This window comes from Rhyacophila brunnea, unplaced genomic scaffold, assembly GCF_057557595.1.
Source record: "Rhyacophila brunnea isolate RB1 unplaced genomic scaffold, BYU_Rbru_1.0 scaffold_20, whole genome shotgun sequence".
Lineage (NCBI taxonomy): Eukaryota > Metazoa > Arthropoda > Insecta > Trichoptera > Rhyacophilidae > Rhyacophila > Rhyacophila brunnea.
The window spans coordinates 21,067,609-21,139,697 of NW_028232860.1; the positions used below are offsets into that span (position 1 = coordinate 21,067,609).

General features: G+C 33.9%; 2 protein-coding genes across 8 annotated transcripts; one reads left to right on the forward strand and one right to left on the reverse strand.

The window, feature by feature from the left end:
- The first annotated feature begins 10,106 nt into the window (after positions 1-10,106).
- Positions 10,107-52,033, forward strand: LOC147071376 (uncharacterized). 7 transcript variants are annotated; one of them, XM_085948631.1, is made up of 22 exons: positions 10,107-10,225; positions 13,308-13,529; positions 24,176-24,346; positions 26,696-26,863; positions 30,195-30,369; positions 32,712-32,972; positions 33,267-33,412; positions 33,802-33,914; positions 34,845-34,998; positions 35,866-35,946; positions 36,361-36,516; positions 36,650-36,755; positions 36,905-37,011; positions 37,878-38,000; positions 38,920-39,039; positions 40,431-40,535; positions 42,687-42,989; positions 43,216-43,332; positions 43,801-43,938; positions 44,141-44,215; positions 46,661-46,721; positions 49,346-52,033. In XM_085948631.1, exons 2-22 carry the CDS (start codon positions 13,311-13,313, stop codon positions 49,525-49,527), a joined length of 3,081 nt encoding a protein of 1,026 aa, XP_085804757.1. In that variant the 5' UTR covers positions 10,107-10,225; positions 13,308-13,310; the 3' UTR covers positions 49,528-52,033. The 7 variants fall into 7 exon arrangements, with proteins under 7 accessions (XP_085804757.1, XP_085804758.1, XP_085804759.1 ...); XM_085948632.1 differs by lacking the exon at positions 40,431-40,535; XM_085948633.1 differs by lacking the exon at positions 26,696-26,863.
- A 1,354-nt stretch (positions 52,034-53,387) lies between these two features.
- On the reverse strand, positions 53,388-62,219 carry LOC147071377 (CDAN1-interacting nuclease 1-like). The gene is made up of 5 exons (XM_085948639.1): positions 61,813-62,219; positions 58,853-59,002; positions 58,393-58,561; positions 57,587-57,636; positions 53,388-55,018 (listed from the first exon to the last, which is right to left on the reverse strand). The coding sequence occupies exons 1-5, from the start codon at positions 61,917-61,919 to the stop codon at positions 54,634-54,636; spliced, it is 861 nt and encodes a 286-aa protein (XP_085804765.1). The 5' UTR covers positions 61,920-62,219; the 3' UTR covers positions 53,388-54,633.
- Between the last annotated feature and the right edge of the window lie 9,870 nt (positions 62,220-72,089).

The following is a 72,089-nucleotide window of genomic DNA, read 5'->3' on the forward strand; positions in this document are numbered from 1 at the left end:
CACGACAACTCACCAAAGTTTCATTGCAATCGGATGAATGGTATAGGAACGCATACGAATAGAAGAAGATGGTTGTACTAATTCAGAAATCTTCGCGGGCGTGCGCACAACAACTGGTCAAAATTTCATCACAATCGAGTGAATAGTATAAGAACGCATGCGAATAGAAGAAGATAGAATAGAAGAAAAAGAAGACGAAAATGGTTGTATCAATTCAGAAACCTTCGCGGGTGTTGGCACAATTACTGACGAAAGTTGTATTGCAATCGGATGAATTATATAAGAACGCATACGAATAAAAGAAGATATAATGAAGAAGAAGAAGATGGTTGTACTAATTCAGAAACCTTCGCGGATGTTGGTACAACCACTGACGAAAGTTTTCGCAATCGGATGAATGGTATAGGGACCATACGAATAAAAGAAGATATAATGATGATGAAGAAGAAGAAGATGGTTGTACTATTTCAGAAACCTTTGTGGGTGTTACCACAACAACTGACGAAGGTTTCATCGCAATCGGATGAATGGTATAGGAACCATACGAATAAAAGAAGATATAATGAGGAAGAAGAAGATGGTTTTTCTAATTCAGAAACCTTTGCGGGTCTGCGTACAACAACTGACGAAAGTTTTGTGGCAGTCGGATGAATGATATAGAAAAAGAAGAAAATAGAATGAAGAAGAAGAAGATGATGATTTTTCTAATTCAGAAACCTTCGCAGGTGTGCATACAACTACTTACCAAAATTTCATCGCAATCGGATGAAAGGTATAGGAACGCATCAGTGCTCGAAATGGAAAATTTCACGAACAGGAACGCTCTATAATTTTCCGAAAAAACGGTATGCTTAATTTTTTTCTTTACATACGTACGTACGTTGGATGTATAAATGCAACAATAAACTTTGAACTTCTTACGTGGATAAGGAGTGAGCGTGTGGGCAAGGATTGTCAGCGCCGCAGGTGAAAGAACCTCGTCTCAACAAAGTATACCGTCAAGAATTGTATTATTCTTTACTCTTACTTTATCTACCACCCATAATCAGCAGGCATGTTACTTCTACCACCACTCGTCACTGCTTATAACTTATATTACTGTCTCATTTGGGATAGTTCAGTTTGTTAATTAATTAAACTTAAAAAACAACATATCCACATACCTACCATAAAGATTCAAATTAAAAATTAATTTACATATAACAAATTTTACAGATTATAGATTCAAGACGAGCACAGAATATTTTTAAAAAAATCAAAGAAATAGTATTAAAATAGTGTTTAAAAAATAAAGAAATAGATGCAGCAACTATTAGAAAAAATAGTAAGTACCTATACAGAGACGAGTAAATACAAAATTTATACAGTACATATCTGTACACCGATAGAGCTAACTACGCCATTTAATTATTTAAGAAGTTATAAAACAAAGAATTTATAAATCGTTCACATAAACTCGTTCTCACGCAGGAGGAATATACCAATATCCGAAGCGATTTGGTTGAACACAGTGTGTAAGCGTTCTTAAGATAAATCAATCGGATAAAGCCATGTATGGCATCCACACAGCTTCAAACAAAGGATCCTCAAAGATTTCTTTTGAACCTTCTCCACCATAAGGGCCATTAGGCCATACCTACTTCTAAGAAAAGCTTCAAGCCATCATCACCAAACTAGGTACGTAATTATAGCATTTTAAATTACCAATGGTGTATCATTAAGGGGGGACATGCTCGTCGAAGGTCAAAATTGAGTTTTTATTGTATTATTTTCAAACCATGGTCCTGGACACTCCTTAAACGTTGTAGATAATTTATTTGTATAATTTTGAAGCCATATTATCCTTTATAGTTATTTTAAACATTTGACGACTGCATAAAGTATTTTTGTTACATAAAATAGTATTCTTTTAAACCTCTCGCTCTAATGTTTTAGAATATAGTCATATTTCGGTACATAACTGTGCAGTGGTGTTAAGATTTTTTACATTTATTAATTTTTAAACGCATTTATAAAACCATTAGCATAATTTATTACGAGATAGTTTTTGTAAAATATTCACGATAAAAAATTATATTGATAATCTCTGTGATCCCAAATTTGACAAGAATTAGGCATTTTATTATTCAAAAAATCGGCAAAATTAACACATTTGAAGATGATTCTAAAGATATTTATTATAAGCTATATCTTTGACCATTCAAGCGTGATAAACATTTTATGAATAATGATTGCTTTATAATAATTATTGACCTAAGAATAAGGTAGTGTTTTTTTGAAATACGCCATTTCTTTTGTCATTCCCTAGTGGTTAAGCTACAACATACGGCCGTAGCCATAAATTGACAAACTATAATTAAAGTAGGGAGTAAAATTATGTTAACGCGCGCGAAGCTGGCCCCCAGGCTAAGATCTTTGGTGGGGCCCCCTTCTTATCGCTAAGAATAAAGGCAGTATGTACGGGGTAACAATAATCTGTATATTTAGTGTTTTATTGTATATTTTAAAACATCCATACGAATTATGGAGATGTCGAGTATTGATAAACAATTAAGAATTGTTTCGTATAACCACATAACCATAAATAATAGTATTGTAAGAAAATTCTTTTTTTTTTACTAATAAAGCAAATTTGTGATGTGTGTTTATCTCACTTATCTGGTCGATTCGCCTCGCCGGGCTCCTCCTGAGCACGGGCTCCCAGGCTAGAGCCCTCTCAGCCCCTCGTTGTGGAGACCATGACCTATATGTTACAATGATGATGCTTTGGTTACCATTATTGTAATATACGTACACTTACCACCTCAGATTAAAGAACTTACCATCGTATTTATTTAATCTATGACTACCATCTAAAATTATTTGTTGTCCGCACTGAACACGTACCTACCTAATTTGTGAGTGTATTTTAAACTAAACGATTCAATTTGTGATGTCTGTGAGTGTGTGAGTCTCATTATAGTCATTATTATTGCCACGGTGATAAATAATGATAATACAGAACAATAATTTATTATTATGATAGTAATAAAATTTTATTGGAGGATATTCCTTTTTTTTAAAACAAATTTACAAACAAAAATTAACTAAAAGTTCTCTACATAGTAGGTATCTATTATTTCTATTATTTTTAAAGTAGCAAGTTACAACGTATGTAATTATAACACAATAGAAACGTCCCTTAAAAATAAACTAATTACGGTAGGCTATTCAATAGTTTCATACCAAAAACATTTTTGTAGGAAAATGGCATAATGGTGCATTCATTTATTATTCATTGTAAAAATAAGGGTTTACGACACGTCATAAATATTTTTTAACACGTCGAGTCAATTGTCGAAATGACATTGAATCAGAAAACCCTGTTTCAACTGTATTGTCGATCTTAAATGCTTATCGGAGTGAATTCTTAATGTTTTAGAAGATTTACACGAAGTACCTACTACTTAATTAAACCTTCATAAAATTTATAAATATCCACTCATATTTATCATTTTCAAAACGAAAAAATTCTGCTTGTGGCCACTGGTCAACAGCATCATATGTTAAATCAGTTTGGATACCAACGACAAAAAATATACTTATATGTAATATATAGAAAGGTATCGCCTGCTGAGATGTTTAACCAAATTTTAAGAGTACAAATTTAAATAATACAAAATGTTTTAAAAAACAAGCGATTATCACTAATAAGTATATTTTAGCGGAATTGTACGATTTAAATTACCAAACTTTATCATATTAATTTTACCACCGAAAATTTTGCCCGTAAAAATAGACGTGGGTATAAAATTAACACGGCGATTAGATGGCGATGAAAATAAATAAGTTTTATCACTCACAATAAAAATATAAGTAATAAATTAGTAGGTAAGTAAATTCGCAATGCATACCAGTCAAAGGTAAAAGCGAGACTGTACTGAGATGTTTCATACTTTAGAAATTATTATACAAATTTAATATGTAGGTGCCAACTTTATTTTTCATTGAATTTAAGTTATTTAAGTACAAAAGGTTTTCAAACAATGTCAGCAAAGGCGGCACAATTCTTTTGTAGCTTGCAGCTGTAGTTACTTTTTTTATGTAAGTATGCAATTATTTGGAGTGTTAAGACAATGAATTTAGACACGGATGTATCGACACAAAAAAGAAAAATTGAAAGAAATTTAGGGATGTCATAAATTTTATTTTTAACCCTTCCTTGCCCGGCATGACATAACTTCGTTAATTTTTAATTTTGAGAAAAACTTTAAAAGATACATTCACACATAAATATCTCAATCTAACGAACCGCAACGCAATTTTAAATGAATCCACGAGCCGGAACGGTATATTTTGGAATTCCACGAACCACAACGGCGCTCCGGTGCGTTCCTGTCCATTTCGAGCGCTGGAACGCATACGGGATAGACAGGCAGACAGGCAGACAAACAGACATTCATTTTTATATATAAGATCTAGCCTATACTCTTCGCGAAAGTGCAAGCAATAAGTTGACAAAGTTTTATCGCAATCGGATGAACGGTATGGCAGGGCATAAAATACGTACAAAGAAACAAACAGATAAACAAAAAAATATTGATTTTTATGTATTAGATTAGTCCCAAAGCCTGGTGGTTTTGTGATTGTTTCTTTGCTAGTATTAACTACACGTCATGTTTTTAACTAGGTACCTTATTTTATATAAATTACCTTAACTTAACTTAACGCTAGCTAATCTAAAAGCAATGAAGTATTAAAATAATAAATATATAAAAACCACATATCAATGGACACGTAGGTAGTACAAAAAAAAATCAGAAAATACAAAACGACACCGTAGAAAAACTCTTTATTAATAGAAATAGAATTTTTCTATTTTATCCACGACCACTGTCCGATTCAAAATGACATTAATTTTATAATCAGACTAGCTGAAGTACCCGGCTTCGCACAGGGTCGCTTCGTGGTTATATTTATCTTAGATATTTACAAAAATAATAAGACGTAATTATTTTTTTAATATTAAAATATTTGTGTAAAACAATTCTAATAGGAGTAAAGGTCAAACAAAAGAACACTAAATTAAAATCGAATCCAAAATATGCAAACGTTATTAATGTTATTAATATGCAGTTTTAAAGCCAAAATTGGATGGAACAAACAAACAACAAACTTTTTATTTTATATAATACTAATTTAGAAACCTTCGCAGGTGTGCGCACAACAACTAACAAAAGTTTCATCGCAATCGGATGAATGGTATAGGAACGCATACGAATAGAAAAAGATGATGATTTTCTAATTCAGAAATCTTCGTGGGCATGCGCAGGACAACTCACCAAAGTTTCATTGCAAACGGATGAACGGTATAGGAACGCATACGAATAGAAGAAGAAGAAGATGGTTGTACTAATTCAGAAACCTTTGCGGGCGTGCGCACAACAACTTCTCAAAATTTTATCGCAATCAGATGAATGGTATAAGAACGTACGAATAGAAAAAGATAGAATAGATGAAAAAGAAGAAGAAATAGTTGTATCAATTCAGAAACCTTTGCGGCCGTGAGCACAATATTTGATCAAAATATCATTGCAATCGGATGAATGGTACAGGAACGCATACGAATAGAAGAAGAAGAAGACGGTTGTACCAATTCAGAAACCTACGCGGGCGTGCGCACAACAACTGGTCAAAATGTCATCGCAATCGGATGAATAGTATAAGAACGCATACGAATAGAAGAAGTAGAATAGAAGAAAAAGAAGAGAAAATAGTTGTAGGTATCAATTCATAAACCTTTGCGGGCGTGAGCACAACACTTGATCAAAATTTCATTGCAATAGGATGAATGGTATAGGAACGCATACGAATAGAAGAAGATAGAATAGAAGAAGGAGATGGTTGTACTAATTCAGAAACTTTCGCGGGTATTGGCACAATTACTGACGAAAGTTTTATTGCAATCGGATGAATAGAATAGGAACGCATACGAATAGAAGAATATAGAATAGAAGAAGATGGTTGTACTAATTCAGAAACCTTTGCGGGTGTTACCACAACAACTGACGAAGGTTTCATCATAATCGGATGAATGGTATAGGAACCATACGAATAAAAGAAGATATAATGAAGAAGAAGAAGAAGGAGAAGATGGTAGTACAAATTCAGAAACCTTCGTGGGTGTTGGCACAACCACTGACGAAAGTTTCATCGCAATCGGATGAATGATATAGGGACCATACGAATAAAAGAAGATATAATGAAGAAGAAGAAGAAGATGGTTGTACTAATTCAGAAACCTTTACGGGTATTACCACAACAACTGATGAAAATTTCATCGCAATCGGATAAATGGTATAGGAACGCATACGGGACAGACAGACAGACAGACAGACATTCATTTTTATATATGAGTATAGTCTATACTCTTCGAGCAAGTGCAAGCAATAAGTTGACAAAGTTTTATCGCAATCGGATGAACGGTATGGCAGCGCATAACATACGAACAAACAAACAAACAAACAAATATTAATTTTTATATATTTGATGGACCTTACCTCTGTGCATCTTGCCACGGTGTGTTCTCAACCCACCAAATGTTTCAAATAGCTGCCGCAATCATCACAGGAAAATGACATTTTTTTTAATTTTGATGTTTTTTTATAATCCATATAATTGTTTAGGTTACACATAAGTACTAGTACTAGAATTTATTATTTTGTTTTTTTTCGAACGAAAAATGAATTCATTTGTTCGAACGTATGTTTTATTTATTTATGTAGGTATGTTTTTAAAGCAAGTATTAATAGACAATTTTCAAAGTTTTTAAATAATATCAACTGTCAGAATTTTTAATGAATGGTAAGTAGATACACACCTACAAATTTATTTGGAGAATGAAATGGAGGAGCTACTGTCAAAAACTACCCAATCACGACTCGTAACTGGCAAAATCTGACATTCAAATGACGTTTTTCAACATGGCGTCCTATAGTAGTTCGTAGTTCTATTTTTGGCCATTCTCCAGATAAGTTTGTAGGTCTGTAGGTATTTATTTTAAAGTAGCGTAAAAGCCCGCAGCCATAAATCTCTATATATATAAAAATCTCGTGTCACGATGTTTGTGGTCGAACTCCTCCGAAATGGCTCAACCGATTTTTATGAATTTTTTTATGTATATTTGTTAGGTATGAGAATAGGTCAACAAGTATATTTCAGACCGCTAGGTGATTAGGGTATCTCTATCCAGAAAAATTTTCGTTTATTTTTTTGACAATTTTATTTTTGTATTTTTTTTATTATTTGGCATAAAAAAATACCTATAACTCCAAATTTTTCTACCCTCCCATTTTTTAATCGCGATTATATTATTTTTGTATGAACAAATTTAACCGTCGTTCATATTTCAAACAGAACGAAATTATTTATGTTGTTGAATGACAGATGGCGCTACGTCCGAGAAGAATTCAAGAGAAGCGTCGCGTTATTTTGACATTTCATTCGGCATACCACAACGCAGTGCGTGCAAAATTTTGTACGATTTATTTTAATTTATCTATTTTTATGTGCGTGTATCAAAGTCACAATGCCAGCAAGACGCAAGGGGGGCCATTTGGGCCGTCGAACGAATAAAGCAAAACAAACATGCGAAATAGTAGAGCAGAAAGAACAGACGAACAAATCCAACAAGATAACAAAAATGTGCGTGTAAGCATGTCACAATTGCGTGCATCTCAATCACAAGAGACACGAGCTGAACGAAATCAACTACGACAATTGGAACGGAGCCAAGCGCGCCGGTTCGTAGTTAGCACACGCAGAGCAAATGACCGACAACGCCAACAAGTACATCGAACATTTATATCCGCTTCGTTCCTTCGTCTCGCATTCCAGTACGAGCCAGATATTGAATATTCCGCTCATCCGAAAGTGCTGATTGGTGCTATGGACAAATAATGTCCCCATTGTCATGCGCTCAAATTCAAACATGAGTCAGCCGGGATGTGTTGCGCATCAGGAAAAGTTCAACTACCAGAAATTGGGATACCACCAGAACCATTGAACGGCTTGCTCATCGGCACGGTTCCAGATTCAAACCTGTTCCTGAAGTCCATTCGCACATTCAATTCATGCTTCCAAATGACTTCGTTCGGAGCAACAGAAATAGTTCACAATACTGCGGCAAATGGTGAACAATTCCATTCTACGTTCAAAATCAAAGGCCAAGTATACCACAAAGTAGGCTCATTGCTGCCAATGCCAAACGAACCACATACATTTTTACAAATCTACTTCATGGGCGGTGAGGACATCAATCATGTGGATGCCTGTCAATAGCCTCAATTCACCTAATGCCAGGCGCATCGTCAGCGAACTGGACGCCCTGTTGAATGAGCACAATGAATTATTGAAATTCTTCAAAGCACACATGCAAGAATTGCAAAGTGACAATCACGCTATTGTCATCAATACTGATAAAACACCAGCTGGAGAGCACGTGCGTCGATTCAATGTGCCTGGTGTTGACGACATTGCTGTAATCATGGTTGGCGACCGCACATCGACGCGAGAAATCGTAATTCGAAGAAGAAACAATAATCTGGAGTTCATGGCTGACACACACTCTTCATACGACGCTCTCCAATATCCGCTAATTTTCTGGAAGGGACATGACGGATATTGCATAAACATTAAATAACGAGATCCTGTCACAGGTAATTCATTCATTATGAACATCATTACTCATTTTGAATTGTGAAAATGAATGGTTGATGTTTTTTTGTTTTTATCGGCGGTCATCGTCTACAGCGCTCTATTCCCTTTTCAGTCATAGATCCCATCCCCACACACTTACGATACATTCGTTATTTTTTATTTAACAACCAAAATATTCACTAGAAATAATTTATATGGCAGAACAACGTTTGCCGGGTCAGCTAGTAATAGTATATAATATACCTACGTAAATAGATTCGCAAGAGCCCTACAAAATTAATCTCGCTAAACACCGCCATCTGTGAGGTGTACCTTATTACCTATTAATTCATATATTTTTAACATACATATAAATTATTGGAATATCTCAGAAACACACCTAGAAATTATAGTATTTCGGCAAAAAATATAGGACGTGTTGAAAATGTAAGTGTTTTCTTTCTCACATAAACATAAGGAGGATTCGAAAAATTCCGACGCCCTTCTTTATTTCAACACCTCTTACGACCGAAAAATGCTAACCGGCGAATTCAATTAATTCCATTTTTCAAAAGTGTGGTAGTTTTGACGTACTATACTTTTTTAATAGTACGCGGACCAAAATGTACTATAATTATAGTTCGGTTGGCAACACTGCGCTCACTGACAGATGGCAGCGCGTGACGGCGTACAACCAGTCACAAGACCCTATTATTCTTTTTTCATTTTTTATGCGATCTTCTTGTTGAGAGGCACGTGCGATACTATGCTATTGAATGTTTCAAAGTAATTATTTCAAAATTCTGAATGAAATTGAAATTTGTATTTCGACAAAACATTTTAAAATACCAAAATGTTAATTTTCATAGTATTGTTGCCAATTTTAATATAATTTAAATTTATAAACACTTATTTTGGCGGCGGCGTATTCTGACATTTTACATTGGGTTTGCCATTAGAAAAAATATTTCTCAAAGATTGGCTATGGTCATGCCTCTATTTATCTGAAATGTGGGTCAAAATTTTTATCACTTGTAAAGTAATTAAAGTTTCAAATCATTTAATTAACAAATGAGTTGAATTTATATTGTCAGAGGCAATAAATAAGTTATTATTTTTAAAGAAATGTTGTAGAGCAATGTGTATTGCATTCCTTACACAATTTATTTATTTCAATGGAATTTACGCAGCGTATCGGTAATAAATTCGTTTCATAATAATATACAACCAACGTTTTATAACAATTAGTTAATATAAGTACATACCTATCTACCTAGATTATTAATTAAATGTCAATGATTTTTTTTAAATAATTTTATTTGAGTGCTTTTACTTTTCGATGAATCTTGTTTGCATGTTAAAATATTGTACATTTTTTTTCTTCGAAACAGGTACATTGTTTCTGTTTCACGAACAGTAATTTTTCGAACAGGGTGCAGTTGCCTCTGATCGTAGATGGAAGTTGTCGTCGTCATAATATAACTTTCTTGAATAAATGCTTTGATTTTTTTATTATTACGTGTGGTTAACGTCGTTTTGAGCCTGCATCGTAAGTACACATTATTTTTATAAAAAATCTTCAATTACAATTGTCATATTTATGTTGCATTCATTGTATTGTCTTTCATCGGGTTTTTGACACCGGGATATCTTTACCGTTGAGAATGCGGATGTGTCATTAACTTAAATTTCTCTCACTGTCCGGTGCTTTTTTCTTCGTCCAGAATATCCTATGCATAATATTTCACTGTCAGGTATAATAAAATGTCGATATTTTTATCATTTTTGTGCAACTACTGAACTACCGTGTTTGCAAACTTCTTCCAATAACCTTTGACATGTGTCACTGCATACGTGTCATAAAATTGTACGATAAATATCTTCTTTTACCCAAAAATATATAACTTTAATAAATCATTTATCCTCGCCAAGTGAACTAATCGATGCGTCTATCATCTGATAGCATTTCCATTGTGAGAAATCACTAAATATTGGTGGCGTTGTGCCGATAATCTGAAATATTTTTGCATAGCTTTTTGAAAAAGATCATTATCCTTCATTTAACTTCAATTAAACAATCTATTTCTTGCCGGTTGTCTATAAATCACACTTGTAATAGATACGTCACTGAAATTCAATTGGAAACGTTTCGTATTTTATTAATTTTTAGTTATGATTTTGAATGTACCTCAAAATGAAAGGATCATTTTTTGTTGTTAGACTTGCTTCTGTGCCCATGATATTTGACATATTTTTTACTATAACCGAAAAAGTTCAAATGCATGTAGGTAGTAAAGAAATGTGAGGGAATAATTATTCTGAATTGTCTTATTTTGAAAGCTGTCCACTAACTGCTTTTAAGTCTGTTACCAGATGATCCACAATTCCCTGTGTAATGTACAAATGTATGAAAACAACAATGTTTTTCAGTGTATTAAGCCAACAGTTTATCAACTTATCAGAAATTTATTGTAGGACAAAATAATATCCGTTTTAAGTCATGTTTTTATGTAATTTGACTATTTTAGTTACAATCAAACATTTGAACAAATAATGGCTTAGTTTCCATCCTGTTGATAACCTAGGTTTAGCATCACTGAAGTATCGGACAAAACCCACGTGGAAGAATGTGCTTACCTATCGCCACCGTAAACAATCAGGGCAAATTGTAATAATTAATATCTCTGCAATCTAATCTCGCAAGTGAATCAAAAACTAAATACTTTCTAATAATATAACATACAAGAAGAGACTTTGGCCAAGACTCTTCACAACTCACAGTCTTCTGCTTCTCTCGGGCATAGTGTAGAGCCTCTAGAGCAGTGGTTCTTAACCTTGTTGGAGGTACTGACCCCCACCAGTTTCATATGCGCATTCACCGAACCCTTCTAATTGGAAAACTAAAATATAATTTTTTTCAAATTCAAAACATGTATATATTTTACTGGTGCACAAAATGAACCGTGCATCAACATCACTGTGTTCAAAGAACAAAACCATTAAAACATGATTTTCACACAAAAACAAAAACATAATAATAAATATTTACTGCAAATCAGTGTGACTTCTGCTGTTGCCTTTCACAGACCAGTTCAGAAATGCGTGGCTTCACCTTGGCAAGTGCCACTCTCATGTCATTTTCGCAACAAAGTCTGCTCCTTTTCTTCGTTTTTATGTCCAGCATCTTCGAAAAGGATTGCTCGCAAAGATATGTTGTAACAAACGGTATGAAAATCTCCAGAGCTTTCTTAACAATAACAGGGTACGTTACCATTTGATTTCATCGAGGTATTCATCATTCACATCTGTTGTCTCACCTCTTGTCTTGACCTCCGCTGAACCCCTGAGACTGACTCACCGAACCTCTGGGGTTCGATCGAACCCAGGTTAAGAACCATTTCTCTAGAGCTAATACCAGTAATCTCCTTCACTTGGTCAATTCTCCTTTGTTTCTGATGATTCTGTTTCTTTCTTTGACTTCCCTGAAAGCCACCCACCACCACCTTTGCCAGATACCTTCGATTCACGATGACTGATATACCCAAAAATTGAAAAATGCATCTTTGACAATATTCTCAATGGCTGATTCTTTATTTTGAGACCTTTTGGATTTACATTATATTATAGTGACTTAAAGAAGTAATGCCCCATTAGGGTATGTATATGATGCACTGCTTACAGGCGGCATATTCTAAGGTTTAACAGAATAATTTCTTTTATTTTGTTAACTGTCAATTCATGATGGAACTGCATTGTATTGTTTTATTAAATTAAAACAACAATATAACAGAATAATACAACTTTTAAGAGTAAGTTTGTGGAAAGATTATATGTTTTCCCATGCAGCGCTGACAGTATTCATAACTTACACTATGCAGCTTCATAATTATCATGTTCCATCTTGTACGAAAGAAATGATGATTTTTTTAAATGATTTTACTGAGACTTTCTTTGACTTCGACCAGTTGTCATATGGTCTCTTCTTCTCTGACTCTGAATGGGATCTGTTGTTCATGCCCTATTTCCAATTCTATTAAAAAAAATTCGACAATCACAGCTCTACTCTGTGTCGCTTCTCCCCATGAAGACATCAAATCTTTTACCCATTTTGTGGCTTGATCTTAGTCTCAATATCAGCTTGAGCTCATTTCTGCTCATAGGCGACTTGACAAACCAGGGCATGGGGAACATAGTATGGACTTACTCAATTTCCCTTTGTCAAGGAATGTCCTGTGGTGGGCATCTAACCACATGCTTTGGAACATTTTTTTTATGGACTCATTCCAGTCTCGACGACTCTGGGATCCATTAATATGGCACTTGATTGACCAGCTTCTTTTACCAGATCATCCGCTTTTTCATTTTCCATATGTGATGGAATCCATTGTTATGATTTACATATGTCATCGTTACATAGGTCATGAGCCACATATGTCATCGTCATACGTCACTGTTGCTGCAAATATTTCACATTGGTCTGTGGGACCTTGATTGCTTGATTGCCAATATTGTCTATTGCACCCGAAGAAAGTAGTTATATAAAATGTGTAAGTTTTAATTATCCAATAGAGTATGATGCTGTGAAATCCAAAGTATGATTCACTCTCTTATCATTTTGACACGTTTTGCAGATAATGGAACTGGAGACGATCTTTCTAAGCCTGGGGCTTGTGGTAGGGTTGGCGGCGGTCCTGCTGTTCATCGCCAAGTTGGGCACGCGGGGACAGTCGTACGAGGAAGTGGTAGCTGCCAACAGGAAGCTGGCGGCTGAGCGCGGCCTGGTGGACGAGGTAGCCAGACAGAAACGCCTGCAGCAGCAGCAGACCAAGAAGAACAAGAAGGCTGGCAAGAAGGTAGACAATCTTTCTCATTCATGGACTTATTGTAATTACCTCAAATGGTTTCTTCTTCAATTTTCAAATATAAGTAACTATTACCACCTTCACACAATTCAGCTACCAATTGGGTTATTGTGAATGGCTTATGACATGCGATTGTGTTGCTAGTGTTAAAAATTATAGTAAATTCATCACCATTCTCACTCCTAAGTGGAGCATATGGATCTCCACAGGGTTGATGTTATATAAGCCTTTCAACTAGGAATGGTTGTTGGCTATTTTCTTGTGGTTTGAATCAATTTGTAATTTTAGCCAGGCGTGATTCAAACCTGCACCCACTTCATCAGACTTTACCATCCTACACTTAAGTGCTAGATTATTCATTAATCAGCTCGATTGCAGCATCATTAAGTCGCTATTTGTATTTTCTTATTTCAAATGTCGGTCATTGTGCCGCAGATGCCGTCATGAGCTTTTTTCAATTTTTTTTTTACGCAAACAGTTTATTCCATTACATTTCCATTTTCTGTTGGCGCAAAGACTTTTCGATCCAATAACTGTTAATTTAAAATTTTCATACATTTTGATGCATCATTATCACAAACTAAGATTATATTAGGTAATATTAGGTTGGGGTAGGTTAGGTTTGGTTTGGTTTGGTTTGGTTTGGTTTGGTTTGGTCTGGTCTAAAAAGAAAGTTATATAATGGCGGCACATTTACCCAAATGTCATCCTTAACTATTAGAATTTACGTTTAGACAATTAAAATACTATATTCACTACAGTTTTGTTTTGTGTTATTGTCTGTTCAAATAATGAACAACGTTTGTGCCACAGTTATATAAGGCCAAATGTCATAAGGTTTGAATGCTAGCGATAGTACCTTCGTAGGCAATCATAGACCCGAGGCGTCAAGTCGAATCAGGCAAGAATAACTTTCTCTTCAAACTATCCAAATCAATGGAAAGTGACATTATTGTGTAATATGATCAATTACAATTAATTAACAAGTTTTATTATTAAACAATTGTGGGGTTCTAATGCAAAAGTGACTATTTCCAAAAATTACGAAAATGATTTTAGTATGCACGATTATACATTGGTATACCAGGAATTGATTGGCATATTTGTTTTCCACCAAACAGCGATATTTTCATATGATTTTGCTCTTTGAAAATTGCTTTTTATTTCAAAAGGAACTATTTCCTGTATGAATATTATTCTCTTTTTTTCCAAAACTGACTGTGTTTGTAGCCAAAACTGACTATTTTCCATTAAACTACAACACTAAGAGCACACGATTTATTTCATAGTGCACTAATTCCTTACACAAAAGATATTCTTAAAAATTGATTAATTCCTTGTTTATTAAATGTCAGATTCATAAAACATATTATTTATCTCTATTAAAAGTGTTTTTAATTTAGTAAAATGGCAAGCCATTAAAAATTATGAAATTATTTCTTATTATGCATACGAGAATGGATGTTTGGTTGAAGAAAGTCCCACAATGGAAAATATGAACATCACCAACAAACTAAAAATCAGTTTATGACAGGTTATTTATTGAACAACATAAATACCACCCAAGTTTTTAACAAAATTGAGCACGACTGTTGGTGTATCACAAACGCATGTTGGCTCCTGTGTTGAAGCTACAATTAAAAAAAAACTATATCTACTATAAATGATACCATTCAAATATTGAATAAAATAAGTCATTATAGCCTAGAAGGCTAAAAAAGATGTCATGAAGCTAATGAAGTTTTTCACCATCCCTCCAATTGCAAAAGAGTTTTATAATGACATCTGGAGCTTGCGCCAAATGACATTGAAATGCTTGAGACTGACGAGTTGTTTGAAGAAGACTTTTCATGATAATTAAGCCATTTTTTTAAATTTTGTATTTTTACCTAACATAACATAACTTACCCTTGTAATTTTTACGTATTTATTTTACTACCAACTGTCTCTATTAAATTCCAAAATTATAAAATACTATAGGTATACAAAATCTTATAGGAATATCCAGGAAATAGTCAGTTTTGGAAAAATTCAAATTAAAAATATTGGTTTTTCTTAAATAACTATAATATGTTTGATGGACTGGTCTATTTTTTTTAAGAAATATAGAAACTTACTCTACCTATCAAAATGTATTTAAATTATATGTGTATTTTACTTCTAAATGTCTCATAGAAAATATTGATTCCTGAAAAAGTGCAATAATGGAAATAGTCACCTTTGCATTAGAACCCCACAATTATAATATTCTTTAAAGAAAATTTTAAAAATCTAAATTGTCAAATAATGATTATATCAAATAATATATCAAAATCTTTCCAAATTTAATGTAATTTTATAAGGAGCTTGATTTGATGGTTATTGATCTGACATGCATTAAACGAATTTAGGTAGGTAACTGACATAACAGTTAATACCCTCCGTGTAAAGTAAAATGAGCAATCAATTGTCTTGTTAAGCAACACAATGTGCTAAATCAACGTGTAATGCAGCGTAATCTATTACCAATAAATACTCATTATTCTCACTTGAGAGTTATAGAATCAAAAATTGTTATGCCGGCATGCATTCTATAATACGCAAACCTTGCCACTGCATATTATGTATGCCATTTCTGCCGCATTAAGCACATAAATATTGTTTTATTGCAGTTTGTAGAACAAGGTGAATTCATTATTGCTTGTTTACCACTTCCAGAAATGTTTTAACCATCCACTTTTTGTTTTAAATACTATACAATACATTACATATTTTTAGTAGTAAAATATAATGCTTAGGTACAATGTTGTGTTATGTTATATTGCATCACATGGCTTGATTTTTACTAGAACAGTCGAGATTAATCAATCATTGAAGTAGATACTGTGGCAATCTACTTTGATTGTTTCCTTTTTTGTCTGTTGACTATTTGTATAGGAAATTATTCATCTCTAACAGATATGAAAATTATTATTGTTTTTAAAATACACCACCAAAACACTTTTAAGATTAGGTATGGCTTATTAAATACATTCTTCACCTTTATCTGATATAGTAATCCTTTGACAGCTCCTAGTAGTCTCCCTGGTTGGTTCTGAAACTAGTCAAACATGTTCAAAATGGTTGATGTATGTATTAATTAGCAAAACTTTTCGAAAAACTTAACCAAACTTAACAAAACTTAACCATTCGTTAATAACAAATTCAAGTTTCGGGCTTTATCTTGGGAATTGCTTGAGGTTTTTGACAGATACATAATAGCGAAAAATTTACTACAAATAAATTCACACTTCACAATGATATTTAAAAGTTAGTCCTCGTGGTCCCTTTTCTCAGCTTCATTTTTTATATATTTTGGCTCCATCTTTGAATGTTGCATATTTGCGAGACAGTTGCTTGAATTTTGACCTAAAATACAGAATTAATTTTACGTTAATCAATACACCAGGTCACATTTATGCATAAAGTAACCAACCCACATGACACCTAAATTAAGATAAATTAATTGAGGCGTCTAATTCCAAAAAGCGATCAAAATTGGTTCGGTCAAAATTGAGAAAAAAATATGCACGTATTCTTTGTATAATTTTACACAATATGTATTGATATATAAATTCCAAAATGCGACATAACCCTACGAAAAAAAATATTTTTTGTCTGATTTATTACAAAAAGCGCCAAGTCCATGTTTCATAATATTTAAAGCTTGGTTGATTTCGCGCGTGTTTAAGTCAACCAATAAGGAAACGTTCAATATTGAAAAGGGCGTCTCCCATGCTGTAGCATCTGGTAAACTCACGACAGTGCCACGGAAATATGTGCCATATGCGGAATAAATTTAAAAGTATGGTACAAATAGCGCTACGTCCGATTTTATTTTGCCTATATTTATTACATTTAAGAGTTTATCGGCTGAAACAAATTGCCATTTGGTTCTAATTTTGACATAGAATACAACGGAAAAAATAATCTCATATTAATACTAATAATTGAATCTTGAAACATAAAAACGTTGTTTCCCGAAAATATTGAATTGTGGACTTGTCGCTTTTTGTAATTGGACGCTTCAATTATAAATTTTAGAAAAATGACATAATTAAAATCAGGTTTCAATAATGATTTTACAAGCATGACAGGACAAGTATATGTAACAAAAGTATGCATTTTGTAACAGTAATCTTCAATTCAGTATCTTGATGGTGAATAGACCTATTCTAACACTTAGTTCATTCACCTCCACAAAATTTGTTTTAGTTAGTGCTGTTTTTGACGTTCATGTGGTTTAGTCATATAGTTTTACTCGTCATACAATATACAAATAAAATATTCATACTGAAGTATTCTCAGAAAAATTTGACAAATACTTCAAGTGAATGAAAGTTGGTTTGATCAGGGAGGGAATAGGTGAATTTCTCCGTGGAATGATCGCATTCAATCATAACCCACACACATGCAATGTTTATTATATAAATCAGGTAGGTAGATAATAAAATTATTATCCATTGACTTTTACAACTTCATTTTGGGCTGGTTGTTTTCTTCCGAAATATTTCAAGTAATAAAAATCACGAATTGACTGTTTCACCTCCAATATTATGTGTATCTTAATTAGTAGTATTTGCCAGTGATATCATTTAGCAAATTCTTTCATTAAAGATAAGTGAATTTTCCTTGCAAGTAGCGGTAATTGTTACGTTTAATCACTACGCAAACTTCTACAATAATAATTTTAAGTAAAGAAACTGCAATGTAAGATTTTATAGTTAATTAAATATGCAATCTGCACTCATATCTAAAAATACAATACACCTATGGTATGACCTACCTTTCAAGTATTCATGATTTTCTTAGAAAGCTGACTCATAGTTTTCATACATAGTCAAATAACTTATAAAAAATAGGCAAATAAATTCTTCAAATAACACCTATGCGGCAAGTTATAATAACTAAAAAATGTCAAACATATCAAAAGTTTCCGTCAAAATATCAAAGAAAGAAATGCTGGATCGTCTGTTTTTTCATACCTACTGTATTGTAATAATATTTATTCTGGCAGCTATATCGTTTTTTGATTCAGTTTGAAATTATATGATGATAATGATATTATATAAATTATTGCAATCTTCTGGAGCTATTTAGAGTTCACATAATATGACTCTGCACATATTTGTCAGTGATAGGTACTTGGAGCAAAATGCATTACATTTTGTTTCTACTTTTGTCTCATCTCCACTCTTCTCGGTCCATAGTTTTTTGCTGGCACATACATCCACCGAACTTTATGAATTCGTCTATCCAGCAGGTTTTAAAGCGTCTCTGTAGGCGTTTAGTGCCCCTTGGGTACCACTGTATGACGGCATTTGTCCAGCGGTTGTCCAATCGCCGACCGACATGTCGAGCCCATTGCCATTTCATCTGCTTAGCGACCTCTATCACATCGCGTACACGCTGCTTCCTTATTCATAAGTGTATTTTGTGATCTTTATGCGTTATGCCCAACATGTAATTTTTGGATTTTTCTTAGATTAAGAGTTCATGTTTCACGTGCACATGTAAGCGTTGATATTACACATTGGTTGAACACTTTACGCTTAAGACACAACGAGAAGTCACTTTTGAAGATACTATTCAGGCGCCCAAATGCACTCAATGCCAGTTTGGTTCTGCGATCAACCTCGTCATACATACCGTTAATTGACATTTGTTGTCCAAGATAGATGTAGTTGTTGATCCGCTTAATTTGAGTGCCATTGCTTTTGATTCAGCAAAGCAGTTTATCATTCTTCTTCTTATTGTGCCATCCCCTAGCGGAGGTCGGCCACCATCAAGGCGATCTTATCTTTGTCGTCTGCTACCCGGAACAGTTCAGTGGAGCTGCACTCGTACCAATCACGGAGGTTCTTAAGCCACGAAATGCGGCGCCGTCCTCTGCTACGCTTCCTATTGATCTTTCCTTGAATGACAAGTTGGGGAATGCTGTATTTTTGTCCTCTCATAATGTGGCCGAGGTACTGTAGTTTCCTGGTTTTGATACTACGTAGAACTTCTCGGTCCTTCCCCATTCGATTGAGAACTTCAACATTTGTCAGCCGGTCAGTCCAAGGAATTTTGAGGATGCGTCTATACAGCCACATCTTGAAGTTTATCATTACTTTTGTCTTTGAGACATTTATCTTTAAACCTCCTTTATGGCTTTCATTTGCTAGTCTCTGCATCTATTAATCCATTGATAGTTTTAAGACAGTCATTTGGCAGGTCAGTGCCTATGACTGCATATCGCACCGTAAGTGTAAAACCAAGGCATCTGCAAATTTTTCAATTTCGAGATTAAATGCAAAACAACTGCAAAAGTCGTGGACTTCCTTATGTCAAAGTGAAGTAACTGAAAGAACATGCAATATAATGTAGATATAAACCAAATATTATGGTTTTTATTAGAAACTCTATTTCTCCTAACAAAACGAAGACTTCAAACCCTAATATATCCAAAATATGTCTTTTGCAGATGCCTTGGTTTTACACTCACGGTGCGATATGTCCAGTATTTATCCACTTGTGTAAATTACATGTCCAGCCCATTGTCTTTTTAGCAGTTTGGCAACATCTATCATATTGGGTACTCTTGTGTTCCCTTATACGTTTGGTTTCTTTTGTGAGATTTCCTCGTTATGCGCTATATGAATCTTTTCTCGCTTCATTGTTCTATGTTTGTTTCATGTCAACAAACGTTAATTAGTTGTCTATTTAACAATGGCGAAGGGTGGTGGTAGGTTGATAAGATCCAACATAAATAGTGCATACTAAACTTTGTCAGTCAAACGTATTTGTTTTCATTGAACTAAGACTACAATGTGTAGATAGTATTTGTTAGTTTTTAAAATTCAATTAAAACCCTGCCTAATCCAAGCCATAGGAGATAATAGTCAAAAAAAATCATTTATATATAAAATATTTTTTATCGATTATGGTTTGGTAGGTTTAGTAGACAGGGCATAATGAATTTAAAAAAATCACTGCCAGCCAATTTTCACTAGGTGGACACTTGTAGGCCAGCTATTTTTGGAATAAAATCACTCCCTTCAAAAATATGAAATAGGAACAGAATGATAAATATTTGTGAAAATTTACCAAATCAACATGTTTCTTGAGTGTATTATGAATATTTTTACACTAAAATGATAAATATTTTTATAAAATATACACAAACAATTCATTCAGAAGTTATGACCTTTACAAGAACCCGCGAATTACCTCGTCTGTGGCCTGACGCGACATTCATCCATGGCACTGATCAGGTTTATGTATTCTTAATTCAACGAAAACAAATAAGTCTGACTGAAAAAGTGTGCACTATTTTGTCAGATCACCCATAGCATACCTGTACTATTGTGGTTTGGTTAGGCAGGGTTTAATTGAATTTTAAAAACTAACCAGCACTATCTGCTTATTCTTAGTTCAATGAAAACAAATAAGTATGAGTGATAAAGTTTCCTCCACCCCCCACCACTGCTATTTAACACGTGGAGGTAATACTATGAACTTGTTAATAATGTTCTGTAATCGCAATTTGTATCCATGTGCTTCTCGTTTTGAAATTGAGCATTTCGCATATTTTTTGCCTTTTAAAACAATTTTGATTACGCTTGCTATCATATTTTTAAATTGCCCACAGTCATAGCCGGTATTGTAACATTATCTTATCTGGAATGCCTTATTAAACGTATTTAATATTATTTCGAATTGAATTATGTATTTTCCACTATCTCGGGTATGTTAGGTTCACTTCATTGTGCACTCTTTTATCTCAGAATAGTTTGTATTGTGACCTACCAGCTACTTTGTTGCACTGATAATAAGAGAAGAGAATTAAAAATATCACAAATATAAATGTAAAAGTAAATTTCTCAATACGATCATGTTCCTGCTTCATCTTAAAGTGATTGGATCTTGAGAAATTCCATATTTGAGTCCCATCGAGTCCATGGTGTCTAACTGGATGAAAAACATTCACACACCAGACCGGACCGTTTATTGGCAATGCAATTAAAATTCAATAAATACAGCTATATTCATCACCATTGACACATTCTTTTGTATGTTTGTCGTACATGATGTGTGTTAAACCTCAAAATAATCGGACTGGAATTAAAACAGAATTCGGTAATTATTTTGAAAATGGAGCCCTTAATTCCAAATGTTGAGAGCCCCGAATTGGAACCCAAAAAGGTTTTTTTTAAGTTATGATCATGATCCATTCAAAATAAATGTCAGATATAAAAAAATGTGCATTTCAATGTAAAGGCAGGCGGCCCTTGACTTTCATACATTCTACTTTCTTACATTTCTTAAAATTTAGATTTTTCTCTATAATGCAAAAACTGTGCGCTTCCATGTAGTCTCTTCCCTCTCCACAAAGTAATAGGAGTGGTATTCAACTCTTGTAAATCAATCTCTTGAGAAGTTTATAAAGAAAACACCTGTTTGCTATAATATGCCGCATTAACTTTATTATACCCATTGATATATAAATAAAGTACCTACACTTTTTGATGTTTTTTACATTACTCTGCTTTTGTACATTCAACATTCATACACATTTCCAGGAACCAACGAAAGTCGAAGGCCACCTGTATTTGATGTTTTTCCAAAGTTTTTTTTACTTGCATAGTTGAATACCTACAATTAAATTAGTCTCGATGTACGTAAGAATATCTCCAAAAAATCCCTTCTCTAAACAATGTCTCCTGACAGTTGATCAGTCAAATTGACAAATATTTTGAATTATTTCTCCCTTGAAATTTAATGAAAAAATAAGTAGATAATTTTTCTCTGTGTATCACAGTCTACGAACTCAGACCAAGGAATATAGCTACCATTCACATTGTAGATCCGTATTTTCCATTTGGAGTGGAAATTATGTAAACCTAATGTATTTTCACTCAATACCTACATTGTTGCTTGAATGTTTCATTTAGATATTCCGATGATTCAATTATCTCAATTTGATAGTCTTGTTTCAAAACCAGTTTTATTTTGTACCTACATACTAATTCGTTTTGTTCTATTTTTATTACCCACCCGGTACTAACTGGATTTTTTAATGTTTGAAAGACGTTTAGACGTTAGACCGAAAGGTGGTTTTTTTTTACTACACAAATTATCTTACCTACGTAGTCTATCAGTGTATTCGTCTTAATTTGAAAAATAACTTTTTCATGATAATTGACATAAGACATATATATTTACAAAAGCCGATGAGTCCACATAATATGGTCAAAATCTGACAAAACATCTGTCCAATTTATTGGCTAACATAAATGAACATATTACATACCTACTTATTTTAATTCAATTATGCGATGGAAAAAAGAAACTAAAGTTTAACTGTGCATAGAACACAAAAATTTGTTTACCACAAATATTGAATGTTTAAAAATAGACGCCTCACAAATACAGTCTTCGGTAGTATGCCCAATCTTATGCCACCTCTTCACACTGGGCCAAGCATCGCGAATGTTGACGCCCTTTGATGCGTGTAAAAACACTAACACGTTGTCAAAGTACGCAAGCATAAATGCCAGCCATGGTCCTCGCAAGACGTATGTCGCTCTCTACACGACGGTGATTTGGCTAGCATGGACCAACGTCAAGAGGGTGCATTCAAAATTGAAGAATCTATACAAGCAAAAAAAAATTAAAAATACCAATGTTCCCACGTGGCGATTTTTGTCATTCAACTCTATGTTGTATGACAGTTGAAAGTCAATTGATACGTGGGAACCCTATTTCAATAAAATCGATCAAGTTCAATTGAATGAAGAATGCCTTCCTACTTTATTGATTGAACAATGAATCATCATTCAAGTCAACTAGTTGCCTAGAGCAACCGAGGTGATAGCAACTCGCATCGGCATGTCAAACTTATTTGTTACGCTTGACACTATCTTGATTCAGGGCTCGAAATAGACCGGAGCGCCGTTCCTGTTCGTGAAATCGGTAAAATTATCGCTCATGCTCGTGGAAAAAATAACTTCACCGTCTGAGCTAGACAGGCCATATAATAGGAAATCTAACACACTTATTTCTATGAAAGACACATAAAATTTAATAACTATGTACTTAAATATCTTCAGAAAACTGTTGAGCGCTCCGGTTCTCAAACTTTTTCATTTCGAGCGCTGTCTTGATTATGACTATCGATATGTGGGAACGTTGCTTTCAATTTCTTATTCAACACTAACAGACAGTTGAACGACAAAAATCGCTACGTGAGAACGCAGCATTACTAATAAGTCATCTTTTCAACAATAACCCCATTATAATGCATATCGTGGCATATCGATGATAAATCATGTTCCAATGAACATATTATCTTCTTCACTTGTACAAATGAATACATTTGATTTGCCTTTCCAGAGTAGCATTAAGAAAAAGAAGAGACAATGAAAGACATTTTAATAATTCATATCATAATGTACATTCAAGCTTTTGTTTAATAGTGAAGTAAGAAGAAAAAATAACAGAGCTTATAAAAAACAGCCCAAGTGGACATTAAAGTAGTCCTATGTCAGAAAAGTTTGCAGGTCACTTCTCAATCTACTCTAGTTATTTGAGATGCTGTGTACATGTAATATTATAATTGATATGATTGTTTCCAGGTGAAGGAAAAGCAAGCCAAGGAGCAGGCGGCCACCAGCAACAGTGAGGTAGAGAGCGAATCGCAAGCAGAGAACGGCCGCGACGATGACTCCCATGCTCACCCGCACCACGTTGAGTTCATTGAACCAACCGTTATCGTGCCAGAACCTCAACCGCACAAGCCCGTCAAGGTAGGACACTTCTATTCCGGTGCACTTTCATGGGAAATAGTTATAGCAGTAATCTAGCTTTACCTTAGGGATGAATACACCAGTCTTGTAATTATTACACATTTCAACGACTGGTTTAACTATTTTTTTATGTAAATATTTAAATTCTACTCTAATGTACAGAATTCTGTTTCTAGTTATAAGTTAGCAAGCAGAAGTTCTTACGTCATGAAGATTGAGCAATTTATCTTGTCAATTTAGATTAATATCACTATTTCAAATATTAAATAGTACACATACACAATACGTATCAAGATAACAAATTAAATATATTATTTCAAGTGCAATTATCTGAGCTGCAACAAAGTGATTTAATAACTTTCACCCCGGAACCACAGATTTATATACTCGGTTATGTTGTCCACGTGGACATACCATTTTTACCTTAAAAATCACAATTCTGGTGTCGGGTTTACTCGTATAAAGATGTGATGTTACAACCTTTGCTTATGTGGCAATTATTGGATATCTGCCTCGAAAATTTACACTTCACAGCAGAGAAAAAAGTATTAAATGGGCCATGAAACTCATAAATCAATCGAGATATTAAAATAAATAAAAATAATAAAAGTAATCAATGAAAATCTTTACAGCCAGGAATATAGATTTTCATTTCAGTCATTTGAGAGAGTTTTGAGCTGAGTATGTACTATTGCATTGATCGCAAAGTTATTATTTAAGATAAAACTTAATAGCCAATTATCTCAGTACAAATTGTCAAAATGTGATACCTATATAAATGCATATTATGACAAATCAATCTTGTATAATAAAATTCATAAATTTCATTTTTGTCAAAATTAGATTTTTATCTCCTAATCACCTAATATCAAATTTAGGTTATTTATTTTAAATGGGCAGTACTGGTTCCGAACGTATGAACAAAAAAAGCATCACAAATAATTTATATTCATGGCTCTTTTATTGTTTTGTCCAGAGATGTATACCTAGAAACTATAGTTGAATGTATTGGTGACAAAATTTATCTGTATATGCAGCTCAAAATAGAGCCCTGAAACATGATGACTATCATGTCATCAAGTTTTTTTCAAACATAAAAAGAAAAAGTAGGTACAACATATTCACATAATTGCATTTAACTGTCACTAGATTTGTTTCACCCAAATTATCATAGTGATAGTTAACTGTATGTTAGTTTAACTTTTTATTTAGTTATATTTTATTGTGAATGAATTCAATACTTAAATCAAATCAGTTATGAATATTAAGCCTCATTCACACGGCTAAGAAATAATTCTAAATATAGGGTTTACTGTCTATTAAATAAATTAAATTAAATAAAAATTCTTCATTGGTGAATTAGGCTTTAAGGGATTTTTAATATGCTACTGTAACACAAAGGGATTAATTATGTGAAGTGCCAAATTTTGTTGAAATAACCAAGTATATTAAATCGCATGTCATTTTAATAATAGTGATATTAAAATATTTATTCAATCGAATCTAATAAGTGCATGTTGTGCACAATTTCACTACACGGACCATAAGCCTTGTATTGATTTCTTAAGTGAGCACTATGGGTACGTGTATCATAATACAGACATTGAAGGACAAAAATGATCGAATTCAATAACTAAATTTAACTTGATCACTTTCTTACATGCTCTTATAACTTTTGAATGTTCACCCGGGAGGAAGGGAGGTATTCAATCGCGTGCTCATTCTGCTTTACCATAACAACATAACGAATGACTTGTTCGTTGAATATGGTCTCGGTTAACCCTAACTCACAAAACAAGCGAACTTACAGCATTGGTATTCATATATTTATTCTAAGTTTCCACTTCAAAATATGGCATTTCAACAATGGTGCATGTTACCAATGTTTTAGTAGAGTAGCATCTAAAACTCTTGCAGTCTTAAGTGCACATAAGGTTGACAGTGCACTATCCTGTACCCATATAATGAAGCAATATTATACGCGCTATCTCTACTACAACAAAGCATGATTTTATACATACATTTACAAGGGTTTTTATTATATAAGTGGGTCTAACCGGTAAATATTTTTAGGTTATATTACCACGTACTTACTTAAAATTCTGCCAGCCAGGCCAGTAATGGAATAATCTAAAATAAATGATGATTTTAAGACAATATTATATCTGTTTTATTTATACATATGGAAATTTAACTGTATTTTAACTAATATTTTTAATGGCATGAATGATAAATGATTATCGGAAGAAGTAGTATTGTGCCTATATGGGTAACAACAATTCAACCTGAAAAGTATTTGTGTTGTGTGTTTGCACAAATGAAACAGTCGGCGAGTAAATAAATTTGCAGGGCAAGAAGCGAGGGAAGGAGGTGAAGGTGAAGCCGATCCTCATCAACAGAGACGACCCGAGCTGCGTCAGCGACCTGTCCGCCCCGCCCTCCCCTACTCAGTCCATCAACCATTTTGAGGAGATCCATCCCAAAGACGAGTTTGAACTGTTGCACTCGGCCGACAAAGTGAGTTGAGCGGGTCTGCCATGCTGTGGAACTTTTAGATTTCAATATTGAATACATTACAGATTCGTGCCTGATGTTCCGATTAGATTTGTGTTTCGACTCAGGTTTTGCCATTTGACATTTTAAGGCAGTATGCACATTCACCCTTGGTAAATATACATCTGACACTGAATACTTGTTGCTTATGTACCAATTAACATATTTAAAAGATCTTGAAAAGGCATTATTGAATAATTATTTTTTAAGTTATTTTACATTTTAATACTTATTGTTTTAATGCATGATGTACCTACTAAAAACATTACAAGTACAAACAGTAAATGTGACAAGCAAAAGATGATTCAAATGGAATTGTACAATATTTTAATTAATTGTAATTTAGATTCAAATTCCATCAGGTACACTCACTTGATGGTATTATTTTCTTATCCAAATACGTTGAAAGAAGATATAACCAAAATGTATCAATGTGAAATTGAGCTTCAGTAATTTTTTTAAGCTTCACTTTCATATATTTATAGGCCGTCAATGGAATTAGGCCAAAATGAACCATTTATGACGGTTTCAAGGCCGGAATCGTTTATTGCCGTAATAAAATTTGTTGAGTGTTCATCCAGTTGCCTGCGAATCTGTATATTCAGGTGCCACCGTGTTCCATAATGCTCCATTCAAATAACGGTGTTTGTACATGCACGTCTATTTGAAACAAATATTCCTTATATAAAAACAGAAAAATATTTTTCTATGGGCGCTTAACTGTCAAATAAACCATAAATTTTCGCATTTTGCCGCTAGATATCCCTAGAAGTCCCTATATGTTGAACTCGCTATTACATACTTTCATATTATTTATTTTATTTTTCGATTAATATTACATTATGGCCAGATAATCCGAATGCCGAATAAACGTTATTGAATAAATATAATCAAATAAAAGTAAATGGTTAACATGATAGTATACCTACCTACCATATAATTATTATTATGCATAAATCAATTCCAGCACAATCATGTGAATTGAGTTGCTAAAAATATAATATTATATTTATTAGATTTTCATGAATCTCCGTCTGATGTTTATTTATTAACAAGACTCTTGAATTCGAAAGCGTCGCCGCTTTTACGAAATTTGCGGCATTGTAGATTAGCTTCATCTACGAAAGCAAAGTTTAGTATAAATAAAGCAGTCATGATTGAATAAAATGAAACACCTATTATAGGATCAATTGTAAAATAGATAATACCATTAGGCAATAATCAAAATAATTCACTGAATCATAATGAAATACGGAAGAAAATAAGTACCCATGACAATTATCTACAAACGCGGGCTGTCAGTTGCAATCTGTCAACTATCGACTCTGCCAAATTTAGCAATCGGTTCGCTAAACTTATACTTATGGTAGAGGGGCATTAGGTGTTCGGGTTCGGCGAGATGCTTATGTACAAAATCTCCATGAACGCAAAGCATACGTTTCACACGCCATCTGGCGTAAAATCGCATTCGAAAATAATGGGTGGATGGGGTATTATGTGTTATCTTTATAGAAAACGGTTTCTATCAACATCTTTGTAGATATTTAGGCTGTAGAATGCATCAAAACCTTCTCAAATATTTAAAAATACACATACATATTAAAAACAATATCATGTATATTTTGTCTCATTAGGATGATTGAACTTTAGTGGAAGAATTTAATTTTATTTGTCCATTTTCACTTTCTTTTGTTATAAAATGCATTGTATTTAAATTTTTGTTTTTTTTTGTCGAATGGTGATGGCATGACAGACCTTTGTATTTATTCATTCTTTTTCTGTGAATACTTTCATTTTTGTGCCGTTAATGTTAATTAATTCAAATAAGTTTTATTTATAGACGGATTATATCATTATTTGAGTCAAAGAATTATAATAACCCACAGGAATCATTTTTTTGTTTGTGTGTTAATAATTTTGTAGTTCCTCCACTATGCTTTATATAATTATATATATAATGTAATAATATTAAAACTAACAATTATTGCTTTTTGTATTTAGGTTTACTAATAATAACTGCCCCATTATTATTTATTTTCCTCTGCAATGTTATGCTATAGAAAAATATAATATGTACTAATAAAATAAGCATGGCAATACTTTTCTGGTGTATGGTATAATCAATTAATCACTTTAAATATTTCTTATAAGTGTTTTTTGTAATAGGTACTTCTTACTTTATAATGAGATAAACTGCATAAAAATTTATCACTGGAATTGTTAGCATTAACTGACGAATATCACACGTCACTGTAACCTTTGACTTTGTTATTTTTTTTTTGCATAACAGATAATGTTACACGTTTATATATTTTAAAAAAGGGCTTGGTGCATAGATTAATACATGTTCAATACTCATAATTCTTAATGCTTGCGTAGATAATCAGTAATTTTCTTTTCTCAAAAATAAGTACATGACATTCAAAACTAGATTTCTATTTATAAAACATAATTATTTGCTGCCGTCAGTTTTACACAGGCTGTCTAATACATAAGTCATTTTATTAAAAGAAGTTTTGTTATGCATTTGTTCCTAAATCACCATTTTCACTCGTAAGCAGAGCTAATTGGTCTCCACAGACCAGACGTTATCTTAATAAGCTTTTAAGTATCTATCAAATATTATTCAAAAATATTTAAAATGAAAATATCATAATTAAAAACTGAATCCACTGAAAAGATAGTTATTGGTTGGATTTTTAAATAAAATTACTTAGTCGAAAGTCTCTTTCTACATACCTAATAAAAGTGTGAAAACAAGAATGTATTTGAAATTTAGCATTTTATAGCAAAAATCATTAGTAATAATATCATTAAATTTAGACACACAATGGCCGAGCGGCTTATAATGTTGTGGGTCCCAGATCTAGGGTCTGCCAAGTACACATATTGTTTTTTTAATTTCGTAAAAACAAGTCTGTTGATACAAACCTCCAACTTGTGAGGGAGGGGCCCATGTGATCATATTAAAATCGGACATGGTCTAATAATTGATAAATAATATTTTGCTCACACGTTCATAAATTATCAGACAACGTATTCACATAAAAACAGAAAACACCAGGTCCTTGGTTTTAATGTGGAACATCTATCTATATTTAAATTCATGCCATGGATGTTTTTATTTTCATCCCTTAACTTTCCTTCCACTCAACCACTGAGTAATGGTTGAGTGAATAGGTAACAAACAACCTCCATGATTGGGCCGTACGCTCCGTTTCAAAGTGGTTATATATAAAGAGTATCTACACAAGGCTTCAATTAATTGATTGTATTATTTTTTTAATAATTTTAGCAAGAGAAACAGGAAGTGGTGAAAGAGGTGAAGCCTGCGAAAGCGGCTAAAGCCAGCAAGGCCGCTGTCAAACAATCGCCCCCTGTTGAGGCTCCGGCACCTGTTAAACCAGAGCCCCCCACTCCCACGGAGAATCCCCACACTGCTGAATCAGTCCCCAAAGAGCAGCGCAAGAGTAAGTTTAACATACCAATATTTTTGATATAACACTATCGACCGAAGGTACTTGATGGAATTTGAATTTAAATCCATTAGAATTTTACCAATATTTATTTTTCTTTGTAAAGATATCAAGAGATATCTGCTTATGCAATGATCACATTGCAATATTTCAGCCAAAATGCTTAGTAAAATGTACAAAACATAGAATCAAGTGCAATGATCACATGCATAATATGTAAAAGCATGATTGCAAAAGTAGAATTACCACTTATGTAAATCTACAATTCGTTATCATTTTATGATTTAAAAATTCTCTTGTCTAATACAGAATATATCTATAAGCTATTTCTTAAATCTATTTTAAAGCTATGAATTACATACATTGTTTAATATACAAGGGTTGTCCGTGGAATAAGGTCTCCAATTTTTTTTCACAAATAAAAAAAATTTCTACATATGTAATCCCCATTGCGATCGATGCATTTTTGGTATATCCGTGTCATAGAACTCTCCCTCCGTGGCGTGCAGGTAGCGTACAACCTCTTCAAGTCCTCGTAGGTCCTGAAATTTGTCCCACCCAGGTGTTACTTCAACGCAGGAAAGAGATGATAATCACTTGGTGCTAGGTCCGGGCTGTAGGGGGATGTGTGACGTTATCCCATCCAAGTTGGTTGATTAGGTCGGTTGTTGCACTTCAACTCGTTGCCGTTGGTGATCTTTGGTGAACATTTTGGGGACCCACCTTGCACACACCTTGTGATAATGCAAATGTTCTGTCAAAATCTTGTCAATAGTAGTCTTACTGACATCAGGAATGAATTTGCACAGCTCCCGAATCGTCACCCGTCGATCTTCAAGCATTACCCTCTCCGTACGACCGTTTTTAAACTCTGCATTTTCGCACGTTTTTAATGTCCATATACTGTTGTCCATACACTTCACATAACTGTCGATAAATTTCTATAGGCGTAGTCCTTAGCACAGAAAAAACGAATAACAGAACGTAACTCACACCTGGCGGTAGCGGCGAGTGGAAGCTCCATCGCGAACGGCTACCAAACCAAAACTAAGCGTTGTACAGCTCGGAGTGGTGGGGATTTGTAGGCGGGGAACCAAGCTACACGCCAGTGTAGTGTTGCCGAATCTTGCGTTAAAGCGTTCCTCGCGAATCCAGCGCCTTGGAGACTTTATTTTACGGACAACCCTCGTAGATTGTAAACGTGTTTGAAATCATTTTCTCTGGTTTAACCTGTTTTATGCCTCATGATATTACTATGGCAGTATCTGACAGGCTGCAGATTTATAAGGCTATACTTCAGCTGAGGCATGGTCTAAAAAGATCGTGACTATGCGAAGTGTGGATTGTGCAAATGATGCGAGCCGAACGAAATATAATTTGTCATAAAAATTCAACTTGGGTCCTTTTAATGTTATGTTTATTATTATATTCGTAATAATAATAGTATATTCATTGAGATGTTTTCTTTTTCAAGTACATGCGGAACGTTTTTTAGTCATCTTTACACGATTTAAGAATATATTCCTCTGACGCCATCACAAAACAAATGTACGTGCTCACACCTCGACTGTCAGTCTCCGATTGGCGACGACTGCGAAATTTCGTTCCACCTACTGTTGAAAATTATTTGCCGTTTCACTTATGTATGCTCTTAAGGACACACGTTGAATGTAGAGCAAAGCTTTACTAAAATTGTTGTAATACTGATAGTTTGTGGCTTAGTGTGTCATAATTATTCAAACACATGTTACTGTGTGTTTAATTTTTTGGTTCATGCAAATCAATCGACAGTGGCTAGTTATTTGAGTTTAAAGTCGGTCAAGATATCTTGCGAAATTTGTATGTATGGCCTGATGATCACGGCCTCATAGAGCGAGAAAACTCACTGAAGGCATAGAACCGGTTAAAGGTTATTTTTTTTTACTAAATCCTCACAATAATAGTCGCAAGCTTGATTCCATTTTCTTCATAATCCGTGAAGCTGATTAGGAAACAGGTCAAAACAGGTTATCTTGAGAATGAAGACTACGAGATTAAAGGTTTCGAAAACATACATCAGGTTAATAAACCTTTAAAGACAAATTTTACCAGTGTATCCTACTTTCAATGACAAATTATAAGTCCCCTTTTTATTCTTATTTGCCAATTGAAAATTTCCTTTGCCGAGTTAGATTCGAGATTTTTTTATCTATTTTCTTTATTGACATTTCTTGTTATGACAGTTTAAGAATTAAGAACCCAATTATTGTTGTAATTTAACTTACGAACTGAACTGTATAAAATTTCAAATTTCCAATAATTCGAGAGTGTGCTATAATAATGATGTTAAATTACAGATAAAAATAAGCCTCAGCCGACACCAGCCCCCGTTGAGAGTTCCGAAGTGATCCTGAAGCCATCGGAGATGGTGTCCAGCGTGTCATCATCTTCCAGCGTTAGCCAACCTGCCGACCTCACCATCGACAAGATCCTCAAGCAGTCGTACGCCCTCGAGATGAACAACACTGTGCCCAATGGACAGACAGCGCCTCCGCAAAACTCTGCCTCTCTCAAGGGAAAGAAAAAGAAGAATGATCAGTCACAGCTCGGTCAACTCAGTGAGTGCCTCCTTTCAAGCTTGTCATGATTATTGTGAATATCCTGGGTCCGGCTTTACTTCTCCACCCATATTGTATGTGGACTTCATTTGCATTCCAACTTCCCGAATTTCTATTTATATCACATGCGTACAGCCACGCATCCTGAAACGGGCTCCTTTACTATCAGTATGAATATTGTGATGTAAAAGTTATCAAGTGTAGCGGCCCCTTAAGTCTTCCATAGGAGACAGTTAACGTGAAGACATCTTCATTACAATGTTATTTTATCATTTTCGGTGTGTTTGTTTCTAGCTCGAGGAGTCGACGGTGTGAACGTGAACATCCTGGTGCGGCAGCTGGCGGAAATGCCTCTCTCCCGCAGCGAGATTCAGATCCTCACCGACTGCCTCCTCAACAAACAGAATGGGCCCGTTCCGGAGCACTCCGAGTGGTCTGAGGTTTGTGCACACCTAGATTGACTTCCATTTCAAATTGAACATGTTTACTTTCAGCCATTTATCACATCTACCTTGCTGTCGTACTGAACCGCATGTCTAATTGCGTCATATTTTGTGTAATACAGAAACTGTCTGAGACTGGATCCATCATGGGTTAAATATTCATCAAGATTATAAGAAAGGAACACCTGAAATAGCATAGTTATTATTTGGATTGGAAACACTTTCTCGGCTTGTAACCTACTGAATTGACTTTCAACGTGATATTACAAATTTTCAATTGTCTCATAATCGGTCTCAATTGAAATCAAATCTACATATGTTACTATTGGACACATCCCTCTGTGTCATCTCCCTTTTTTACTCATAAATTATTTTTATTTTTCCAGGGTCCAAAGGATCCCATGCAGAAACTGAAGAAGCAACTGGCAGAGAAAGAAAAGGCGCTGACCGACGAACAAGAAGCGGCTCAGGCAGTCCGCGCCAAACTGGTGGAACTCAGGTAACTTATCTAAATGTAGCTTTACTTGTAGGTACCTGTTACGGTTCCGAATTATTGACTCTTCGTAAAGATTCAATACAGCTGTAGGTTTTATGCAGTTATTATAACACATTAATTAAGGCGGCCAGCTGAGATAGTTTGAGATGGATAAAGGGTTTGAGGAAATATTATTCTCCTTCATTAATCAAGGGAAGACTGAACCCAACTATTCATTTCAAATGGCGTTGCATCTTTCATTACCCCACAGCCATATTTCTAAAATTCAAGTAGCTTAGAATTTATTGGATGAGAAAGAATATTTATACTATAACATGACAAATATGGATTGTAAAATATTGTGACTTCTCCAAAATTATAAATCAATTGCAAACTTCAATATTAAGTTTTTCCGAATATATTTTTCTTCATAATGTCAAGTGAACATTGAGATAAAAGTATAATGCGAGTGTTGCCAAGGAATAATTTGAGAAAGTGTTCTAACCACGGATAACGTAGACGTTTATATACAGATCACATGAAATATTTTTACACCATAAAAGAGTACCTACAGTAAAACACGGTTAATTTGAAATTCACTGTAAATCGAAAAATTCACTAAAATTCATGAAATCTATAACGATTTTCATTAATTCGATCAATGAACCATAATAGTGGCCACTGATCTTATCTGAAAGAAATTGTATCGGAAATGAAAACAGGGTTTTACTGTACTCTTTTATGGTGTGAAAATATTTCATGTGATCATTAAATTTCAATGCTGATTTGCATGGTGAGAAAAATAGGGCATCATAGTGACGACGCGGATGTTTTTCCCACAAAGTTTACCGATTGTGATTATTCATGCTTAGATCCCTAATATGCTCTAAATTCGGCACTCCCCCTCGACATTGAATTTGATGCACATCAATTAGTTTGATGTTATAATTCCAGAGCTTCAATCAATACGGACCGTTCAAAGTGGAGCCAGCTGCTGGCTAACACAGAGAAAGGGATGGCGGCACAGGCAGCTGAAGTCCTCATGCTGCAGACTCGCATCCAGCGTTCCGTTGAGGAGGCTGGAGTGCAGCGACAACAGATTCATCAGGTATCTTATCAAAAATCATTCTTCTTGTGCCATCCCCTATTAGAGGTCGGCCACATTTACATTGTTGACTGCTACCCGGAACAATTTGGTGGAACTGCAATCGTATCTCTGTAGATCTTTCCCTTCCATAATGAACTGGGGAATGTTGTCCGTTTGTCCACTTAAATGATCATGACAATCAGAAGGATGTTGGTAATATCGATGCTCCTATACTATTTCAGACTGGAAAGGGTCATTGCGGAACAATATCCTGTAGTATATTTTATTTAGCTATCCAATTCGAAGTTGTAAGAATTATTTTTTCTCCTCTTCATTCTGTCTCGTCTTACATGCTTTATGCCTGTGAATATATCGTCGGTGTTTTGTAAAAAGGGCGAATTAACCAAAATGCTACTTTACAGGAGGAGGATTTTTAACTTTTGACATTTATTTGTTTTTTACCTGTAGATTATTATAAATATCTAACAAGTTTATAATTAAGCTTAGAAAGAATACTGTCATTATAATAGGTGTTATTATATAATATTTTAAAAGGCCTAATATGTCAAATTTGCATTTTATTTCGTAATTTTAATTAATTTAATTTTAGTCGATTATCGTTTTTAAGTACTTTCCTGTGGAGATAAAAATTCGCCGTTTTTACACAACAAAGCTAGTGGGGTACATATTGTATTTTCATTAAAATCTCGATTTCGCCAAAATAGTTGATTCGCCCTTTTTACAAAACACCGACGATATTTTTTTGATTTCTCTGGCCAGTTTATACTGCCTTTCCTCTAAAGAATTCTATGTACAAATAGTCGATGATCATTTCTGTTTGTTTTCATTGTGCGTAGTATTAATGGAGATGTTTTTGTTGTTCCACAGCTTCAAGCTAAATTGGCTTCAGAAGGTGAATTTGCAGCCCAAAAATCACAGATGGAAATGCATATCCAGTCACTGTCAGAGGTTAGTTTATAGTATGTGACATTCATTTTGCAAAAAAAAAAAAAAGCTCCAGATTAACGTCTCGCATCTATGTTCTGCAAATCATCACTGTCAAAAATGGGAGGAGTATTCTACACGCAAGAGTAAATAGTCCCAGTATATTACAATAATTTTTGAATCATCGATCTAATTTCGAAGCGAATCTAAAAACAAGACGGTGATATCAATAGATAAACATTATTACAAAATAGTGGGTATAAAAAAATTATATTTTATCATATTCCTAAGATGTTTGTTAAAATAATTAGTGTGTCGAAACTTTGACTTTTTTGTGTTTCTCTTAACCAAAAATGGTAATGATGTGCTTAATGTTTTTGCATCTTCTAAGAGTGATATCTGTCATGACATAAAATTGGTTTAAATAAATAATTGCAGGCTCAATTAGCGATGTCAAATACGGTGGAGGACCTAAAGGCGCAGTTGAATGAAGCCGAGATGTCAAAAGTGGCCCTCTCTAATGATCTGCACCTCGCAAACAGTCAAATCCTCGCTGCCAATCATCAGACTTCCGACTTGGCCAGGAAACTTGAGGTCAGTTATACTTCCGCACAAATTTTATTAACATTTAAACAATTTGGATTTTTATATTATACTGTTAACATAATAACTTTTGTTGCCGATTAATAGAAACATTTTTTGCTAATGATATACTTAATAATTTCAGGATGCGCAACAAATGTACACACAATTGGAAGGCGATAGACTTAATGCTGTGAGATCTGAACAATTTGTCAAGCAGGAATTGCATCAGGCAAATGAAAGACTGAAAGGTACAAATTTAACTGTCATATCTTCATTTGTAACAATTGCTACCATAGGGCCTGATGTCAAATTTTTATATCAGAAGATTGGTTCTTCTGATGGTAGAAATTATTTTCGTAAGAGCTTATATAAATTAATCGATTATGTCGTGTTGCAGGATTGGAAGTGGCACAGTCGGAGATTAAAAATTTAAACGTCAACTCACTTCAGCAGACACTGAAGCACGAAAAGCGCTTCGAAGAGCTGGATAGACAAAATCAACAAGTATGCTCCTCATCATATAGTTAAACATTTTCCACTTGAAAGTTTATAGAATTGTCATTTTATACCAATCATATTATTTGTCTTGATTCCGGATGATATGTTTACTAATTATAATTGGCAGCTTTATTCAGTGTACCCACAGCGAGTTCAATCTACCGCGCTGAGATTAGCGAGTTATCGCATTGGCGAGGGGTGGAGGTAGGCTGTTAAGATTCGACATAAATAGTGAACTCTAAACTTTGTCAGTCATATTTATTTGTTTTCATTGAACTAAGAATACATTTGCAGATGGTGCTGTTGGTTTTTAAAATTCAATTCAACCCTGCCTAAACACCAAACCGTAATAGTTTGGGTATGCTATGCACGATCCGACAAACACAGTGCACACATTTTCAGTCATACTTATTTATTTTCATGGTGAAACGATTATTTTTTGACTATTATCTACTATGGCTTGAATTAGGCAGGGTTCAATTGAATTTTTAAAAACTAACAAATACGTTAGACTGACAAAGTTCAGTGTGCACTATTTGTAACTCCACCTTTCGCCACTGGGTTATTGGCTTGGTTACTCAAAGCAACTTGAATCTGCGGCGTGGTAATTATCGCAAGGTAATCTACCAATCTCACAACAGGGTAAATTAGTTGCGCAACTTCTTGCGATGGTTTTCAGATGACCGCTCATTTAAAAATACCTATTCTCTGATATAACGAGTACCACTTATAACGAGCAAATTCAGTCCGTCCCATCTTCCTCGTAATAACCAAGTTCGACTGTATTTATAATAATATTTGTTGAATACCCAAATATTAATTATTTGTCTATGTTTAATTTTAATGTCTATTACTTTTAATCTGTGTTACAGTTAACAAAAGAGCTTAGTGCAGTGAAGACAGAACGAGATGATCTAAGTAGCAGTGTAAAGAATCTGAAAGAAGAGTTGGCATCACAACCTACCCCTAATGGAACCACAACTCCTACAGATAATGTATAAATTACACTATAATTTGACTATAACAGTAATGTTAATTCTTTTGGAACTACATTAAAACCCCATAAATTCAAATTACGAAATACAAATGTACCTATGTCAAAAAAACAGTAAAATTTTAAAAAGTGTTTTTTATTGAAGTGTTGTAACATTGTTTCCGTTTCCGATATAGTTTCCATCAGTGGTGCCTATTATGGTTCATTCAATTAATGGAAATCGCTATATATGTACTTAAATAAATTTTATGAATTTTAGCTAATGTTTAACAATTTTAAAAACAATATGTTTAATTGCGAAACCAAGTATTCGAACATGGGACCCACAATATTATAAGCCAACGCGTATATCGCTCGGCCACGATCATATCGGCAGATCGTGAGAGTAAACCAAATGATGAAGTGTAACGAGCGACATTTTCATTTATTAATTTGACAGACGGATATTAGACACTACTGCTCTATGACATTCTGAGGAAATGCGATTTCTCAATACTATCATCGATGATTTGTATTTGTTAATCGTGAAAACAAAATGATCATGAAAAAGAGAGAGAAGTTGTCCGTAAATCTTGACATTTCATGGTATATCTGTTAGGTTCCAAACAGTTGTCATTTTTTAGTTTTCTTTGCAAATTCTAAATGACATCAAAGAGGGTGACTAAAATCAATTTCATTCACTGATTTACTACACTATAATGTCCACATCTTGTCATGGTTATTTATGGAATTAAAATTCATTATGCTCTGTCTACAGACGTATACCATGTTATTAGGGGTAGGATCGGTTGTATCGGACAGCAAAATGAAGGAAACCGATATAGCTACACTTCTGAATTATTTTACCAAATTGAATTCAACCAAGAACTTCCATCACTATATAATATTGTAATTTACCAAAATCTTTTGTGTTGTTTCAGAATGATAGTGTAAATACAGAAAAGGCTGTAGCTGCAGCGTGTAAAGAATTAGAAGAAAAACATTCACAACAGTTGGACAACCTGCAGAAACAGCTCGACCAACATAGAGATAAGAATAATGTAAGAATACCAACACAATATGTAATAATTTCCTAATAGATTTGTTACTTGTAGCCGTTTCCCATCTTAACAATGTTGTGATCAATCTGAATAGATTTGTTACTTGTAGCCGTTTCCCATCTTAACAATGTTGTGATCAATCTGAATAGATTTGTTACTTGTAGCCGTTTCCCATCTTAACAATGTTGTGATCAATCTGAATAGATTTGTTACTTGTAGCCGTTTCCCATCTTAACAATGTTGTGATCAATCTGAATAGATTTGTTACTTGTAGCCGTTTCCCATCTTAACAATGTTGTGATCAATCTGAATAGATTTGTTACTTGTAGCCGTTTCCCATCTTAACAATGTTGTGATCAATCTGAATAGATTTGTTACTTGTAGCCGTTTCCCATCTTAACAATGTTGTGATCAATCTGAATAGATTTGTTACTTGTAGCCGTTTCCCATCTTAACAATGTTGTGATCAATCTGAATAGATTTGTTACTTGTAGCCGTTTCCCATCTTAACAATGTTGTGATCAATCTGAATAGATTTGTTACTTGTAGCCGTTTCCCATCTTAACAATGTTGTGATCAATCTGAATAGATTTGTTACTTGTAGCCGTTTCCCATCTTAACAATGTTGTGATCAATCTGAATAGATTTGTTACTTGTAGCCGTTTCCCATCTTAACAATGTTGTGATCAATCTGAAAGTAATACAATACCATTTCCTATGTGAATAAAAAGTGTGTATAATTATTTTATTTCTGAAATCATTCTTTTATAAACTGCTATTTGAATTTAAATTGACATAAGTTCTGTACTATTCCATAGGGGTCTATTTAATAACTCAGGTTTCCGCCTTTCGGCATCTTCAGGCTCCATGATATGAATATGCATAGAGCCTGGTGATTCAACAAATTGAATTTAAATTCAAGTATTGTCAAGTACCCTTAGAGGTAGCCCTTAGGTATTAATTTTCTATTTGAATATCATAGATATGTTTCATGTGACGTTTTCTCTTTAAGTATATATTCCTGATTCACAATATATTTTAAGCGAACTCGATGTATTAGGTTTTCTTCTAAATATCGTAACGATATTGTCATGACAGTTTTCTAGCAATAGTTTTCAGAGTTAGAATATACATATTATAAATGTGGTAGTTTATCTCTTATGCCTTACAGCGTGTCCTGTCTAGTCTTGTATTGTTAATAGTAATTTTCAGGCATTGTCGATTGAACGGATACTGTATTACTTAAGTTAGGAAAACTTAGTGAAAGATCTAATAGATGAAATGAGTGCGGAGACTAATTTTCCCTTATGATTAACCCCTTCTATATTGTTTATTTTTTATTTTGCCCACAACCCTTTCGTGTTTGATTAAAATTGAATGGGGGACCGCAGGACCTTATAAGAAGGAACTGGAAAGTGATGGAAGAGCTAACGGCCGAGAAGAAAAACCAGCTAAACAACAAACCGCAGAAGCCCCACGATGACAGTAGTCTTAGAGTAAGTTTATTTTGGTTGCGAGTGAATAGATTTTGCAAAACGGTACCAATTCACAAATGTCAAATAAAATATAGAATGAGTATTTTTAGATCAAGCAATATTTTATATTGCTTCAGACATTCATAGTTATTTGTATTTTGTTAATGAACTGTCATCGTGCATTCCTCCTTCTTTACTCAACGTTCGGATTCGTTGCAGAAGCCATTCTCAAAGGATAATGTGGTACACTACTGTTAGGGGTATAAATCCGTATGCCACTTTAACCCCCGTTTCACTTGCAACTAATATTACCAAGCGATATAAAGTGTCCATTTTCACGTCAGCGAACAATGGTCATGTGGTAGAACTGTTTTCAGTGTCGAAAGATGCCATACATGAGTGCATAGTTTGGCACAAGCTAGATGCCTATGCCATGATACCCGCGCGGCTTATGCGTCGGCCTATCGCGTCGTGGGTCTGGCAAGTACACATATTGTTTTTCAATTTGTGTATGAGTCAGAGTATGGATCGAATTGGTTGAGCAAGTGGCTGACATCCATTTCTCATGAAAACAAAAATCTGTTAATACAAACCTCCACTCTGTGAAGGCCCATATAATCTTATTAGGATCGAACATGGTCGGATCAGAGATACCTATTCCATAATGCTAGATTTGACAAGAAAAAGCTATATTGGCAATTGGACACTTAGAGTGGCATTCTAATTTCCACAATTTACCACATTGTCTTTTGAGAAATGGCATTCTGCATCGAGAGCAGGAAACGACGAGATAATAAAGGAAAGAAGAAATACACTATGACAGCCTAATACAATAAACTATCATTTTCACAAAAATAATTAATCGAGTACATATTATATATTATAACGTTTTGTTTTCTCTTAAATATTTAAGGAATTACTTCATTTAATACACTGATTTAATTTTTGGCTTTTAAAATTGTTATTTAATTTAATGGTCCTGCTAGTACATAACAATTATAAAATAAAAAGCTACCATTTTTTTTTTTATAATATGTCACTTTGCAAACATAGCTCATTCCAAATGTGTTTACTTATCGTAATATAAGTGTCATCAATTGGAACCTTTCTGTAAAACTGTTCAAGTAGTATGTAATAACATTCTTGGTTGAACACGCTTCTTTGTACCCACCCCATTGCACGAAAATAAAATGTCTTACCCTCATATGTAATAACCTGTCAGTATTTGTTATGTCCCTTGTATGTACATATCTATGCTCTCATATTATTTGTATAATATATGTTTCTTTACTATTATTTCAATATTTATAAAGTTATGAATTAAAATTATGTATTGTCTTGGAATGGTAAAGTACAAGAGCAAAATTCTCAGTATTATGTAAATGTATCTTTAAACAGTGTGACTTTTACAGTATTGAAGTTAGAAATTTGGCGTGTGGTTGGTCGTGTCGCACTTACGAACTCAACACGATTGCAACGTGAAGACTTTATTAATTTTATTGATGTAATTTTGTTGACATTCACGCATGTAACTTAATGTACCAACGCGTTACGAACGACAGTTAGAAAAAGCATCTGTTGACATTTTCAACATAGTCGGAGGGCGCTCAGCATTACTGTCACATTCGTATAATTCAAAAAGTCACCGTGTCGAAATGCACAGACTTTGCAGCGATCAGTTATTCACTTCCATTTTGAAGTCCAAGAAAGTGACCAATTACAATGGAATAAACTATTGTATGAGATTTCATTATTATGGTTACACCTTCCACAAGCCTGCATTAATTCAAATTAAAGTGCTGGATTTAATGAGTCTCCAAAGATGTTAAAAAAATGTACATAATTATCAAATAAAAAGCAAGTCTTTGCATTGCAGATTGATTTGTAGCCGTCATCGCACTGAGATAAAAACACCTCTCCTTCATTCCATTAAAGTTTATTTCATAAAATGAACCATTATTATCTACATGAATAATCACAAGTAATCAAAGGAGACAGCAAACAGGCCGCTATTTTGTTTTTTATTAACAAACAGTTCATTAAATCCGGAGAGTATTCATTTTCCTCTGTTACTACATGTGGAATCACATATTATACAAAAAGTTTCTCAGATATAGTCATCCAAAAACTCTTGATTGAGCAGTTGCTTAAGTGTGTGTCTCTTTATTGCAGGAGGCCATGACGAAGGCATGCGTGGAAGAACAGCGGCAGACCAAAGAAGTGCTGGAGAGGCTGTTCCCACAAGTGAGCGTCCACTCGGTCCACTCGCCCGCCACCCACAAGGAATGGTTACATTCCTTCTCGGAGAAGGCGGCCGCTGTCTTGAGCGCCTCTGCCTCTGCCGCAGCCAAGGTGGCCGCCGCTCCCCCGCCCCAACCTCCCAAGCGTAACGATCACGAACTAGACAAACTCAAGATCGAGAAGACACAACTTCAGACCCTGGTGGACCAATATAAGACCATCATTGTCGATACGGTAAACAGTTTTACTTTATAACAAATTCTCAATTAATTATAGAGTCCAAATTACATTGAACGTTACAGCTAGAGTCTCCATACCTGTGTGTTGACGAAACATATCCTGTTTTATTACATGGTGAAGGATTACTTCAATGTCTCTGTCTTAACCGCATCTATCTATTATGTACTTGAATAATCACACGCTGTGATGGGACCTTTCAAATACTGTTTTTTTTTTATAGGAGGGTGCCCTGAGTCGACTTCAAAATAATGTCACAGTACAGGAGCAGAGATGGGATAAGCAGCTAACAGAGAAAGAAGAAGAATTAGATAACCTTAAAAAACATTATAGTGTACAAGTGAGTTCACATTTCATTTTATATTAACTAAATCAGTCAATGCAATCTTTTTAAATTTAATGTTAAACACCATTCAGATCCAAACTATTTATCCAGCAATATCAATCAACCAATTAAAGTGCTATGTTTTACTGTTTAATCGAATGGTGTGAAATTCTATACCGCAACTTTTACAATGTGGGAATATTAGGAGGTTCAACTTTTTAACTATGTTGGAGAAAGTTAAAATACCATAGATCGATTGAAAATAGTTTTATTTTTAATATGCCATTTCCGCTGACATGAAGCGTCATCCAAATTGTCTGTTATGAAAAAATAACACCAGTTGTTTCAACGTTGTGCTTTTATTTCGTCACAATAGAAACACTACATCTGTTTATTTAACTTAATCTGAAGCTGGAAGTCTGAAATTTATTAACGAACAAATAATTATTGCGCAGTGTCAATCTTAAATATGTATGTTTTTAGATGCAAGAAAAAATGGATTCATTGCATGGTGTCGAGGAATTGCTAGAACAAGAACGTAAACTTCGAGCAAGTCACGAAGGAAATAGAAGCAAACCCTTCTTCGGTGGAGGCATGGGCGATATGGAAAAATTAATAGAGGTAATAAATGAGACGACTTTTTTATTTTCATAATTCGAAATTTGGTGTAATTCCGATGAACAAATTTTAAGTTCATAAAATATTTTCATAGTAGGCTACGAATACCTAATTAATTCTTCATCAACAGATGCCAAACTCGAATTCTGAACGGCTTCAAACACCTCGCTTTTTCGATTGCTAATTATGTTTGTTTTGTATTCAGGAAAATGCCCGCCTTACGGAGGAAATACGCCGTCTTGAGAATACATACCGCCAATCACTCAACGGCCCCTCACAGGTAGGTCAACAGAACCACCACCATTAACATAACACTACTGTGATATATCTAATTCAATTACAATCATTTAAAAATCGAACCAAAATAATATCAGTTTACATTCTGATTGATTCGGTAAATTGTTTATGAATATATCTTCACTGTTCTGGCAGAAGACACTAATTCGAAAAAATGACATATTGAGTTAGTTATACCAAAATGTTCCTTAGTTCAAACTTTACCGTCTGGAAACCTTCTTAATAAATAAACAGTCTTTATTTTAAAGTCATCCTTTTTACGATTACTTGATTAACTCACATGATGGACCATTTCAATCTGCCATAACAGAGACAATATATAATACGGTAATATTGCCTTTAATATTTTCGTAAAAGCTTGTCTCTTTCTGTAAGACTGTATTTCGAGGCTATATATTATTCGTCTCATAAATCATTATTTAAATTTAGCATAATAAATACTTAGTTAATTATTATTAGAAACTATACAATTTACCTAATTACAATGAAATCATATCGTCTCTATGGCAGTGGTGAAGAATGAGATTTGGAAGTAGTAGTGAATAGGTAGATACGCTTGTCAGTCATACTTACGGGAGTTAATAATAATATGATATTACTATGTACTGATGAATAGGTACCCCTTAATGCCAACATAGAATTGAGAGAATAGATGGCGTTAGTTAGTTTTTAAAATTTTATTAAACTTTGAACAAAACATATGATTCAACGCCGTAGAAAAAAACTTGTTTGAAATGATCCAATTTTCAATTATTTACTTAACCTTTCCTATGCCTCACGATATTAGTATGGCAATATCTATAACGACACACATTGAATGTAGAGCGATTAATTTATGACTTAGTATTTCATAATCATTTATTCAAACAGATGTCACTGTTTAATTTTTTGATTATGCAAATCAATCGATGGTGGCTAGTAATTTGAGTTTAAAGTCTGATGAGGTAACTCGCGAAATTTGTATGTGTGGCCTGTTGATCAGGCAGAAGTTGCCAATCTGTTACAATAATTAGCTGGTAGATGTCACGATATTCTATACTAAAACATGATACATTTACATACGGATTATTATAGCCTTTTTACGAGTATTGGTGATAAATATATGACACAGCGTATCTGTAGGTAGATATATTGCGACAACTATTACATCATTGAAACAATTTTGAAAACCTCAGAACCATACATAATATTAGAAAAAAAGTTTGACTGAGTGGGATTCGAACTCACGTCTTTCACTTTCCGGGGTGCTTTCGCCTCTAAGCTATCGATCCGTCTATGATTCATGTGAATTATTTCTTATATTTACGTTTAAACTGAGCTACTTTGAGGTACTTCACTTTTTAAAACCTTACGTATATCAGTATTCAATAAAAAAATAATCATTACATTATTATTAAGGTAAGCTTTAAATAATTGCCTATAGTAAGGAGCCCTCACCACTGCCCTATGGAGTAAAATTATTTTAAGAGAAAGATATACTGAGACCTCTTTAACAATGCTCATCCCCTGTTAAACAAGTTGTAGTTAATGTTAGTTCGACAAACAAATATTATGACCGAATGAGCATTCTTAGAGCACTCACAGTGTATCCATTGTGTACGTCAAATAATTTAGTAAGATATTATCACATGACTTAAATATTCTTTATCTATCTTACAATAATTAAAATTTTCTTATATCATAAATTGTATTTTCTGAAATAACTGGATCACTTATAAATTTTCATTGCTGGCATGGTATGGTCATCATTTCAGATAATGTTTTTATTTGCAAAATTACAATAATCAATTACTAGTACCTATTCATAACGTAACATAATATAACATAACCTCTATAAAATAAAAACATTACAATATACATAACTAATAATTGTTAAATTCGTGCTCATGCTCATGCTCATTAAAAACAATGACTTTGTGATATAAATACATTATTCACTAAACCGATAAATACCCAGTTGTCAATTATTTGCAGAAGTTTAAAAAAAATGTAAAAAAAACTGTATTTATTGACAACGTCAATGAAGGCATTTAGCGTTAACTTTTTTAAGTCCTGCACCATGTATGGCCTCATTCAACTTTTGGAAGCACAAGAAGGAAAACTTCTTTGGTGCCAAAGGAAAGGGAAGATCGTTATTTGATTTGTTCCTTTTCTCCTTTGTGCATAAATGCATTATGGTTAATTTTTCAGACATGTGCCCCTTTTTCTTTCGCACCCAGAATTAATATCTTAGTTTACATATCAAATGAAAAATTAAATTCTACAAAAATTGACAACCAAAAAACATCATACTTTTTAATCATATTAATTTTAAAACTACTCATCCAAACATCTCTATTCTTGTCTCCATTGTCAGGCATATAATTAAAACCCTGGCTCTATTTTCCGTGTTCTTTTCTGTTTAATTAACGTGGCGATTATTTGACAGTTGCCCCCTAAACAAACAGCGTTTGAGCGTAAAGCAAGCAAAAAGCGACGTTCGATCGCAGGTAAACAAACACCATGAGGGGCCACGGAGTGGTCTCATATTTATTTGGTCTGCATCTCGGGGACATTCGTCTAACACTCACGCGGGTTAACCGGGGTCGTCTCTGCTCACAACATTATACGTTATATATTGCTTGACATTTCAACCTTTATTGTCATCCGAGCTTGTTCATCGTGCATTTGGACTTGTGGACAAATTAAATTAATTATAAAATTTTACCTGGGGAATGAACTCATCATCAAACTATGCTAATGTCAAAATTACTAATTCTTCTCAAAATGTATGTCAGTCTATCTTGTAAAACACATACATACAATCATAAATCACATTTTCATTGAATAAGCTAGTACAGGAGAATCTCACTAATCCGACAATATAAAACCCTATTTTATGTATGTCCACAACAGGAATGTCCAACTTCAAGTAAGCTGTGATCTACTATTCAATATTAAAACTAGCAGTGATCTGCTACTCTTTTCCATTCTAATCTTCAACAAACAAATTATTATTGGCTAAGAGCACTGAAGTGTTCAAAATTAAACAACGCCTTACCGTCACAAAGAAATACTCCAAATACCATTCTCCACATAAATAATGTATTGGTTTTCTGCAAAGAAAGAGCCCACGGCGTGGCGGTAAGAGGAAACAATGCCTCGGTTTAAAATGCGGGGATTCATATATCGTCTCTGTTCTGGCAGAACACACTAACTGAAGAATACTAGTTTTGAGTAATTTGACTTTGAAGTTGTTAAAATGTTTGAAATGGTCTATCATGTGAGTTTATTAAGTAATCGTAAAAAGGATGACTTTAAAATAAAGACTGTTTATTTATTAAGAAGGTTGCCAGACGGTAAAGTTTGAAATAAGGAACATTTTGGTATAACTAACTCCTCAATATGTCATTTTTTCGAATTAGTGTCTTCTGCCAGAACAGTGACGATATTTTCTTTCTCTCATTTGTGTAACAGGCCGTGAGTGATGCAATACGAATTAAGCGATATGATGATCTAACACTGGCTCCCTCATAGTTAACTTGAAAATTATTTCCAATTAAGAATGTCTCAGAAATGAATAAATAGGAACGATTACCTCTACAAAATCTCTATCGACGAGTTGGACATGCCTGGTATAAAGCATATTATGGAAAAATAAAACATAAAATATTCTGTCAATGAAGGTTGAAATTGTTAATCATTTTCTAAACAACTGGTTGCTGTGATCATATAACATGCTTTTGAGCGGATTTTTTTTTTTGTAAATATTTTTATTGAGTAAGCAAGAGTATAACATGCCACCTATGTTGACATTGTGCAGTTGGTGAATGCCAAAATTGAAGAGGGTTGGATAAATCTGTATGTTATGTCATTATTTCCATAGTGTTTAAACCAATTTTACTTTCAATACAATATATTTATTTTGTCTGGTTTTTTTTTTGTAATTTTTTGGGTAGCACAATGTAACAGCACGACTAATGAATTACTGTTAATTTTGTTGAATTAAATAAATCTATCATCCGGCTGCCTAAAATGTGTCGGAAAAATAATTGCTTTCCATGAAGTGCTTGGCTTGTCGTACGTATGTACATACATACGTACGTGGCTTATAATGGGAATACATGATTGGCAGTGAGTTATATATTATTTGGCGCTAAAAATTGTAATTTGAATTAATTCTTAGTGTAAATACTACTATTTATTCGATTCGTAAAGTAAAGACACTAACATAATATAATTACATGTAAATAATATTATATTTTGATTGTATTTGGTTCCGTATATAATAATTATTTTTGAGAATCGTATACGGCCCAGAATTGATTGTAAATTATAATTTTATAATTGTCCAGCACTATCAGTTAATCAAATACATACACAAATAGCAATTTGTTTATAATAAAATGGTATTCATTTTAATATTATACGTAGTCTATTCGCCGTAAGAAGTCAGACAGCTAAATCAAACATGCTGTTCCTGTCTTTTAATCACTTGTTTTTCTTAATTGATATTATTATCAGAACACAGCTCAAGAACAAACACTACAAATGAAAAATATAAACTGTTAAAATTAAAATGGCGCCGACGCTTGTAAAATGTTACATCGTATTGACAATTGTTGATATTAGATACCATGTGGTGCGTCGCTAAAGTCTATTGACCACAGCGCAAAAGAAATGTGAAAGCGGAACAGCTTGTATATATTCCACTTATATGCCATCCTAATTCAGACCGAGTAACACAGTTTAATATTCCTTTTGTAACGAACGGTGGATGATTTTTTTATAATACTGGCAATAATTATAAGTCTTTAATTGATAATAAAGGTCGGTTAATATTCGTCGCTTGAATTTTATGTTGATTGCCTGGGAAGTTATCTGTGTTGTCAAGCTTTACAGTGAAACAACAAACTAAACTGCTTTCAATATTTATGTTTTATTTAGCTAATGTGTTAATATTTTATACCTAACTAAAGCAATACATACCATATTTTTTTTACTTATGATGCGGTTATTTGGTTAAAGTAGTTTTGTCACAAATGACCGATTTAAGTAAGTAGCTACACATTGGTGCACGGTTTTCCAGTTTTTATTGATTGCGCATTTTTAATAGACTGTTTTTGTGTTGCAGGATGGTTCCGTAGAAAAATAACATTTAGAAGAAAGATACCGAAGGAAGCGCGAGCCACGGATCGGGACGGGGAAAGGGTGGAAGAGGGAGTTAGGGGGGAGCGGCCGCGGCCGGACGGCCACAGCTCCGGCCGGAGATCCTCCTCTCCGTCATTTCAATGTGCCAGCAGTAAAACTTTATAGCAAGACATTTCTCTGTTACAGATAACCAAAGTTGCAAGTGCTGGACCCAAGTAAATACTGTCATTATAAAAGAAACTAAAATCTTACAAACGGAGTCTTTATTCATTTGTTTTCTCTGCCTGAGAAATTTGTGATGATACATCTGTTATGTGTGCCACTCGTTGGATACGTTTGAGAGCTTTATTCACAAACTCTAATAAAAGTCTGTCCGGTATGAAAGCAATAATAACCATTGCAAAGAAAGACGTAAATAAGGACACGACTCTCCAAAACAACATTGGGAACACATGGCTATAAAAGTTGTTAACTTCACTTTTACAACACAAGTTTGTAACAATTTTTAAAGCTCTACGTGTAGGCAAATAGTCTATTAAATTAAACAAATCTCAGCTTCTAATTAATCTTCATACACAAGTTTCCAAAAACAAAAACACAAGTAACAAAATGTGTAGACTCCGCTCGAAACCAATTACAATGACGAGAAATGATGTCATGTGTCACGTGACCTAAGTTTCTTTAGTACATTCATGTGTGATTTTACAACATTAAATTCTTTGTTATCTTGATTACACAGTAGCTACAGAGGTTGTCTTGTTGTTTCTTGAAACTATGTATATAAGTTGCCATTTTTTGAATTTACGTGACTCATTCTCAGTCAGTGGTAGACACAATATAACAGAGTGGTAACAAAAAAATGTTTCTTTTTTTGTTGAGAATATAAAGAAATCTATGTTGAAAATTGATCTGTATCTTGATGATATATTATTGACCTGTTTTTCAGACTGATATCTACCGAGACATTTTTTTTGTAAGAATAACAGAATAAAATTATTTTAAAGCTCTGCTGACGAGTGGCAAAAGATCACATTGCAAAACTTCTTTGAATAATGATAAGTTGAAGACATCATTGCGTTACTTGTTTACACAGCGGTTGTGGTTCGTACCAAAGCTATACTTCTGCATTTAAATGTATCACACTCGTCCTATGTAATATCCATGGTTCCTTAATCGCTGAGCAAACAGTTTCCTTCATTTTATTGTACTGGATGTTTAACTTAACAAAAGTATATTGTATGTACTTCATTTCCACGAATCAAAAGACATTTTCTAACAATCCACACTACTGCCATGTTTTTTTTTTAAATCATTCATTGTTATTTTTTTGTGAATTTTTCCATTGTTTATTGTTACAAGACTGAAAGAAAATAATACTGTGCATGTTCTAAATATTGCGTTTACATCGGACACTTCTGTCTGAGTATCAATAATTGTTGGATACACAAAATAGCAACACCTCCTTACACACATCGGCATACTGTAGGGACAGAAAATGTATTACATTTTTTTTTAATATTGTCGTTTCCAATCTCATTAAATAATTATTGATCACTGCAACTAATAAGTGAATACATACCCTTTTTTTAAATCTAACAGTAACGTGTCATCTTATAATGTTGTGAATCTCAAATCTGACGAATCCACATCATTGTTTTTCATTGTATGTTTTGAGTCGGTCTCCACTCTGTGGAGGCCCATAATATGATCCCTTTAGGATCAAACATGGTGATGCAATGTAATTAATTTTGTCAGCCAATTCGTATGAATTTGCTGATAATAGATTTTATAATGGCTACCTAGAAATAGGTGTTGATGACTCAAAAAATATTTAATGCAAATAATGAAAGAATGATAACATAATAATGTTATTGTAATAATTCTAATTCATTTTTATAGCTTCAGTTAAAGGATATTATGTCATTTATAAACGATATGTATCAGACATTCAACATATTACAATATTCTAATAATACTTACAGATGAAAGTGTCGAATGAAAACGCAGATTAAAAATTTATTTTCCATCTTTTTAATGTGACAAAAGATTGGATCTGTAATAAATTTTAGGATTAATCTCACCTGAGTAATATTTTCATGTATTTTTATTTCATGTGTTGATTATATGTAACCGAATTATATATATTATATTATGTGTGTGTTTCTTTCCCTCGTTATCATAATTTTACATTTTTTTTCTTGTTCAATGTTATCTTTTTATACACCTAGAATTAGGCCCTCAAGAATTCCACTTTTCATTTATTTAAACATTAGATGAAAATCAGATTTATTATGCGAGATATTATTTCATAATATTTAACTAGGCAAATTGTCAAAATGGTAGATGCTAAATTTAGTCGGTCCAGCGATGCAAAAGTGTTGTTTAAATATTATGTACACTAATAAAATGACGTACTCAGTATTTAGGAGAAAAATATGTATGTTTATGTGAGGCCTAGTTTGAACTAATTGTAATGTTAAAAGTCGTAAATGATTTGATGGTTAAATGAGCACAACTTCAATATGTAATGTCGGCAACATGGAGGAATAATAAGAAGAATCTTTAAAACTCTCTGCACTTACATGATCTTCAATGTATTAACAATTTATTAGATGTCAGAATAATGATCTACATAATATTGTGATTTATAAATCTATAGATGGAGAGTTATAAAAAAGAAAAAACAATTTAATATGAACCAATACAAATAAGCCAGGTGCTTTTGTCACAACAATAATGTTAACAATTTATAATAGGGTTATATTCTACGTGGATTTCGAGTTTGGGTCATACTTTATTGGACCGATAATGCGGTGACATTAAAGAGATAATTATTTCAACGCCATCTCTATTATTCCTCCACCGTTCTTAGTTATTAATTTTATTTTTTACTCATTGTAATACTGCTTGAAATGTTTTCATCATACGCTATTATCATTTCTTCGTTGATTTTCTTTTATGGTGCTTTACTATGACGGCTACACGTAATAATATTATTAACAATATCGTTTTAAGAAAGCAATTATAATTATTGTTTATTTACTCCTTATCATGGATGATACTATCAAAATATACATAAATACTAGGCTGTAGCAATATCTTTTAAAGCTTTATAGATTATTCGTAATTAGTTCACAATTGAATAAGTTATCCCTCATTCGTTAGCGATGTAACACAATAAATATTATGAGTTGAACGCTTTCACACGATTTGAGAATGTTATAAATAATTATTCCAATCGTTAATATTCTTGATACTTGTTTAGTTTAATGGCGCGCTGGTGTTTACAACGACCTCATGCCATCCCAAATAGCCTAATATATTTTAAAAAAATTGTAAAATTGACTTTTACTTTTGGTTAAAAAAAAAATTTTATGACAAGTTCGAAAAGGACTTGATTGAACTGTTTTGACTGTTGAATTAAGGTTATTTCATTCCCACAAATTAATATTTGTTATATTGTTTTAAATCAATTCTGTTTGATACAAGAATCCTCAGATTTATTTCACTTTACTGCCAGTGTGGAATATCGTTTTACTTCAATACTTAATGTTTTTAAGTAAACATTGAAATAGGTTTTGCATTTTTACGCAGAGCACAAAACTATACTTACGGTGATTCATCGGTGGTGTTGTCACTATTCACTTGGTCTTTGATTAAAGCGGCGCAGTTGAACTAAACGAGTGTAATTTTTATTTTTAAAGGAAACATGTTTACGAAAACTTTGTTCGATTAAGTTGTGACTATGTTTAGTATTTCTATTGTGAAGTTATGATAAATAATTATTATCACTCCTGAGTTGTATGTACGTACAGTGTACATTCTATTACGGAGCTTATATTTTTAGACAAATCATATAAACGGGAATTAAAGGTTATTAGTCGCTTTTTGGTTTATAATAAACAACTTGCAGAAAATGATATCCTTTGATCAATTATTATTTAGTTCGATCCACTATTTTACATCAGACATCGGATTATAGAGACATTTACAATAAATATATTAATAAAAATAAAAGATTTTAATAAAAAAAATATTGTTTTATTATGATTATCAATACAATCTAAATATACCCTGTTACATTCTTCTGTACCCTATACTATTATATACAGTAGAAAATCAAATGAAAGATGAGAAAATCTTCTATAGAGATGGAGCCTAAACATTACATGAAATTTAAGCAAAAACTGAACCCCTTGTCAACTGATTGTCTATCCCTTCAATAATTTAAAATCATGGTTTCATTGTATGTATATGTTACGCCAAATGTGCGAAATTGACTATTACATGAAATGGGCTAAATTTTGGCTAATTCATGTAATAGTCAAGCCTGTTGCCTTATTCATGAATAAGGTAAATTTTCTGCCGAGTACATGAAGTCGCCAGGGCATGGAATTCTTAAACTGTCAACATGACAGCGGAAAAAGTAAATTTAATACGGATGATTTTATTAGTTATAATTGGACATAATATAATATTATTAGGTTAGATTAGGTTTTGAAATTCTGAATTATTCAACTGAATGTCCATTTTGAGGTTAGCTAACAAGTGTCAACAAACTATCAAAAATGTACAATCGACCATTGCATGTACGATACCCAAGCACGAATCAAATCGCGAAAATACCTTTTAATAAAATTCATCTGTCATCATATTATAGTTATAGTTTTTTTGCGCATAGTAAATGGATATGAACGTCATTTTAGTTATTGATTGGTATATTTTTATATTATAATCAATGACATCTGACACATTTCATTTGGTTAGTTTGATTAGTTGCAAAAAATACCACCGGAGCGTGACCACCTATTTTGATTTTGACCATAGATAATATACGTATATTTTGACCAATCCACGAGCATTTCACACATTTAGTTTAGTTGCAAAAAATACCACCGTAGCGCTACTGTATAATTTGTCCAATGCATGAACAAGGCAGAAAAATTACTGCGGAATTCGTGCACTCACCAGATATTTTGTCTAATTCATGAATAAGGCAACGGGCTTGCATTTTTCATGATTTAGGCAAAATTTAGCCCATTTCATGTAATAGTCAATTTCGCACATTCGGCGTAACATATATAATGATTGAAATGATTTTCATAACATACTATAATAATATACAGGCAATCTGTTCAACGATGAGTGTGAATTTATTGACTTAACACGAAAATCTTCGGAACGAATTAATCACGTAAGTCGAGGCACAAAAATAAATTATGGTTATTATCAAATAGGTAGTGTTAATAATCATATTATTATGACAATTTCTTATTCTAGTATATTTTGATTCATAACGGTGATAGTATTCTTAGATGGAAACCTATCGCTTAAAATTATCATTTTATTATTCTCACTACTCCTCTCCAAGATATCCACATACCCGAACCAATAAATAACTAACCCTGGACCGAAACGGTTCCAATAACACAACAGCTGATCCTTCAGATAACCCTTGTGGGTGACCTCATCCCCAAACAGAGCTTTACTCTCAATCCAGTTGATCACGAAGCCATTCACGGCGATCGGCAATATTAATTTGATGTCTGGAGTCCTGTCATATCCTTTATTCCTAAGAACATTCTCGTCAAAGAAAGATATGTCTAAAGATCGGAGCTCATATTCTAGTCTCTGTTCATATTCTCTTCCGATACATCTGAAAAAAGTACCAGGTCAATTATAGGGGAAACTCATTTTTCTAAAAAAATCCTAGGGATTGTATTGGCCAATAAACGTTGTCAAACTTTGCCACAAAATATTTCATCTACCCCTCCTGTCTAAATTATGACCAATTTTTGAACTCCGATTACGCCTAAGACCATTCGATGATCGATATCAGTATTAATATGTGCTGACACGATATTTTATCCTTGGAAAATTGAGTTTATAATGTTGTTAGTTTTGTGATGTCACATTTTCTACAACCCTCTCATCACTAGGGCCCGGATTTATATGCTAGTGCATGTTTTGTTAGGGTATATGCACAGCTATGAGAGTTGCACAGAAATCTGTTTTGAAAGACACAGAATCCAAAAATAAAATTTTATTGTGCATATAAATGCATATTTGAGATGTTAGAGCATATTTGAGACATTAGTGCATATTTCATAAATAAATGCACATTTTAGAGCTTTTGAATTTATAATTTTAGTTTTTTTTTAATTATTTTATCGAAATATTACTAAGTTAGGAAGGTAGATAGTTTAGATGCACTTGCATTTTTAATGCCATCTCCGAGCTGTGGATTTATCAGAAAAAGTTAATTCAACTCGGCCACTTTTATTTAAAGTTTGCCCAATCACCTCTGTGGACGTTGAGAGGTCGTTTTCCGCATAATAAACAAAATACTGACAGATACATATGCGGAAAAATTTATTGCCAGAGATTTTGAAAAAAGTATTGTTATTTTTTTTCAGGCAAAAAACAGAAAATAGTATTTAGGAATAGTTAAGTGTGTCGTTTTTGTTTTTTTAAGTTATGTTTGGTTTACATTGCATTTATTATTCAATTATTTGTACTTGTGAAAATACTATTTTGAAAATTGTAATTGATTAACTTTATATTCAGGGTTTGTGTTTTTTTGTTCTGCTATCGTATTATGTTGAAAAATTATTAACTAGTTATTCGATTTATTATCAGTAATATTGGATAAAGTGGGTATTTACGAGTTTTTCCCACAAAAAATGATTTAACTGCATATATCTTCGGTTTTAGTGCATAATTTATTTATTTTAAGTGCATACGTGCATGCATATAATCATGTTTTTTGTTGCATATAAATCCGCTCCCTACTCATCACATTATAACAGACTCCCTACCAGTGGCGAAGGTGGAGGATGACTGTTAAGATCCAACATAAATAGTCCACAATAAACTTTGTGAGTTCATTGAATTAAGACTACAATCTGTAGATAGTATTTGTTAGTTCTTTTACAGATGGTGTTGGTTCCTTTTTTTAAATTCAATTAAACACTGCGAAAACCCAGCCAAAATAGATAATCATGGCCCCCCACATCTTGAAGAGGACCCCCAGGCTATAATCTTCGGCAGGCCCCATTTTTTACTATTGCAATTTTGTGATGTATGTTTATCTCACTTGGCTGGTCGATCCGACACGTCGAGCCCTCCTTAAGCCCGGGTCCCCTTGTGGAGGCTATGTAAATAATAGGCAAAAAATAATCCTCTAAAATTTTGCCATTAAACCATAAATAATTTTGGATATTTTATATATAGAATAATATTTTTTATCTACTATGGTTTGCTTTAGGCATGGCTTAATGGATTTTAAAAAACTAACCAACACATGTGTAATATGTATTCTTAATTAAACGAAAACAAATAGTATGAATAAAGAGGGTACATTATTTTGTCAAATCCCCCATAAAACTATTATGGTTTGATTTAGGCAAGCTTTAATTGATTTTAAAAAACTAACCAATACCTACCTAAATTCTGACCGACTGACAAAGTTTAGTGCGCACTAATTATATCGAATCTTAACAGCCTACCTCCACCCTTCGCCACTGCTCCCTACCCCTTAGAGCAGCGATACTCAACCTGCGGGGCCCTTTAAGCTTTTATGTGCGGCCCGAAACACATTTATTATCAGGAATTTCGTATATCTTGAGATTCGTTTCGACTTTGACGCACAGATAGTGACACCCGAAGAGGATTGTCATTATGGTCCACATCAGATCTGGTATAAGAGTGTTGCTATTGCACACGATTAATTTAAAAAACACCCATAATTTTGAAAATCTCAAAAATGTTTTGTTAAAAAAGGGGGGTTTCATGATTTTTTTCGTCACACCAGTAGTGATGCGGCCCGCGTTACTTTACAAATATATGTATTTGGCCTGAAGAAAAAAAAGGTTGAGTATCATTGCCTTAGAGTTACACCAAATTATTTGGATGATCCATTAGTGGCTTAGCCGAACAATGAATGAAACAAAGGTACGACTTTCCTGAAAAATTATAATATCTTTTAATAGTTTTAATATTATGTTTCTGCAGGCAATATGCAGTTACATTTATTTTGCTATATGAGCAGCAAGTCCGTAACCACATTTCATAGCCGAATATGCAGCGTGAGTCAATCAGTGCATTCATTCGTAGATCAAAATTAATAATCGAATAATCATGAGCTTGACCATAAATAACATGCAGCATCGATCATTATATTCACAAGAAAAGGATTATATTAATTTACATAAACGTAATATACCTTTTTATGGTGTTTCCAAAATGTCCATACTCATTGTCATATAACATACACTGAAATAAATAAAATAGTATGTAAGATCTAATGCGTAAATAATTAATATTATATTGCTTTTATACCATTCCTCACCCTGCAGCGATGCTATAAAAGCGACCAACCCGCTGCGGGTTACAGATAGTGGGAAAGAAGTGCCACAGCCTTATACTTGCCCTATGCTCTGATGCTGAGTGACAGGGTGAAAGTAAATAACCATTTAAACCCAATAATCAATCAATTGAGCCCTTCTCAGGAAAAAAGGCATCATAGCTATGATTGGTTTTAATGTCGGGCCATACATTCATTCATCTACATACCAGCCAAAAATCACTATTTAATGTCAATAACAGATGGCATTAGAAGTTTTAGAGTGGCAACGTGTATTGCATAATTTTCGAACTGATGCACCGTGTTTAATCACTATTATCTGAAAACAAAGATTTTCGGAAAGAGGCACATATTATACCTACTTATCTTATATTGTATTTCAATAAATAATTATTAAACAAAAATGTCATACAGAAACGGTCATTAAAACAATAATTTTCAATTGTTTAATAAAAAATAATGATGTATTTCTTTAAATAATTCGCAAGGAACATTATAAATCGCAACCTTAATGGTGAGATCAAAAACTGCAAACATGCTCATGCTCCCTTGCTAGCTTCATATGACAAGATAGAACTTTGAAGTAGTGTCAAATGTAGGATTACATTTCCATTTAATTACATCAAGAAAATTCTTAATTAAGTATATTAGTCTAAGGGTCTTACCAAGTAGACTTCATAAGCCAGATGTTGGTCTTCGATCAGTGTGCTGTCCTTAAGAAGTTGAGGAATTGGATATTTCGTAATGTTTGACGATGACGGACATTCCTCATAAATGTAAAACAGAAGAGATCTTGCCAATAGAGACGGGTTGATGTGGAACTTACAGGACAATCTAAAAGATAGGTTTCATCATTAAATTTATAAAATTCATCGTTATTTTAAATAATAATGGCCAAGAGAATTGAGATGTCATTTTATTCTAGCAGCCAAAGTGGAAATAATACAATGATCAGAGCTAAATTTACACTTGAAGGGGCCCTGGGGGCTTGGGGGCTAAGATAAGTAATTTGTTTTATTTACAACATGTTTGCTATATGAAAAAATATCTCAAAATTCTGAGATCTCTTGCGTTTCACCAAAGTTTCCACTTGGTAAGAAGTTACACGATTTAAATTGAATTTACCTTAGTAATATTCCTGGACCTTCACCAGATTCTTTGCATCTCTTATATTCCATATAGTACTTTGATTTATTGGTATGCTTCCTGTAATTTGATTTCATCTTCCATTGGATTTGAGTCGACAGAATACTGCCGAGTGTGTTTCGTGGAATGCTAGAGAATCGGCAAGACAAACATGTTTAATAGTTTGAACGAAATAACAACTTCACTTATAGTTTAGTAATATGAGTCAGTGAGGACTGGAGAAAGGTGCGAAGACCAGACTGGTTGAAGACAACTTTCATTAATAATTATTATTTTATTATCACCCACGATGGCCGCGTAGCTTAAACGTCGGCCGATAGCGTCGTGGGTCCCAGGTTTGAATCCTGGGTCAGGCTAGTAGAGTCCGTATTCTTTATGCTGGCGTTCGCGGACAGAAAGCATTGTGTCATCGCGTTCGACTGCTGCAAGTTTTCAATGGGATGGAACGAGAGGGAATGCAGTGTTAAGATGCTGAAATGGGGGGGAAATCGCACGCCAGCATAAAGAATACGGACTCTACACATCGAGGGTATACAGAAAGCATTAACTCATTAAAACAAGTTCTGAGATAATCGCAAAAAGGATTTTCATTTTTTTTTCAAAGGGTTCTCCCACGTAGATTTTTTTATGATTTAAAAACATTTTTTCTACATTATAAAGCAGTGGTCTCCAACCTTTATGTTACTACGCCTCCCTTTAAAAAAAATCTAATCTTGGCGCCTCCCCCCCTTTATTTCATTAAATAATACAGACACTTTTTTAACACACAAGTTTTTACTACTTACTTATATCAAATTCATTTTTAATTATTTTTTTTTTCATGCGACGAATGAGCTTGTTTATTACCACAATCAATTTTAAAAGAAGTCAACCAAATTCATCATCGTTCATTGACAAAAATTAATGGATTCTATCATGAGCTCCACATAGTGAATAGGGCCCACAGGCCAGGATTTTTCACCCATATATTAAAAAAATTGGTACTGTTCGGTTATACCGGAGCCAGCGGAAAACGCATTTTGAAAATAGTCGATAAACTGGATTATTTGTTAGTTTGGGTTAGTTTAGGTTCGGTTAGGTTGGGTTAGGTTAGGTTAGGTTTGGTTAGGTTAACCTAACAAATAATCCAGTTTATCGGCTATTTTCAAAATGCGTTTTCCGCTGGCTCTGGTATAACCGAACAGTACCAAAAAATTTAATAGCCCTGAAACAAAGCAGCGCCGCAGGCGACTTTTTTTACTATTATTAAAATTATATGAAAAATGCATTAGCAAACTAACCAAGAACTCAGGAAATAGATTTTTGTTTGCTTCAATATATCTGGCGTAGAAATCATTTAAAAGTGGAGACATGTATTATTGTTATATTATATTAAAGAAATCACGTCAAAAACAATTTAAAAAAAATATATCACACCCTGCCTACACGCTTCAGTTGACACTTTAGCTACGAGTGACATTTAAATTTGAGGTTATTGTTTTCATGCAACCAGCGGTCGTTTTGTGCATTACCGAAACAGAGCGTTTGCAAAAGCGCCATTTTTAAATTTCTCCGCTCCAAATATTTTTTTAATAGGATTTAAATATATGTATTATATATTAAAATAAACATTCATGCACTGAATTTTCACTGTTACGTTAAGATATGAACTTTTATTTATTTGTAGATATTATGGTATAAAAAATAATTTATTCAAAAATTTTGGCGCCTCCCCTGGCAATAGATCGCGCCTCCCCTGGGAGGCGCGCCTCCCAGGTTGGAAACCGCTGCTATAAAGACTAACCTTTATGGCAAACACAATATATGACATGTTATATGTCCTGTATTTTGTATACGCAGAACGCATTAGGTCATTATCATGCTTTCTATCAGAATAAAAAAATAACAATATGATTTAATAATGTTTCTATTTTCTTACCATTATATCCCATGCCTTTGTGCGTTTTACCAGGACGTAGAGTGTAAAATTGTATACATTTTGGCATTTAAAACAGAAAAACGGCAAAAACTGAAATAATGCGTTCTGTCAGTATACCCTCGACATATTGTTTTTCAATTTGTGTGTGAGTCAGAGTATGGACCTAATCGGTTGAGCAAGTGACCAACATCCATTTTTCAAAAAAAAAAATCTGTTAATACAAATCTCCACTCTATGGAGGCCCATATGATCCTATTAGGATCGGACACGGTCGGGGATGAATAAATATAGCAGATTTGCTAAAGATACAATCAAGCATGCAGATCTTGTTTGTTAAGATAAAATATCTGAAACTTTACTTTAGAAATGGTTTACCTACCATGCGGTCCTGTCTATAATCCGTAATAGTTCCAAACACAGGTCAATTAGATAATAACGCAATATTGTGAATTACATTCGATGGCTTAGTGCAAAGATATTGTATGTTCAATTTTTGTCGAAATTGAATTAACATACATAAAACTTTCGTCCGCATCGTAAGTATATTTTTTATGCTGTAAAAATATTGTATGTCCAAATACATTATAAAATGTCCATTTCTCATGCATCTTAAAATTCGATTTTCTCAAAACATACAATATTTTTGCACTGACTAAACGATTGAATATCCTAATGTAATATTGTATTATAGTAGGTAGTTCTAAGCATGTTGAGAGGTGCATTGTTAGCTTAATTATTATTCCATATTAGTATCACAATGTATCGACAACTACACATAAATGGAAGAGTATATTGATAGACTTTTTCTTTATAATATTGACTCTCAGATGGAGCATGTGAGTGGGGGGGGGGGCAATTAATCATAAATATTCAGCCAATCGGTTAGTTATTGAAGCTCACTCAGATGTTTATAAACATCCTATCAAAAGTATATTAGTCTATAATCCTATCCTATAGTCCGATAGGTACTCTACCCATGGCGCGTGATAAAATTTAAAATAAGAAAATTTATTCAACTTACTCAGGATATTTCTCTTCCAAATATGTCTTGCACATAGCTGACAAGCCATTGTATGCTTTGATATCATTGACAATTGTGTCGTAAACAGCCTGCTTCAAGATAATCATTTCAACGGCACTGTTTATATGAATATGTACCAACTATGACAGACAGTAATTAACTTGACAGTTGTATAATTTTTAACAAAATCAAACTCTTAAAATTCATATTCTTTGTGAATAGATAGAATATAATAGGTTTGGTATACGTGTAATTTGAATAGGTACAATCAGAATAGGTATGAAAATACGTTAATTTCAACACAGATAAGAAACTGATAAAATATCAACAAAATGATGCGACGTTTGGTTTACTTTTCGTCCACAACAAAATATTCAAACCTAGATTTGACTTTGACAGCTGGGTGCAGTGTTACCAGATGTTATTCCAGTATCCCAGTTGATTGTTTGGTTTTCAAAAATATCAATAGATTGACAAAATATTATGAAAATCAACGATTCTACTTGATGAAAATTGGAAGAGTAGTCTTTAAAGCGTGCATATTGATATAGGTAATCTAATCTTTCGAGGACTTTTTTTACCTCTCAAACAACTTTTCTTTCTTGGCTCGCCAAATTTCCTCTATTACGAATTTATTTAATTTTCCATTATCGAACCGATGGCTCCATTTTTTTATTTTAAATCATTTAAGGGGGGACATGCTCGTCGAAGGTCAAAATTGAGTTTTTATTGTATTTTCAAACCATGATCCTGGACACTCCTTAAACGTTGTAGATAATCTATTTATATAATTTTGAAGCCTTATTATCCTTTATAGTTATTTTAAACATTTGATGACTGCATAAAGTATTTTTGTTACTTAAAATAGTATTCTTTTAAACCTCTCGCTCTAATGTTTTAGAATATAGTCATATTTCGGTACATAACTGTGCAGCGGTGTTAAGATTTTTTAAATTTATTAATTTTTAAACGCATTTATGAAACTATTAGTATAATTTATTACGAGATAATTTTTGTAGATATTTATTATAAGCTATGTCTTTGACCATTCAAGTGTGATAAACATCTTATGAATAATGATTGACCTAAGAATAAGGTAGTGTTTTTTTGAAATACGCCATTTCTTTTGTCATTCCCTAGTGGTAAAGCTACAACATACGGCCGTAGCCATAAATTTACAAACTATTATTAAAATAGGGAAAAACGCGCGTGTTTGAACATGTACCTAACCGAATTTTTTTTTATTTTTTTTAAACGGTACATGTTCAAACACGCGCGTCAATATCATTTTACTCCCTACTTCAATTATAGTTTGTCAATTTATGGCTACGGCCGTATGTTGTAGCTTAACCACTGGGGAATGAAAAAAGAAATGGCGAATTTCAAAAAAACACTACCTTATTCTTAGGTCAATAATTATTATAAAGCAATCATTATTCATAAGATGTTTATCACACTTGAATGGTCAAAGACATAGCTTATAGTAAGTGTCTTTAGAATCATCTTCAAATGTGTTAATCTTGCCGATTTTTTGAATAATAAAATGCCTAATTCTTATCAAGTTTGGGATCACAGAGATTATCAATATACTTTTTTATCGTGAATATTTTACAAAAATTATCTCGTAATAAATTATAATAATGGTTTTATAAATGCGTTTAAAAATTAATAAATGTAAAAAATCTTAACACCACTGCACAGTTATGTACCGAAATATGACTATATTCTAAAACATTAGAGCGAGAGGTTTAAAAGAATACTATTTTATGCAATGACATTAATATGGACGAAGCATCTGGAAAATAAAATGACACTCACTTTGTGTCGGGTCTGCCGGATGGCGAAATTCATATTTTAATATCGGTATCCTACGCTCAAATGAACATTCTGCTTGCAAGCGATCTGGCGACACCGCTGGGTCTGCCCATACAAAATTTCCGACTGTCAGGTTTCGACTCCGCCGTTATTATTGTGTTACAAAATGCCAATATGCCTAGTTAAAATTGTAAAAAAAACTACTTAACACTCCAAGAAAGATGGGATATCACTTTTCATGTGTTAATATTATTTATTACTAATAAAAATGCCATTTTAAGATATTGATGAATGTTTATTCAATGCAATTGAATGACAGAAACCATTGGACGTCTGCCTGTGATGGCTGGGCTCACTAGGCGTCTAATCTCTAAGAAGTCGTAAGTAACGAGAATCTGTTTCTAACGCAATGACACTAATACGCCATTACAATAAAGGTTATATTACTATAAATTCTCGAAACTTGTATCGCATAATGGCAATGGATACGTCCAGTGGCGCACCCAGGGGGGGGGCCAAGGGGCCTTGGCCCCCCCCAAAAACATTGAAATTGAAAGCCAATAGATTAGAAAAATAAAAACACGGCAAAAAATGATTTGAAATTCTCCAGCACCCTCTTTAGAAAAAAAATTCTTAGATTTTAATTTCTAACACAAAAATTTCGAAACACTAATGTCGGGGTTTTTTAGAAACTCAATCTCTAATGGAAATGTCCAAAAATTCTCGGTGTCCACCCGAATTCCAGAGTGGTGTACTCCGAGTGCAATAGACAAAAGTCCGATAAACGAGAAATTAGGCTGTGTTCTGTTGGGTAAGTTTGTGCAGTGGCGCACCCAGGAAGGGGGGGGGGCAGGGGGCCCTGGCACCCCCCAAACATGAAAATTATCAGAATGATTTTAAACATTGAAATTGCAAGCCGATAAGCCATATCTTGGGCTTAGACAAATAAAATCACGGCAAAAAAATGATTTGTAATTCTCCAGCACCAGTTTTAGAAAAAATACTTTATTTCTAACACAAAAATTTCGAAACACTAATGGAACTGTCAAAATATTCTCAGTGTCCACCCGGATTCCGGAGTGGTGTAGGTCATGGCTGGGAAGGGCTAACAGGGCTCTAGCCTGGGGGCCCGGGCTGTGGGGGGCCCGGCGTGTCAGGTTGACCAGATAAGTGAGATGAACACACATCATAAATTAGCTTTAATAGTAAAAATTTATTTACTTATTATTATACTTCATGGCTTTGAACATTTTCAATTATATAATTGTGAAATATATTTTTTGATTATTATGTGTCGATACTCGACAGCTCCATTATTAAAGTAGATGTATTAAAAATCGCCAATAATTCACTGTATGAGTACCTACCCTTGATTTGAACTAAAACACAATTTGAAAAACGTTAATGTAGTGTTTCACACTGCCTTTAATCTTAGCGGTAGGTAGGGGGGCCGCCAAATATCCTAGCCTGAGTGCCCGTTTAAGGATGTGGGGACCATGTTGTTGGTACACCGAGTGCAATAGAAAAAAGTCCGATAAACGAGAAATTAGGCTCTGAAGAAGAAAAAGAGCCTATGGCACTAATTTACATTCTCCTCCTTGGGCCCCCCCCAATATTAAATCCTGGGTGCGCCACTGGATACGTCTATGGTCACGTGACGTCTACCTATACATCTGTGAATGACTTTCATGTACAATTTCTCGTGCGCGCCGATATGAAGTGAGTTGTCCATTTAATATGTCATTGATTTTATGTAACAAAAATACTTTATGCAGTCATCAAATGTTTAAAATAACTATAAACAGTGGCGCACCCAGGATTTAATATTGGGGGGGGGGGCAAGGAGGAGAATGCAAATTAGTCCCATATGCTCTTTTTCTTCATCATATAATTATTTTTACATATTTTCACAATACACGGCGATATATTTGTACAGTTTCTCCTAATGTTTATTAAATTGGAGGCATAGTGGCGGTAACCGTTGAGTGTGTCATCGGCGACTGGCGGAATGGAAGTGACTAACAGCGACCATGCTGGGCATGTTCATCTAGTATGCTAAAACATTACTCAAATAATATCGGCTGTGCTACCCACTTGGTCTACAGCACTGCTCTAGAGAGCTAAAATATGTATGCCGAATTCCACTGAAAAAAATGTTCTTTTGATTTACACCACCACCGACTAGTGGGTGTAGTCGTTCTTTTCGCCGAATGTTTATCGTAGATTTTGGTTTTTTAATATAGAGGTTCCAAAATATTAATTGAAAATGGATAAAAAAAAGTATTATTGCATTTAACTTATACACAAACCTACTAAACAAAACACAGCCTAATTTCTCGTTTATCGGTCTTTTGTCTATAGCACTCCGTGTACCTACACCATGGCCCCCACATCCTGAAACGGGCCCTCAGGCTAGGATATTTGGCGGACCCCCTACCTACCGCTTAGATCAAAGGCAGTGTGAAACAGTACTTTAACGTTTTTCAAATTGTGTTTTAGTTCAAGTTGAGGGTACTTATACAGAGAATTATTGGCGATTTTCAATACATCTACTTTAATAATGGACCTGTCGAGTATCGACACATAATAATCAGAAAATATATAATTTAAAATGTTCATGGTTATGAAGTATAATAGTGCCGCAGTTGACTTTTTTTACTATTAAATCTAATTTATAATGTGTGTTTATCTCACTTATCTAGTCAACCCGACACGCCGGGACCCCACAGCCCGGCCCCCCAGGCTAGAGCCCTGTCAGCCCTCCCCATTAGGGACAGTTTCATTAGGGATTGGGTTTCTAAAAAACCCGACATTAGTGTTTCGAAATTTTTGTATTAGAAATTAAAATCTAAGAAATTTTTCTAAAATGGGTGCTGGAGAATTACAAATCACAACGTTTAAGGAGTGTCCAGGATCATGGTTTGAAAATACAATAAAAACTCAATTTTGACCTACGACGAGCACGTGGGCCGTTAAGAAACACAAAAAATTGAAGAAGAAATTTTAGATATTCAAAATGAGAACGATTGTCACATAATGTTTTGACGATTTTTTAGAAATCCGATGTGCACCCACCACTATTACCCCAAATCTCAAATGCGCCCGCTACCGCAAAAAGGTTAAGAACCCCTGGTATATACTGATAGAGGTACCTAGCTAAATAGATGAAATAACGTTGGGCTGGACAATTAATGCTGTCATACAGTGGCACCTACCCAGCGGGCAATAAACGCCCACAGGGACGCCCTAAACCATAGACTAATCCCTAAACCCACTGGAGAGACGAACTTATTTAATATCGATGTACGTGGCAGCGAAATTAGCGACCGAAAATAGTGGCGGGAACTAGGGGTAGCATTCATCCAGCACTGAATCGACCCCGGCTGATGGTGATGGGTGTATACTGTTTATTGTTATAATCTTATTAAAGGTCAGATTACACTGAAAGACTGTCACGCCGTTACTATGCCAGTATAATTATTTGTCTTAAGCCGCGTTGACACGGTCCAAGTACGATCCAAGTACACTTGGATCGAGTGCCATCCAAGTGACAGCTTCATACTATTTATTCTTATCCAAGTGCACTCGTATGAGACATCTTCATACTAATTATTCCTATCCAAGCTGCTTGGACCGCGTCCTACTCATCCAAGTAAACTTGGATAGGAATAAATAGTGTGAAGCTGTCACTTGGGTAAGACATCTTCATACTAATTATTCATATCCAAGTCTACTTGGATCGTACTTGGACCGTGTCAACGCGGCTTTAAGTTTGTGCGCAACCGGCATGTCACAATAATCGCACCGGTACACATTGGAAATGTGCCAACGAACACCCAATCAGACAGACCTCACCACCTCGCCTAGAGTCGCGTTCGGTATCTGAGATCGGCTCCGTGAGATTTTCCACAGACCAAGTGCTCCGAAAGACCGTCTCTGGCTAAAATTGAGCTTTGTAAAATCGCGAATCGATTGAATTCCCACAAGCAATATGCAATAAAGTTTGCATTCGACTATAGTAGGGGACACTGAGGTGGGCTGACACAAGGACAATATCTCAAAACTTAGTGCAAGAACGTAGTGGTCGCGCGGGGGCGGCGCGGCGGCGTCTTGCGAAACTCAAACGTATAACCGTGTGTAAAATGTTCGTAGAGAGTGTGTTTTTTGGGGCATAATACACACGGTTATACGTTTGAGTTTCGCAAGACGCCGCCGCGCCGCGCCCGCCAATTGACTACGGCCGAGCACTTATAACCGTCGTGACCCCGAGCTTCGCCTGCAGTACCTTACATCGCCTATTTTAGTTAAACTTAAAAATTACCCTTGTTTCTTTGACAATGGCATCCTACTATCTTTCCAAAGATATATTTTTTTATAGTGGTAACATTTGTGCCAAAATTTGAATCTAACTTCATGTGGATGTGTCACAGTGTTGCTAACCGTACTATAATTATAGTATTTGTACTATAATTTTGGTCCGCGTACTATGTACGATATAAAATAGGTATAGTACGCCCAAAATACTATAATTTTGAAAATCGTACTATAATTTTATATAAAAGTACTATAATTCTGCATTTGCCATTTCGCAATCGAGTGGTCTTCGAAAATTTGGAAAGGAAAGCACTAATTTAACAGAAGAATTTTATAACTTATACAAGAAACTGCGGGAACAACCAGACAAGTTTTTCGAAAAAGAGTAACATGAGAAAATATTTGATTAAGTATATTCTAATTGATCTAAGTTTTTTTCTATTCTTTTTGAGTCATTTTTTGCGATCCGACTATCGCCTTTTGGCATCTTCAAACACCACCAATGGTGAATACACACTGTCATCTGATACAGTTAATTCCTGTTTATTTGGTAAATTTATATTTATGAATTTAAATTCAAATTCCATCAAGTACCCTTGGTCGATTTTATAATTTGATTATATATTGGATAATATGTAAGTTAAAGTTTAAAAAAGACTTTTCGGTTCATATGGTGTGAATGTAGGTGTAGAATGTACGCTTCATAACTTTGCTCTCTAGGATGGAAATGATGTTCCTACTTAATATATTTTATTTTTATTATGTTTATATTTTTTTATTAAGGAAAACAAACAGTTACATATACTAAAAATATGTATAAAATAGACTAGAAAAATATATTGAACAAGCAAAGTTTCCAAATAAATTATAATAGTTATAGTTAATCATATTATAATTTAAATACAGAGAAATTAGATAAAGATATAAATTAGAAAGAATATTGAATAATTATAGACAAAAAAAAACAGTTTTTATAAACCTACCTTTATAAATATAAGAAAGATAAGTATACAATATTATATGTGCGTCACTGGCGGCTCCCTCTATAGGTCATTCGGTCATTGACCTGCCAAAATAAATACCTAAAAGTGCGGCCACACCGGCAACAAGTCGCGCGACAACTCGTTAAATTTTACGATAATTATCATAATTGCTTAAGAAATTTTACGATAATTATCATGCTTATCGTAAAATTTAACGAGTTGTCGCGCGACTTGTTTTCGGTGTGGACCCGGCATTACAATCGACATAATAATATTAATAATATGTGCAATGTCATATATAATAATATTAATAATAATCGGTGGATTTGAAATTATAGGGCGCGCGATATTGTGTCAACCCAGTCTATTGGGCTTTTTTTGTTTGGGCGATAATTCCCCGAACAAAAATATTGTGTTCGCCGGCAGTCTGAAAATTGACCCAAATTGAATATTTTTATAAAATTTTCTCTCTCGTTTCTCATACATAAGACAGAGATCGATATAACACAAAATACGAGATCGAAGCTTGTAACGGTGCGTGAATTACTGTAATATCGGCAATGCCCGAGTGTGAGACAAAAGATTTTTTCACCTAATTAAATGAAACAGAATGATAACACTGACTAGATAATTGGTCTCAAGACGCAACTGTGTATGCGGTTCGGATTCGTTGACAGGTTTTGACGAATGCCTTTGGTTATTTTAATAATATATAAGGAGTTTTTGGTGATTTATAACATTTTTGTGAAGCAGTTAGTACGCACGCAGTAGCAATTGAAGTCTGTGATACAATTATAATGGAAATGGAAGCACGATTTGCATCCAACGATCATCTCATTATATCCGATTTGTTCAATAAAGAAAATTACACTGATTTTAAAAATAATTTTCCCACAAGTCAAGTAAATTTGGTAAAACTGTTAGAAGAAATAAACATAATCAAGTTAAAAAATGAATTATTGGTGTTTTATCAACGAGATGATTTGCATGGCGCTATTAGTGCAGTTTCTCTTCTACATTTTTTACTCAGCAATAATTTCAACGAAACATTTTCCGAGTCGATCAAAGTTCTCCAATTTATTTGCGTCATACCAATGACAACAGTTGAAAGTGAAAGATGTTTTTCCACTCTCAAAAGAATAAAAACCTTTCTACGCAATAGGGCCAGGATAGACTGACCGCTCTTGCAATGCTCAGTATTGAAAAAAAATATGTGGGAAAAATAGACAATTTTTATAATCGTGTGATTGATGATTTTTCAAAAAGCAAAGAAAGAAAAGTGGACCTGATTTACAAAAAATTATAATGCGTTGTGTGCAATTTCGGTTAACGATGGGTTGGCGTTATGAAAAACGGACATTTTTTGAAGGGTTAGTAGGTACCGACCTATAACAATTTCTAGCACTTATTCTATAATGTATAAAAAGTCAATTTGCAATACGTCTTTTCAGTATACAACGAAAAGGCAAATTAAAATAATATATTCAAAATTGACCTGCTAGGTTTTTCCGGATTAAGCCGCCAATGATGTGCGTTAAGAATTATTGAAATTTAAAGATATTATTTTTACATAATATATATTTATTTAGAACTACATATTATATTAATACAAGTGAATATCATTTGATATAATTTTATGCGACGTAATAAGGAAAAGAGGCGTATCAGTGTAGTAAAAAGTGCAACGTTATAAAACGTATACCTACTTTACATCACTTCGCAATATCTATGCTTTGTGAAAATAATACCACAAATACACCAGACGCGCGCGGTAAGCTCATGATGGTTTGAGACACCCGCTACTCGCTCGTTTACCGTGTCGGCGCCCGTCCATTCAGTGCGGACACCTCTATGCACGCAGTATGGGAAGAGCCCGCCGCATGTACGATCTTGCCTGCGTCGAGCTAGACGCGCCAAAACAACACGCGCGAACACCCGTCCCCGCGCATTGTCTACGGACACGTCGAGACGTGTTCATACGTTTGAGTTGCCCGCCCCGCCGCCGCCCCGCGCCCGCCAAACCACCACGGACGAGCACTCAGGAAAACACGTTTGTTTGTGATGCGGGAGTGTCGAGTTACGAATTGTCTTACAAAAATTTGTCTGTAAAAAGAATCTGTTAAAGGTAAGTTATTATTTTTGTATTCTATGGGTTTAATGAAGTTTTATATTTATAAATTGAAAACATTTTGAACTCTATCTTTCATTATAAGCATTTAATTTGAATTAATAAGAGACTCGAGCCTTTACCCGCCAAAGTGATCCCAGCTTCGCCTACGCGAAGGGTTGGCACCACCATGTGTACTTTTTATTATTTTGCATTCCATGAATTATGTTTTTGAAATATCTGTATTAAAATAATATGTCTGCATGATCTTGTCAACAAATATTACTTATTAACTACATGAGTATATTTTTTGTTTCAGATAAAATATTCCGTGCGAAGAAAATGTCTAATAAAAAAAGAAATTACACCACCAAACACGACGAGGAGATGATGAATATTGCATTAGAATTAATGCGAGATAAAAAGTTATCGTCGTAAGACTTGTGGTGCATCGATACCTATTGTCCAATGGGCGACAATTTTTATTTGATGGCGATCCGCCAGGGAAAAAATGGGCATATTCTTTTCTTAAACGTAACAAAGTTAATTTAACAACACGATCCACTCAAAATATAAAAAGATCACGCGCCGAAAAAAATCAAGTGAAATCGAAATGTATTTCAAAAACTTGAAAGAGACATTGAAAGATGTACCACCGGAAAATATATTAAATTATGATGAAACCAATTCGGTGGATGACCCGGGTGCGTCCAAGTGCATTTTTCGCCGCGGTATTAAATATCCAGAACGTGTAGTGAATTACACAAAAGGATCAATTTCTGTGATGTTTGCCATATCTGCAGGTGGTGTTTGCTTGCCACCGTATGTGGTTTATAAAGCGGAACATTTATTTCACCAGTGGCGAATAAATGGACCTATTGGAGCAAGATATAACAGGAGCAAATCTGGCTGGTTTGATTCTGTTATTTTTGAAGACTGGTTCCAACAAATAGCTATACCTTGGGCTAATTCTAAAATTGGACCAAAGGTTATAATTGGAGATAATTTGGCGACACACATCAATCATTACGTTGTAGATTTGTATCAATCAAACAATA

Excerpts from the sequence above, each read along its gene's own strand:
- LOC147071376 (XM_085948631.1), top strand. The coding sequence starts at position 13,311 with ATGGAACTGGAGACGATCTTTCTAAGCCTGGGGCTTGTGGTAGGGTTG. Across the intron at positions 32,973-33,266 it reads GTCACAGCTCGGTCAACTCA|CTCGAGGAGTCGACGGTGTG; the intron begins GTGAGTGCCTCC and ends GTTTGTTTCTAG. Across the intron at positions 34,999-35,865 it reads AGCGACAACAGATTCATCAG|CTTCAAGCTAAATTGGCTTC; the intron begins GTATCTTATCAA and ends GTTGTTCCACAG.
- LOC147071377 (XM_085948639.1), bottom strand. The coding sequence starts at position 61,919 with ATGATTATCTTGAAGCAGGCTGTTTACGACACAATTGTCAATGATATC. Across the intron at positions 57,637-58,392 it reads TGGCTTATGAAGTCTACTTG|TGTATGTTATATGACAATGA; the intron begins GTAAGACCCTTA and ends TATTTATTTCAG. Across the intron at positions 55,019-57,586 it reads TTTGGAAACACCATAAAAAG|ATGTATCGGAAGAGAATATG; the intron begins GTATATTACGTT and ends TACTTTTTTCAG.